General features: G+C 45.7%; 1 protein-coding gene across 3 annotated transcripts; it reads left to right on the top strand.

Moving 5' to 3' along the window:
• The first annotated feature begins 17,880 nt into the window (after positions 1–17,880).
• Positions 17,881–68,978, top strand: nrip1b (nuclear receptor interacting protein 1b). Of its 3 annotated transcripts, none has more exons than XM_083987142.1 (2): positions 17,881–18,388; positions 62,264–68,978. In XM_083987142.1, exon 2 carries the CDS (start codon positions 62,740–62,742, stop codon positions 66,565–66,567), a length of 3,828 nt encoding a protein of 1,275 aa, XP_083843268.1. In that variant the 5' UTR covers positions 17,881–18,388; positions 62,264–62,739; the 3' UTR covers positions 66,568–68,978. The 3 variants fall into 3 exon arrangements, with proteins under 3 accessions (XP_083843268.1, XP_083843269.1, XP_083843267.1); XM_083987143.1 differs by lacking the exon at positions 17,881–18,388 and adding an exon at positions 59,924–60,328; XM_083987141.1 differs by lacking the exon at positions 17,881–18,388 and adding an exon at positions 59,924–62,002.
• Positions 68,979–72,089: the final 3,111 nt, after the last annotated feature.

Below are 72,089 nucleotides of genomic sequence, written 5' to 3'. Positions count from 1 at the left end.
ATTATGTAAATAGTTAAAGTAAATAGCTATACGATCAGAAATTGACCAAGTTATGAGGATTGATCACCCACCTTGCTGTGGCAAGAGTCAGAGTGAGTGGACCAACGCAAGATGGCCACCTATGAGTTATATCTACACATAGTCCGATCCACCCCCTTTATGTAGACAATGGATGGATGGATGGATGGATGGATGGATGGATGGATGGATGGATGGATGGATGGATGGATGGATGAACTACTTTGACTTAAGTCTATTACTCAAACACAGCATAACCAGAAGTCTTCCAGCAGTTGTTCAGATATTCTACTCAAAACCAGCACCTCATATTGGCAGGAGGTGGAGAATTCATTAGAATACACTGCATGGGACCACCCGAGGCCACCCGGCCATCCCACTCAGGATGATGTATCCACATGGCACCATGAATGAGAGTAAAAAACAAAGATGAAGCCAGTTTGCGGTAGTAGAGATATGAAGCTGTCAAATGAACGTGGCGCTAACTGCACATCCGTCGCTCGTCTCGCCTTTGAAGCACGGCGGCAGATCAGACACATCAGTACAATCGCTGCTTGTCACCGGGAACAATCGCATCTTGAAATAACACAAACAGCCGTGTTCAAAGAGCAGACATGAAAAGATGACATGACAAGAGTTCTGAACAGTGTGTGTGAGAATGTGTGTGTGTGTGTGTGTGAGGGAGAGAAAGACAGTTTTGCGGTGACAGAGAATAAAGGAGAAGTTTTACCTGAGGAGCAGGGGAGGGGAGGGATTTAATATGAATACAACTACTGTAGAAGAAAGAGAGAGAGAGGCAGGGAGAGGGAGTGAGGAGGAACAGTGAGACAGGCGGGGGGAGGGAGAGAGAGAGGGAGGGAGGGAGGGAGAAGGACAGACTTTAACTGTCTGAAGGACAAAGCTACTGACCCGCGGATCATTCAGAGGATTGCCTTTCAGTTTTAGAGCAAGGTCAGGCTGCTTATTTTACCTTACTGTTTTCACTAATCTGTTTTTTGTGTGACACAAACAAACACTGAGGCCGTGTACACACACCCCCGCACACGCACTCGCACACACACATATGCACTCTCATGCAGACACTGAAACTAAGCCTTCCCATACTGCCTTGAAACAATAATCTACCAGCCGATGTAGGCTTTGCTATCAATAAACATTAGACGTGCAGGCTGGGTGCCTACATGGGTATCACTCCACCCTGCACCTGTCAGGAATTATAATTATAGGAGGCTTCACGTCTGGGCTGAATCCTGATGTTACTGCCTTCGAATGAATAAAAACAGCCGTAGCTTTAATGCTTTGATCTATTGTTAGACCGACGTAGTGTAACAACCTAAAACATCAGCCCGGGCCTTATATTCTTATATTGACAGGCCTTAATGAGCTGACGGTCGGTGGCTGTTGTTTGGCAGCTCATTAGTAGCCACACTGCATTTATGTCAACACGATAAGTGACAGTGCTGGGGAGCTATGGACGTCCCCCGGGACCCAGCAGCTCGTATGGAGGGGACATGTTGGTGGTGGTGGAGCTCCTGATGGAGCGCTGAGGACTGATGGTTATGACTCAATGGGTTCCAGTGTTGGGCATGTTATTTTTAAAAAGTCATTAGTTATGGTTAATACGCTACCAAGTTAGTAACTGAATTACTACATTATAAAAGTAACTAATTACCAGGAAATATAACTATTGCGTAATTTTGAACTCATTGAGTGCCAACCACGTAATTTCTTGTTTTTCGTTCCCATGCGTTGAGTGCCAAAAACGTAATTTTACGTTTTTTGCTTTTTTTTTTTAATTATGAAACTAGACACTTTAACACACCTTATGTGTAAATTTGGGGACTCTACGACGAGCAGAACTGAAATAGATGACGATCTAAAACTCATGACAGCTCACGATCTGGAAGTTTTTATCATAACTCAGCTTTTGCAAACGGAGTTCTGCATGTGGATGCAGCGTAGCTGCTCTGCTCTCACCCGCGAGGCTCCAGCAGCTCGGAGCTGAACAGGAAGCTCTCAGCCGACAGTCCCGCCCGGTCTTCATCTGGAGCAACACCTTGTCCTCCCCAAGGTCCTCCTGCGGTAAAATGTGATGGTCTCTGGGCCAAAGCAGGCCGCTGGCACCACGACCCGTACCAGAGAAGGGCCGCGACCACCGTTGGGGCCGGTGTTCCCGACCTGCTGTGGCCGAGAGACCATCACATTCCGGTGTTCCCGACCTGCTGTGGCCGAGAGACCATCACATTCCGGTGTTCCCGACCTGCTTTGGCCGAGAGACCATCACATTCCGCGGCGAGAGGCTGTGACACGGCACGGTGCGTCTGTGTTATTGTTGTTTAGTGGCGCCCCCCCCCCCCCCCCCCCCCCCCCCTTTGATCCAGAAATGTGAGTGTCAGAAGAGCGACAGGCACAAACAGAGCACCTTTCATAAAAGACGCTCTATTTCCTTTTCTAGAAAAAAAGCAGGGATTTTGGTGAAACCCAGCCATGTTTAGCTTGAGTTTTCTCAGGAACGGAGGCACGTAGAAACAAATGGTTTGTGGCCATTTGAAGCATAAAGTTTCACCTTTCAAATGAGCCACAGTATGTGTTGGTGGCAATAATATAGAATACGCTGTGGCTCTACAATATCGTCAAAAATGGTCTAAATTGCCGGTACACTTGACTAAAACTTTGGAAAGGAGCGCGGCACTCAATGAGTTAATATAAAATACTCAAATATGTGAAATTACTTGAACTCGCCCCTCTAAAACCATGCACGTTTATCTGGAACTAACCAACTCACTCAGTATTCCATTGCACAGGCAAGCTTCACGACGCTGCTACTGAGTGAGTTGGTTAGTTCCAGGTAAACAGCTTTTTTCCGACTAGTTGATGGACTGAAAAAAAAAGTGTATATAACGTACACTTTAACGGGTGTATTATTTTGTGACGGGACTTCTTGAGTCAAGTAACGGTGCATTTTATTGTTGGCATTATCCACCTTTTTCCGAAGTTTCCATGGTTTCGGTAGTCGCGGTAAATGCATGGATTTTTTTTTTTTCAATGAAAATCTGTAAAACGCATGGACCAGGGAGCAACCGCCATTCCGACATCCCACCAGTCCGATTGTCTAAATGGCAACACTAATTTTAATTTTCTATCAAACGTTCCATCATTCCGACAATTTTTGCCTCCTATGGTCAGAATGATGGTACTTTTTTTCTTTTTTTAAACATCCTGCGTTTCCGACAATTCCTTTAATAGCATATTCTTTTTCCCCAAAAGATTTTGCACTGGTTGGGTTTAGGCAATGAAGAAAGGAGTTGGTTAAGTTTAGTAAAAAGACCAGGTAGAGGCTAGACAGGCAGACTAGTCCCTGTGGGTATTCCTCTATCAGCATGTCTTAAAGAAGGGAGTCATCTGTTGAGTAACGCATATTTCCTTATATTGAAAGCCTTGTCGGAATAGTGGGACGTTCACATGTGGAAATAGCAGTAGCCTATGTTGGAATAGTGGGATGTCTAAATGGTGGGATGTCGGATTGACAGCATGTAACCGCATGGATCATCACACCATCTTTTAACAATGGATATCACACAAATGGACATCTGTTAGCCAGCGTTAATAGATCCATGCATTTACCACAACTATGACAACGACTGAAACCATGGAAATGTAAACATAGAATTCCGGCTTTGACGGAATAAGGTGGTTAACGGTGGAAACAGTAACTGTTTTGATTACTCGTTACTGAAAAAAGTAGTACCTTCAGTAACACAGTTATTTTATAACGCTGTTATTCCCATCACTGCAGAGAAGTGATGGTTTTGTTTCCCACTGAGTCATAACCAGTGTGGTGTGAGAGTAGGGCTGCTATGAAACACTGGGCTAAAATACTGCTCTAAAAGCAGAGTAATCTGCCGTCAGTGTGTGTGTGTGTGTGGAGTGTGAGGGAGTGTATGTATAAAGGGGGGGTTAAAGTGCCTCAGTGTGTTCCATGCTGATCTGATAATGAGTGAGCAGGGTCAATAGGATGTTAACAGCCCCATGGGAACGGCTGCTGGTGGATGGGTGGAGGAAGGACGAGGGCCCAGGGACACTGCGCTGTGTTTTCACTGTCCTCGCTCACCACCGTGTGTGTATATGTGTGTGTGTGTGTGTGTGTGTGTGTGTGTGTGTGTGTGTGTGTGTGTGTGTGTGTGAGTAGCAGGGGACAGTGAGGTGCCTCTGTCCCTGATATTTGACTCTTTAGCTCAGCACCTGCTTTGTCCTCCCAGTGAAGCCTCAGTCAAACGAAGCAGCTCATCCAGTCTGCAACCAACATCAACACAGCCTTTGTCACACACACACACAGATTACACACATCACATGTCCACTATTATATCAAAAACACACATACCTCGTGCTGCCTTCACTGACAGGCTTGTTTTTACACTTTCACTCAGGGTATTAGCAGCAGACTGTATGTGACATCATGTGACTGAGTATTCATGCAAATGGACCACAGCCAGTGAATGGGAGCGTTGGCTGAGCCATGAACCACAAGGTGAAGGAGTAATTGGATCATCCAAACATAAGTAATAAAGCTCCATAGGCTGCCATAAGACACGTCAGCTGTGTGTGTGTGAGTGGGGAAACCTCCTGTTACACATGTTGCTGACAGTGTGCATGGCACAGACACACACAGGTGGTTTTTTTATTTTTGTTATTTTTTGTTTTACTTATTTGCTGACAAAAGGAACTAGTAGATTACATATTTTTTTAATATAACATGATTCATAATAAGGTAGGAAAAATTAGCTTCAGCCTACACATTTTAGGTCTAAATGTCTATTGTCTTTATTTACTTGTTGTTTATTTTCATTTGCGTATTTTCTGTTTTGTTACCTTTTTTTCAGAACCTGTCTAGCTGCTGTATTAATGTTGAAATATAATTTCTATTGTACAATGAGATGCCATGTCAAGACCGAAATACACTAAACCAAACTAAACAGTATTAGTGTTAGTGTTGAACCAGTGGGTCACTATTGGTAAAAAAAAAAAAAAAAAAAAAAAAACCCACACACTTATATATAGGAACTAGTAGATTGCATAGTATATATATAGGCTATATATACGTGTATATATAAATCTATAATACTGTTTAGTTTGGTTTAGTTTATTTCATTTCATTTCATTTATTTTATTCCATTTTACAATAGAAATTATATATATATATATATATATATATATATATATATATATATATATATATATATATATATATATATATATATATATATATATATATATATATATATATATATATATATATAGAGAGAGAGAGAGAGAGAGAGAGAGGCCCTATATATGTATATTATTTCTATTGTAAAATGAAATAAAATAAATGAAATGAAATGAAGACCGAAATACACTAAACCAGACTAAACAGTGTTAGTGTTGAACCAGTGAGTCAATATTGGTTAAAAAATTTTATATATATATATATATATATATATATATATATATATATATATATATATATATATATATATATATATATATATATATATATATATATATATATATATATATATATATATATATGGATGCCTTTTATCTCTGACAAGTGGATGAAAGAAGAAGATAGAGGGTGAGGGGAGGTGCATGCAGCTCTGAAAAAACATTGCGTGTTGTGTTGGCAGGCGCTCCAGTCAAATCCCTTGGCAGTTCAGAGATGCTTTTTTTTTTTTTTTTTTTTTTCTCCCCCCCCCTCCACAAGACCCCGCCTTTGCCATCTGATATTCAAATGCAGAGGAAACTGGAGGAGAGCTCCTCCCAGACCACCCGCAGAACCGTCAGGGATTAGTCAAAGAGCACCAACTAGGTCAACAAGATGCAGGGCCAGTGCATGTACAGGGGGGACATGAGGCAACTCACCCACAGAGGAGCCGGCCTAGTCTTGCCTGCGTTCCTATTCACACGCGCAAACTGTCTCTCTCTCTCTCTCTTTCTCTTTGTCTCTCTCCGTCTCTCTTACACACACACACACAGACGAACGCTGCGCTCTCACACAGAGGCAGCCACGCTTACGCAGTGACCTGTTTTCTCGTACTTTAGACAGTTATCCCAAAAAAAAAAAAAACAACTCCAAAATTCCTCTTGATTTCTCTCCTTCAGAGCGAGCGTACGGAGTTAATCAGCAGATATGAGGACAGGCGTAGGGAGATGTAAACATTCCCACTGGTGTCAGCAGCCTCACAATTCACTCTCTGGCAGAACATTTGCTTTGCAGAGTGAAAGCAAAATGAGGAAACAGGCAGAGATTTTAATAACTGAAGATGTCCTTTTCTTTTTTTTCTTTTAAATGTGTCATTTCCTGTGTAAACTTTGTTAGTTCAGGTCATGTGGACTGTGGAATAACAGTAACACCTTCACCAGCAGCTCCAGGCAGGATGGCGTGGAGCTTTTTTCCTTTCTTTGTGCTTTTCTTTCTTTTCTTTTTTTTCTATAATCAGACAACATGGGTGCTTATGGGGCCTATTTTTCTCTGCAGACTTTAGACACTGCTGAATGAGAAAGCAGACACCACCCCTATTGTGAAGCCACCATCATGATATCCCTTTTGGAAAGCGCTGCGTTGCGTGTTGATCCTTGATCGGTCAGCTCATTGGCTGAGAAACTCAACACGGAGGCGCTGCTCTAAATAACACTGACATACCTGGACAGTGACTGTAGTATCAACTGTCTGGGCATCAATACCCCCGAAGACATTTGTCAACATCCCACGATGACCTCAGTCAGATATAGGGTTGCTCACCCGGAGCACGTTTGGTTAAATAACTCAGGAGTGTGTTTGTTGTGGGTCTGGTGGGAAAGTAAACTGAGCAGGGAGGGGCAGGGTCACGGCGTCCAGCGCCTCCTCACACCTCTGACCGCAGGTGTTGCGCTGTTTGGAGCAGCCAGTTAAAGGGATACTTCACCCAAAATCGATAATTCACCAATTTTATACTCACCATTAAAGGCTGACACAGGAGTGTTTTTTCAATCCCGTCTCGTCCCGCTCCCGCAAAAAAATTCCCGTCCCGTCCTGGTCCCGTGACAATGTCAAAAAATAATCCTGTCCCGTTCCAATCCCGAGTAAATCACTCCCGATCCGGTCCTGTTCCCATTTTTTTCTGTCGTCATGTAAACGATTGTGTTGACAGACCCCCCCCTCCCAGCGCATTGCAGGCTGAATGACAGACAAAACAAGCCGGTAGATGTGTTGACGCCACATCTACCGGCTTGTTTTGTTATTTCAATTAGCGATAATGAACGCCCTACTTGTCCTTTGTCTCTCCCTCTCTCTCTTTTTCTTTTTTCTTTTTTGCTTGTGTGCATCACATCACCTGTTTAATGTGAGGTGGAGATTACGCCGCAGCCGCCGGAGTTAGCTGACTCCTCTTACTGGCGGAAAATGTTTAATTGCCTACTGGTATATTGATTTACATAGGTTATACACCGCTACAGCCACGACAGTGATCACTGAGGGTGTGAAGTGTGCATCGGTCCACACACTCAACTTTTGGACCGTTTTGAGTGCACCATCCGGGTTCTTAACGTACCCTACTGCCTGGCTTGTGCTTCTTTGAATGTCGCGCTTTGACTCCCGCTCCCGTTCACTCCCGTTTACATTTTTCGCATCACGTCCCAATAACGTGATTAAAAATAAATTGACTCCCGAATCACGAGATTCCCGTGGGAATCCCGTGTCCCGCGGGAATCCCGAGAAAATGTCAGCCTCTACTCACCATCATGCCAACAAAGGGTTAGGAGAACTTTCGGAGTCATCGTCTTGTTGTAGCCATAGACTGTAAAAAGAATGGACGTAGCGTCCGTGACGTCACCCATTGGTTTTGGGGAGTCGTTTTTGTGACTCAAATATGGCGGCCTGAACAGCGCCATGTTGGATTGGCTGGCCGAGAACCCGCCCACTGGCCTCGAAGCAGCTGTCCACGGAGCTGCTCGGACCTGTCACTCAATGTTCCCGCGCCCTAATTGGCCAGAGTTTTAACCTAGTAACAGTAAAACGGTAGAGTTAAAAAAAAATTCACCCCCCTCAGAGTGTGTGCGGGGGTAGAAACTATCGATTGAGATGAAAAAACGTTCTGACACCAGGCTTTTAACATGTTTATTGAGGATGTAAAGTCGGCAATTTTAACATGGGGGTCTATGGAGAATGCTCCCTTCTGACACCAGCCCCCAGAGGAATCCGAGGGGATTGCAGTTTTTTGAACGCGGAAGTGAGCTTCACTTCTCAGACCGACAACTGCCCCCTTGGTTGTAGCAGCAGCTCCCAGTGGCTGCATGAGATTTGCTGTGAGATATTCTTCCGTGTTTACATCACACATCCAATGGTTTACAATGACCAACGAACATCTCGCAGCTAATCTGAGAGCTACTACTACAACAAGGCTAAAAACAGAGATCAAATAATTTTTTTCCTAACAACTTTTTCATGTGGCGGCTTCAGGACACTTGGGTCAGTACAGATGAGCAGTATGGAGGTATCTGGATATCTATAGTGTGTGTTTGGACGATTCAAAATTTAACTCTATCCGCCGCCATTATATTACATTTCCGTTGCCAGCCGGACCCCCCCTGGAACTCCAAAAGGATTTGATAACTCTGAAAGTTCTCCAAACCCTTCCTTGGTGCAAATTGGTGAATTATTGATTTTGGGTGAAGTATCCCTTTAAGCTGTGGCTTGATGATTCTGATGATTAGTAACCACCTTCCCTTCAGTGGTTACTCCGATCATCTGACTATGATGGCATGATCAGAACAGTTTGATGATGTGGAAATGAAGCAGCTCAGTAGTAGGCTAATAGTCTACATGGATGTGTGGCAGGTTGTAACTTGTGAATCATTAAGCAGCAGGTGAATGAACACAAGTGAAGCTACTTTGTAAACATCCATTTAGGTGAAGTTGTAGTTCAGGAATAGATAATTGGAAGCTAACAGGCTAGGCTATGAGAGTGTAGCTAAGTTAGCTTACTGTGGAGAAGTAGCCTAGGCTACAAACGATCTAGTCCTCCTTTCTACAATCGTACATGAATATTGTTTTTGTACATTTTGGGGGGGCATTTTTTTTTATATATTTTTCTTATATTTTTCTTGTAGTTGTCTTTTTATGACTAAAAAATAGATCTGTCCACTCCAGTGGACGATATGCACTAAAGGGTATACTCAGTGAGGCCTATCTATTGAGTGGACCTTTTTTGAGTGTTTACTTTACATTTTGATTTGAATTCTATCAATAGGGAGTAGTTTTGTACATCGATATCAAATAGTTTTTAGATTTTACAGTCTGTGCTTACAGTCTGTGTCATGACCTAAACAAGGAAAGGTTGCTCTGGCTCTCTCTCACACACACATGGGTTCAGATTTGGAATTATATGATTTTTTTTTTTAATGTCCACTCTATTGTTATTGTTAACAAATGTTGTTATTCATACATATCAAAACATTAGTTTTTGTTGTTTCTTTTTTGTTGTAGTATAGTATAGTATAGAATAGTATAATTTAGTATAGCATAGTATAATATAGTATAGAATAGTATAGTATAGTATAGTAAAACATAGTGATTTTGTCATGTGTCTGTGCAACTGCCTCAGAAATAAAGAAGTTTTTCTGTAATTTACTGTTCATTTGCTTCACAACTGGATACCAGTAATGGTGGAATGTTTTCATTTGTGTGATTGACATTTGGAAACCAATCAATACACCTTAAAAGCTTTGACCATTCAATTTGTTTTGAGTCAGCCTATACTCTGCACCACGTGCACTTACACAGTGGCGATGGTATCTTCTGGTGCTTAAAAGCGCGGGCCTACATTTGTCTCAACCAGCAGATAATGCAAAGTGCTGATGTCTTATTTCATCACTGGGATAATAAAAGTAGCAGAGCGTCATTGAGGTGTGCTCTCTACAGCGCTACACCTGTGCCTGTGACAGTGGCAGCTGTGACTTTCATGTATCTCCTCTCTCTCAGTCGCTGCACTGTACTCACTTATCTATCTCATCTGTCAGACACAGTTTCATCTTCCCTGACACACTCCAAGGACAGAAGTAGAATATTTACCGAGACGACTGTTTAGCATGTCTGCCGTAATCCGCTCATAATCACTGGTGTCTGTTTGTTTTGAGCAGAGGTCACAGATTTTCCCTCCGAAGCCGTATAGTTGTGTTTGCACCAATAAAAGACAGTTTCTGTGGTTAATCAGTGATCTGCTCCTCATGAGGCTACAGTGAGGATGACTCTGTTCAAAGTTTAGCCGGCTCAGGACGCTGACCTTGTCAGAGTGACTTTAACAAGTGAAGGCAGAACTTTGCACTCCATAATACAGTCCAGCGAATGAATCAGGCCGATCATCTGAACACATTCAAATAAAGCTATACAGCGACAGAAGGAAACAATTCATTCAACGTATTCATTTATTCACTTCTGGATTCAAACAAACCAAGCAGAATAAACACACGTTGTTGTTTTGTTTTTTTTCTTGCTGCGTCATGTGTTTTTTTTTTTTTTTTCAGCAGAAGCTTCCTGCAGCTGTAAACGTGGGGAATGTCACAACCGCCCCTCACTCATTCCAGTTCAAAGGTTACAGTATGGTGTGACTTCAAGTGGGCCCTCCCACCGCTGCAGCTCGCACCTGCCTCCTCCTCCTCCTCCTCCCCACTCACCAAAACCTTGGGAGGCAATGTGGCTGAAACGCTGAAGCAGGGGTCAAAGGTCAAAGGTTAATGTCTCCTGACACTGTGGCTCCCCTCCCTCTGAGAAAATCAGGCGTCTGAAGCTAAACTCTGCTGTGTTTGTGGAGAGACAACCTTTGGCCACATGTTATATAGTATGTTGGCCTTTACATTAGAATACTGAGTCCTGCTCTGATTTAAACAGGGGGGGGCAGATTAGACTTTATTCCTGGGGTGGAGGAGCAAATCAAATCTGCATTTGCCATCCGAAGATATGAATGATTATCCGCCCTGGTGACCACTCAGTGAACCCACGCTGAGGCAAAGGTGAATCACACATGAACCGCTTATATTACAGTGTCACACTGGTGGAATGTGTGGGCGTGTGGCAGTCGATAAAGATATAAACACAACCCATTTGTTGTGTTAAATCTTAACATTTTCTGTGGACCTCGATGGATGAGAGATGGGTGGGGTTGTTCAAGTTTGTGTTTATATGTTAATGTATACTCTGTATACTAAATCAAAATGTCAATAAACATATGTTTAAAAAAAAAAATCTTACATTTTGCTTTCACATAGAATTTGTTTATTTTGAAAACCTGTATCTGGGTCGTGTTGTGCGTTTGAAACGAAGGAGGGACATGAAGCTGCTTCAGGCTCTTCTGGCTGCAAGGGAAAAAATCCATTACCGGAAAGTGGTTAAATCCAACACCACCTACAATTGAGGATTGGCACGGAATAACTCTGGAAAGATTCAAAATGGAAAAACTGACCTATTGTTTGAGAATCCAAAAGGTTAAAGGGATAGTTCAACATTTGGGCGAATTGGCCCATTGCCATAATCCCTATAGTCATAGCAGTAGGTTCGTTACGTTTATTTGTCGGTGCAAGCTATTTTTAGAACGGTGGAGCAGAGCCGTGAGCTGCTCAGAGCTACGGAGGCTCATGGGATTTCTTGGTTTCCCTCATCAAACTCATCACAATCCAAGAACTCCAAAACGCTCTGGTGGACAAGTTGTGACCTGCACATTCACCACGCTATGAGGTAGAAAACTGCAAAAAAACTAACTGTGACTTTCGCAGACTCTTATTGTTCACCTGTATGAATGATTGTAGGGGAAAAAAACTGGAAAAGGACTATAGGAAATACCAATTTTGTATTTTTTTTATTGTCAAGTCTGTTTGAAAATGCCTTTTCCAAACAAAAACAAAAACAAAAAATAATTTGTTTATATTTGCAAAACAGTCTGTCGCTGAATGGCACTTCAGTCCAGCCCAGAACTTAATATGACACTGTGTTAACAGGATTGTGAAAAGCCGGCCGTGTAAAACATCAAAGTCCATTTACTGATGATGGTTTAACGCTCGTTGACCTCCCTGTTTGTAAAGAGACACACTTTCTACATTTCCTTCACCTCTCGTGTCCCAGGCCACAGCTGGATCAACCGGCCCGTTAACATCTGCACGCTGCCTTCTTTGTCCACGAGCGCGTTCATTCGCTCACATAAGTCAGATCGCGACAAAATGTTTTTTTTTTTGTCAGCCGCTGTCTGCTCCCTCGGGGGTCAACCACATTTCAGTGAAAAGCTGCGAGGGCAAAGTTCAACGCACTCTGGCCGGTGGGAGGAATGACAGGAGGGGTATTGTATCTCCACTTATGTGGCATTCAAGGTCAAAGATGAAAGGTCGCTGGCGCTCAGAAGGGTTACGAGGTAAGATACCGTCTAAATGAAGTGGAGCCGCTCTGCTCATGATCTGACTGAGCCCAGGGAATAAAGACAACAACAATAAATACACAAACATCAACTTTTATGAACAGCAGTTTGGTGAGGACTTTGATCACACTCAAACTGCTGCTGTATACAACATGCAAATTGCAGTTAACACCTAACAACAGAAACTCTCCAGTTAACCTGAATGACACCTGAACTGAAGCCTGTTTTAAAGGGATAGTTCACCCAAAATTCAAATTTCACTCATTATATCTACTCACCCTCATGTCGACTAAGAGCTGTGAGAATTTTCAGAGTCCTCCGTGCCTTCTCTGAGTTACAGGGGGGTCCGTGCAGCAGTATTTGTCCATATCATGGTTGTGAATGGATACCAACTTTCTTCGTCCAAAAAGACACACCAAAAAACATCCAAATACCTCCATACTGCTCGTCTGTAATGTCCCTCTTGTATTGAAGCCCCAACATGAGAAATTGTTCCGGGAAATTGTTGTCCAGGAAGAGCAGTGAACCGAGACACTGGGAGCTTCCGCTACAAACAAGCTTAAAATATAGACTTATTTAATTTTTTTCGGAACAATTTCTCATGTCGGGGCTTCAATTCAAGAGGGACATTACAGACGAGCAGTATGGAGGTATTTGGATGTTTTTTGGTGTGTCTTTTTGGACGAAGAAAGTTGGTATCCATTCACAACCATTATATGGACAAATACTGCTGCGCGGACCCCCCCCGTAACTCAGAGAAGGCTCGGAGGACTCTGAAAATTCTCACAGCTCTTATTCGACAATGAGGGTGAGCAGATAATGAGTGAAATTTGAATTTTGGGTGAACTATCCCTTTAAACACCTCCATGAGGATACAGCAGGTGAGGAGGCACTGCGTCCAAGTGGCTGAAGAGAGTGACCAGCAGCACAGCAGGATGTGACACACAGAGCACAGGGAGGAGGGGCCCTCACCCACCTCACACACATCACACACATCCCACTCTGCATTTGAAAAGAGAGAGCCACAGACAGGGATGGTATAGTAGCAGGTTATGCTGTCTTTTCTTTTTCATGACACGGACGTTTCCTCAGAGACATTTGTTCAAGGCCGCTGTGAGATGACAGGCTCCAGACCAGTGGACCTGATAACAAAGATTAGCACAAGATGTCAGGGAGGGGGGAACAGAGAGCGCTCAGAGCTGCACTCATAATGGCCGACTGGTGTCAGAACTGTTTCCCCACAAAGCTTCAAGCTGCATTTTAGGTCATTGACGGAATTTCTATGAGTACGTCTGCTGTTTGTGAATGACATGCTGCTTCACACCTCAGTCACACACACACACACACACACACACACACCTGGGCACTGCCTCTGTGCCTCGTTCAAGATGCCATGTGTCATTTATGTTGCTCATTCTCTCCACTGGGTTTCTGTGAGCTGAGACTGGCAGTAAATCTCTACCACTGTATTCTATTGTATTTTTTCTGTTGTATTGTATTGTATTTTTTCTGTTGTATTGTATTGTATTGTATTTTTTCTGTTGTATATTGTATTGTATTGTATTCTCTTTCAAGCAAAGGCCTAATGAGTCAGTTTAATCGAGCTATGCTCAAAATTTGATTTTGGCGTCTAATCAGACTTCTGTCCTTGTCCCAGTTTACATGCAACTGAGAAAATGGAATCACTGACGGGAACGTGTCCTCCTCCTCAACACCAGGTGGCGATGTGTGTAGTTTCAGCGGGTTAATACGGCCTATTTTCCGGTTGACCTGTTAGCCAGGTGGCAGACCGGCATTTTCAAACAACAGCCAGATGGTTAATCGTACAATACAGCTTTGTTCATCTCATACGTGATGTGCGCGTTACTTATTGTGCAGATAAGGTGCAACGCTATCCCTTGTGGTCATGGTGATTTCAAGAGGCAGACAAGAACGCCGTAACGCTACAACAATGGCTTCTGCGACCGGCTTTCTTGGATGTTTTTGTTCCGGGGTCTTACACCAGCGCAGGGGGTGTGGAGCATGCGCACATGCGTTGTCCAGTTATATTCCGATTAAGGTATATATATACATGACGGAGAAAATCGAATTCCAATCGCATTATCTGGGTGTCTTAATCGGAGTTGGAGAACTCCAGTATTAGTCGGACTAACGTGTTTACGTTTACGTGTTTTTTTTCAAGCGTCATTTAAACATACTCACTGTTTTCAAAGTCACTGACTAAAATGTTCTTGGCTCTTCACATATAACTCTGTATTTAACATTATGTCTACATTGCTATATGTTCATTTTAAACACAGCTCCTTTACTGTGTTTTCACCACTTGTCCACACTGCTCCAGAGTTTTCTAACAGTGAAAACAGAGCGTTTTGGAAACTCCAGGGGAGCGTTGTAGTCTGGATGGGTGAGAAGGGAGACATTTGGAAATAATGATGTAGACGCCTACAGCTGCTCTCTGATTGGATCTCACCTGCCTCAATGAGATAAAACAACATGGATAATGATGAAAAACAACAGTTTATTTTAAATCACTGGTTTAAAAATGAAAAAACACACTAGTGTGGATGTAGATATAGGACATTCTATTAACCAACTAAAAGAGAGTCGAAGACGAAGGGTTTATTGTGGATTTTCTCTTATTAACTTGTGTTTCACTGTTTATAACACAACACATAAAGGTGGTGTACTGTAGGGTGGTAAACAATGCCACTTCTATTTGTCAGTATAACTCTATAGTGAGCAAACAACAGGAATAATCTATATATTCATATGAACAGACTCTGAAAATGTGCAGACTCAAGCCACCTCAATATGTTTTGGTTTTAAAATGGAATATTTTACCTCCATATCAGAAACTATCTCCATCATAGTGACCTGAAAACACATCACATGACCATCCACACACTGGGCATGTGTAAGCCTGTGTAAACAGGATGCAGATCATTTTCTCTGCAGTTGATTGGTTTCTGAAAACAGTGTGAATGAGGAACGACAAAGGCGTTTGTGGTGTTATAATGCAGCTAGCAACACAACCCTCGAGTTTACTAACTGAAATGGGACCAACAGAGACGTTTCAGAGCAGTGTGGGCACCAGGAGTAATGTTCTGGTGAGAAAATGACACACAGTCACGATCAACACACCGAACACCGTCAAAAACAGTTAGATTAATTATTATTGTTTTTAACAGTTTTATTAATAGTTACAGTAATTATTAATCATACCTTTAACAAAACTAATGAAGCCACTAACACCTCCAGTGGAGTGAGAGTGGAAGCAGTAGCATGTAATAGGTCACTGTAATCCAGAACTGATAAGACAGCCTCAATCGGCTGTTTCCCACAGAGCAAAGGGAAATGTGTTGTTTTTTTTATACGCTATGACAAGTACCCAATTTTAGGTTTTAATTATTGGAAATATGTCAATGTGAAATTTAAAGGTGAGTTTTTAATCCAACCAGATGGACACTGTGTCCTCTTGGAGTGGTGATAAGTCAACCATCATGTGTAAAATTTCTGGGTCTTGAAAACATCATGTAGTAGGCTACTTGGTCTCATCTACACTGACAACTAATTTCAGGGTAAAATGTGAATGTTGATATTAAACCCTATCATTGTGAATGGTACCTTAAAGGGACACTCCATTAAATCTTGTGAAAACAATGCAATGTAACAGCATCTTTTTACACTGTTTTCTACACTGCCTGTTAAAAAAGCTCAAACTGAGAAGACCCTGGCGACATCATCAGGGTTTTATGACCCTCAATAGAGTTATTAGCTGTTGTTGTCACTGGCTGAGTGGTGGGGTGGTAACTAACCACTTAACTAAACAGTATGTGTAAAGCCAGTGGGCTGGCCCTTTAAGTCATTGTTCAAAACTATCAGCTGCTATTTACTGCAGCTACAAACTTAAACAGCCTCCTTAACCTCCTGACTTAATGTTAATGTAACTGTATCCTGGTAGGTATAGGCTAATGGTTTTACATTAAAGGGATAGTTTAACATTTTGGCAAATTGCCTATTGCCATAATCCTTATAGCCATAGGGGTAGGTTCATTACCTTTAATTACCGGTGCAAGTTGTTTTGAGATCCGTGGGGCAGAGACGCGAGCTGCTCAGCTAACACAATGGAGGTGAATGGTACCGGTCCCCTGTTCCTCAAAACTCATCTAATACATAATCCAACAACTCCAAAACGCTCTCATGGACAAGTTGTGACCTGCACATTCACCACGCTATGAAATAATAATTTAACATTACGAGATGGAGTTGTTTTCGAGGCAAATGTATAGCCGGAACTACATTCCAGACATGGCTGCCTGGTGGAGTGATTTCAAAACCACAAGTAGGCTAGTTCTGAGTAGCCTATTTGCTTCATGTGTCGTAATGTTACATAATTATACATGATTATTTCATAGTGTGGTGAATGTGCAGGTCACAACTTGTCCACAAGAGCATTTTGGAGTTGTTGGATTGTAATAGATGAGTTTTGAGAGACAGGGGACCGGTACCATTCACCTCCATTGTGTTCACTGAACAGCCCATGTCTCTGCCACGGGAATCTCAAAACAACATGTAAGGGATAATGTATAGTTCGGAGGTTGTTATGGAGAAATAAACCCCGACAGGTTGTATGGAACCCCGACGCGAAGCGGAGGGGTTTCATTCAACATGAAGGGGTTTATTTCTCCATAACAACCGACCAACTGTACATTATCCCGCTTATTACACGGCTTACGAGTGAAATAATTAATTTGAAACATAATGTTGATCAAAATACGACTTTCATCGATTTAAAATTGCATTTAGCGAATCTGCAAGACCGGTCACTTCCGCTGTTTTGCTGAGCCTCCTCCCGTTCGTGCATTTGAAGCCTTTGATAATCAATCAGTGGATCGATGGATTACCATACACGTACGTGTTACGGTGTGTGTATTGTGTGTAGTCGTATCTGTCATAAACAAGAGATTAACTTTACTGTTTACGGGGTGCGTTTGTGTCGCGGAGTCGCGGTGCCACCGAGATGAGAGGAGAGCTGTGACACTGGGTCAGAGGTTCTGATCAGCAGGTTTGGTTTCCAGCAGAGATGTGGAGGAGCCTCCACTCTCCTTGTAACAAGTTACAAGTCATTTATCTAACATCAATATTAGTCCGAAGCTGTTTAATGACGGTAAAAATGAAACACAAGGTAAATATCCTGCATAGTTTCTCTTTTCTGTGCTGCACTGATCAGAGCGGCGTCCCTAGCAACGGTCTGTTATACATGACGACGGTCCGTTATACAGAAATAACAGACCGCAGAACGCAGCGCTGGACCAATCAGAGAGCAGCATTCAATAGAGCCGTGTAATAAGTACCGATAATTAAACATAATGAACCTACCCATAGGGATTATGGCAATAGGGGAATTTGCCAAAATGTCGAACTATCCCTTTAATAATATAAATAAATTACAATTAAAATGTAATTGAAATAGGTCTAATAATAACTAGTCAAAACAAAATAAACATGAAAATAAAAAAGCAAGACATGATTGTTATGGTATCCTAATGAATGTTATCATGGCAGCCAGTTTGATGCAGGGCGGGGGGAGGGGGAGCAGACTGAGCCGTGTTCCTTTAAGGGTGGTGTCGGCGGCAGCAGAGGAGGAGCAGTGTGGCAGTCTCCACTCACTTCTCCACAGCGAGGAGACTCCGAGAATAAACAATTCACATCGACGCTCCGCCGCTCTCCGCCGCACCGACTAATACCTACACAGACGAGGCGGCTTTTTTTTCCCGGGACTAATGTTTTGACTTTGAAAGCATCTCGTGTTTTTTTTTTTTTTTTTCCTTTCTGTTTCCTGTCCCTAAGTGTCGAGACAGATGCGACCGTTTTTCATTGGATTTGCCTCCCTCCTGTCGAATAACAACGATGCGCCTCCTCGGCTCGGCTGACTGTGGGGTGGATCAACGCAGGTAGGGATCTGTGTGCTGCCCGGAACCGCGCTGTCATATGTGGGCAACTGTTATTACTGCTGGGGGGTGGAAATAGGCGGTGTGTGTATGTGTATGTGTTGTGCCCCGGGGCCGCGGTGTAGACGGTTGACGGCTAAATGTGCTGTTTTGTCGAGCAAAGGTTGTGTATATTGTGTGTACGTGTGTATGTGCGCGCGCGTCGTCATGGAGAACGGTGCTCGTGTGGATTTAGCGCTGAAAACGCTGCATAAAGAACAAGTGAGCGATAACCGTGTACAGTGTGTGAGAGAGAGACTGTGTGTGTGTGTGTGTTAGTGGGCTTCACAGTGAGCCCACAGTGATAACAAGCCTGTGCGTGTGCGTGTGTCTCCTGTGTGTGTCCGTGGACCAGCAGCTTCGGCCTCCAGCACATTTCTCCGTGGAAATGTGGCTAATTTAGCAACGTCCGTGATACTAGCGGAGCGACGCAGTTTAAGCTAATAATATCAAAGTGTTTTTCCTTTGTGTGTGTGTGTTTTTTTTTTTACTATTACCGACACTGACACACACATACATATATAGCTACACGTCACACACACACATACGTGCACACGCTCACATCGCTGCCCTGGTCATAGGAGTTGTAATGTAACGTTAGCGCCGTTGATACTCTCAATCACGTCGAGTCAGAGCAGCAGCAGGCTTTTATTGTGAAGTATTGTTAGCAGCAGCAGCACCGACGGGAAACACTTCACAGCTGCACTGTTTGTGTGTGAACGGCTACTTTAGAAGGTTTTGTGAGTGAGGAGGGGGTTAAAGGGCCTGAGTGCAGCTCGGTGTGTTTGGGGTGTAAATAGGTGTTAGGATACAGCTGTGCCCTGGATAAGTGAGGTGGTCATGGGTGTCCTCCTCCTCCTTCTCCTCCTTCTCCTCTTGTGTTCCTGAATGCAACACGGCCTTCAAGGGATTTCTCCAGACTTGGCACAAACCTTCACCCAGTCTCCAGGATGAAGCGATTAGATTGTGGTGGTCAACGCTCGCTCTGACTGACCTCCTGTCTGTCTGTCTGTGCCCACGCCGGTGTGAGGGCAGCACCTCAGGAAAGCCATCGGGGGGTGGGTGGTGTGGGGGGGGTTTCTTCAAATATGGGCCCCCCGAAAAACGTTGGCCGGCTCAACGTCGGACCCCAGGATGAATTGATTAGATTCCGGCGGTTTAAAGGTCGAGGTTGCCGTGACCTCGCATGTTTCCCACTCTTGTGAAAGTGATATATCAGAGGGAGCCTGGAGGGGGATTTCATCAGGTCTACATCTGGCACAGATGTTCACACAGACTCAAGGATGAACTGATTAGAGTTTGATAGTCAAAGGTCGAAGGTGAAGGTGCGAGCTCACAAAACATGTTTTTGAACCTCAGAATTCATATGCTAATTCTGACGAGACGGCGCGGAGAAGCCGATTCCAGATCTTCCTTTATATAACTCGTGTCTGTGTCTTCATTTACAGTGTTTTACCTCCCATGACCACCTGCTGCATGTGTACAGCGTCTAGGTGAAGTCATGGCTCGGGCAGCGAGCCACATATTAGTCTGTCCCCACCCCGCCATCCTAAAAACAGCAGGCTGTTCCTCCAGGTTTGGATCTGGTTCAGAGTGCAGGCCGAGGGAGCAGCGGCGTGTTGGAGCTGGTTAGCTGCAGCCTGTCACGTCACGGTGTCATCGTGTCAGATAATGTTTTGATGAGTTCAAAGACTCTGGGATGTTTTTTTCCAGTCAGTGCCAGGGAAGCTTTGTGAATGGCCCCTTTTTCTTTTTTTGTTGCGTAGGTGTTCCATTTCCTGAAATGTCCTGTTGCTTCACTGGACTTCGCACCCGGCATGAAGGCCAAAGGTCACGGGCTGAAGTTTGCTGTGAGTTCCAACAGGAGGGCAGGGTGAGCGTGTCTTCAGTCCAGGCTGACACAGCTCCCAATAACAGCCTGTGTGTGTTTTTTTTTAGGGTCATTGTTTTCAAAGAGAAGTTAAAGTTTTTAAAGCCTTCTGAATACTGGGCTCTTGTCTTTTAGCCTTTCTTTTGTCCAACATTTAAGCTCCCTAATTATCCGACCTGAACTTCCAACAGTACGTCTGTCTGCCTGCCGCCGAGGTGGCACTTTATTATTTCGAGGGGGGGCTGGATGCAGCTGGATTTGACTGAGCCGTCTGCTGAAGTCCAGGGAGCTGCTGACTGATGGGCACGAGCCCGTGACATTCAGGACATTCAAATGTCCACATGCAAATAATATTGGTGCTGCTAAACAGTCACAAGATTGAACTCTGCACCCTGCACTCTTGTGAACCAGCTGCCTCTAAGGACACACGGTCTTATCTGCCATCATAACACCACTGCTGCTGTATTCAAGTGGCATGTTTTGACGTGTGTGTGTGTGTGTGTGTGTGTGTACACATTCATGCAGGTGTGCTCTAGTGCTCTCTGCATGTTTTATTTCATTTTTATTTATAGATGAGGCTTTTTGTCACATGGAAACTGAATTCCCCTAACGCTGCTATATCTGCTCACAGTGGTTGTGTATTACTGTAACTGGATCCTCCCTCTTCTTCTTGTTTCTGTCTTTCTATTCACTAGACCTACTGACTAATTTACATATCACACCTCCGATACGGATACTGACTTCTGTCAGTTTGTTTCTTCTCAGTCTGTCCACCCAGCTGCTGAATCAAGCTTCATCTTCTATCTTATCCTATCACGCAGCTTGTTGTTCTTGACTGGTTTGATGTAGTTGTGTATTTGTGTTCAGATGATGCCTCAGATACAGAAGCACATGCCCGCTCCAACCACCAGGCCTGCGCCAGCTCAGCTTGTCTGTGAGTCTGTCAGTCACACCGTCAGGAGACTCCGAGGCCGTCGTCTCGACATCCTCGCCTTTTTTTCTTCTTCACAAATAAACAAAACTAATGTGCAATCTACACAAACAAGATTTGTGCGTTTACTGCAGTTTCTGATTCATAATAGATCTGGGAGCTGCCCAGCTCTGGTGTTCTTGGCCACTGAACATTGTTCAAGGGCACGGTGACAGTTAGTTTGTTGAGGAGGAGCCGGGACCACGGCGGCCCCGGTGGCGGAATCAAACCGGGAGACCTGCAGTGGATCACAGGGCTCGTTCACCTACTGATCTGAGCCCTGTGATGTCTGTGTGCGACGTGAATTAGGCCAAATAATTTTACAGTGTAGTTTATCAGTGGACACTTTGTTCTAATAACAGAGCTGCTATTCAACATCTGATATGTCTACACACAAACACACACGCGTATCACACACACACACAACTCAGCATCATGTCTTCAGACCGCGATGGGACAAGTGCATAAAGTTGTCCTAGCTACAAGATACATATAAACAGTACTGATAACAATGAGTTACTATTATCAGGCTCTGTTGTAGATTGTTTTCATTGAGGGGCAGGAGAGATGTTTATTGGTCACTAACATACAAACATCAAGACCATAATTTATATGTTTAGTAGGCCTGTGGGATATGAGTAAGATGTGCGATGACACTGTTCAATATTGTAATGACGATGTGACCTCCGATAAATAAGCAAATATAAGTGTGCATATCTGGGTCTTTCTGTTTTAACACGTATCCTCAAACACTGAATAGAATAATATAAAAAAATACATTGAACATACTTTTATAGAAAAAATTGCATATTAATAATCAATCAGTTAAAAATAACGTTAATTTAACCCTCTACTTACTTGTCACATTTTAAAAAAACGATGCGTTAAGCGCACATGTTCATATTGCGATGACAATGAAAATATGATAAATCGGTCATCCTTAATGTTTAGCCCACATATTTATCCTCTGATGCTACAATCCACAACAGGGACGACAAACACGGTCAGGTTTAGATTTTAAACCTCTTGTGCAACAGGACTGAGTAACTGCTCTCCTCACTGTGGCCAGTTTTGATTCGGTCAGACCAGCCAATCAGTATCAGTTCACTTTGATGATTAGAATATAGCATGTTTGTGGTTGGTCAGATCAGAGTGTTTAATGTCAGTGAGTTTGAGGGTGAAGCTGGGTGAGTTGTGCTTTCTGCTGTTTGAGCTCCCTCCCACTGAGCCTGCTCACAGGACGGCTCCTCCAGCCAGGCCTCTGTTACAGCAGCACTATCTCATTCAAAGGCAACCACACTGAATGGGACTCATTGTGATGACGAGGCAGGAACTGCTGTGCCTGCCTGCCTGCGCTCCTGGATGCAGGGCTGGGATGGCGAGAAGGCGTGGAAGAAAGATGGACGCCTCCGCCGCAAACCCCCGAGAGCTGCAGCTATAGCCAGAGCTAATCTGTTGAATGACTCCCCCCCCTCCTCCTTCCACCCTCACCTCCAACTCTCACCCCTCCTCCTTCACGCTTTCACCTTGGCCTTGGCGCAATGACAGGGCCCCTCAATTATCGCCACTGATTGATCGCTGCTGATTGCAATAGCTGTGAATTATTTAGACTTTGCTGAAACCAGCTCGGGGAATATGAAGTAGCCTGAGAGAGAGAGAGAGAGGCAGAGATGCTGCGGGGTCAGATAAATGACATGTTGCCCGTATGAAGCGTGTGAACAGCTGCGGAGGCCCCGCTCGGTGCGTTGACATGCACAGCTACGTCGAGCTCTGCTCACAGCTAGAGTTGGGCGAATTCTGTCCATGTCTAAGTTTACATGCAACAGGGAAAAATCAAATAGTTGATGGAAATATGTCAGGCGATGTGTGTGATTTCAGTGGGTTGATATGTACCCGTTGACCTATTACATCTAGAGATGTTCTGATACTTGTGCTGTGGGTATTGGCTAATACTACTAATACTTAGTACTGATCAGTGTGTTATAAAAAATCATACTGTGTGTATGTCATACTCCTAGGCCTGCATGGTTGTGACATGTTTACTATTGTTGTAAGGCTTGGTTCAGGTTAAACCCCTTGTAAACAGTAATGAATACAGCAAAAGAAAGACATGTAACTTTTCTTGTCTAGTTTGACACAGTCAGACATGACTGAAAACGAACAAATATAGAATAAATAACAATTCATGAAAAAACACTTAAGTGCAGCCACAGTGAGTGTTTTCACACATACTGGTAGTGATGCATTGTTTCACTTTTCAGCTCATACACACGTTTTTTATCTATTTTTTTAATTTAACCTTTATTTAACCAGGCAGATCATTAAGAACAAGTTCTTATTGTGATGGCCTGACAAAAAACACAAGCTGGGGGGAAATGGGCTGTGAAAGAAAAAGGATTGGTTGGAGGGGCAACAGCACAAAAATCACAGCTATTCAGACATACAGCAAGGCAACAGAGACGGGCAGTGATAAACAAAGCAGAAAAGTGCGTCTGAACGCACCACTGGCAGAGCGTTATGTTTCCATGACGACTGACCGGAAAAAGACGTGCGGTACGTCATGTTTACATGACTCCAGATTGTAAAAATAAACTTGGATGGAGACGCACGTATGCCATACACAAGTATGTGGTTTATTTGTAGCGCTGCTCATTTTGTTTTATACGGATTGCTCCAGCTGGATTGTAGCTGCGCTAACGGAGCTAATACACTCGGTATTGGATCGGTGCCTGGACTCCAATACTGACCAATACCGATTTCTGATACTGGTATCAGAATTGGAACAGCTCTACTGCTCGCTATCCTTCGTTCGTCATAGCGATTTCGCGAGGCAGATGAGAACACTGTACGCTATTGGAGGGTTACAAGAACAGTGTTTCTTCTATGCTATACCTTGTGTCGTCTACTGTTGAGGAGCATGTGGAAATGCATTGTCCAGTATCAGTCAGGTTAAGGCGCATCATCTGGGAGTTTTAGTCAGATCTGGAGAAGTCTAGTCTCAGTTGGACTAACGTGTTTACATGCACTTCAGTTGTCCAGTTGCAGACGGATTAAGGCCATACTTTGTGTTTTCAGGTGCCATGTAAACATACTGTCTATGAGCAGGGTGCTTAATGTGGTGGTAAGGTGGCTAACACCTCTGCACCCACTCCTGGTCCTTGAAGGCGCAGCAGAGCAGCACACCTCCTAGGTAACGCGCGAGGAGCCGACTCCCTTTCCCACCTCCCAACCCCCCCTATGGCCTGGCTGGTGTGGTCACAGCAGTGGAGTGGAGTGCAAGTGACTCTCTCTCCTGCTCCTGTAGCAGAGCGGTTGCCCCGGGGCGGTGGAGGTGCAGCAGGAAAGGTTTGCCCACCGCGGCCAGCGCTGCCAGGATGCTGCAGTTAGACGAAGGGGAAGGTCTCTGCTTTACCACAAGCAGGGCCAATGTCACATGCCTGACAGAGTGTGTGTGTGTGTGTGGTTGCAAGGGGAATGCGAGGACGGGCAGACAAGCATACACAACCTGTGATGGAGAGTCTGGGTAAAAGACAAAAATGTCGGCTCAGTCCCTGCATGTTTGTAGCCGTTGTTTCGCTCAGCTGTGATAATACAGCGCTTGATCCCGGGGATCATGGCAAACATGGATTTACTTGAGCCTTACTTCAGACAGACCAGTCCCCCCCCCCCCCCCCCCCCCCAAGCCTGCACCTACCGCGCCAGGCGGCTATTTCTGTAGCCTTCCCCGTATCATCGCATATGTCCCTGACACGGGTCTGAAAGGGCCTAAGGGTTGAGGGCTAGAACAATAGGTCACAAAGTCCACCGACAGGTCAGCTGTTATTCAACTGTGTCTTATTTTAAGCAGGTTATGTGGCAGCGGTGCAGGAAGGAGACGGGGGCTAAGTGAAAATGCCGCTCATTCCTGAAGAGTCTCCGGCCCCCGTCAAGGTTAGCGGCTTGTCTTTTGCGAGTTGAGGGATTGATGCATGAGCTCGTCTGGCGTTGAATTCAAAGTCCAAGGCTGTCACAGGCAGCAGCTCGCTCTCTCACTCTCTCCCCCCTCCCCTCCCGTCCCCTCCCCTCCCTCTATCACAGGGCCCCGTCCTTCCCAACTTCTTAGCAGCCTGTCCTTTTGGGAACCTTGAGCAGCCCAGGCAAGGACACAGCGTCTGGTGCAGTAAGCCCGTGCAGAGAGAGAGAGAGAGAGAGAGAGAGAGAGAGAGAGAGGGGGGAGGCTTTATGTAACGCTCTGCTTTAAACATGGGTGTATGACTTCGCCTGACACGGAGCAGTGCAGTGCAGTGCAGGGCTGCACACCTCACAGCACATGTCCCCTCTCTGCCCCCCCCCCCCCTCTCCTCACTCCTCCTCCTCCCATCTCCCACCACCCTGGACGAGGATGGGGCACAGAGAGATCCCTGCAACTTAATTATGTCTTTCTCTTTTAAAAGCTTTCATTTGAAATTAAATTTTCTCAGTCAATTAACTAAAAAGGAGTTTTCAGAATTTATGAATGAGTGATGGGTATATTGCACAGGACGACAGGCGGAGGGAGGAAGGGAGGGAGGGAGGAGGAGAGGGAGCAGGGCGATGTATATTAAGTGTAGGCAGCGAGGTCGTGTCCCTCAGACAGAGTTCCAGGGAAAAAGGGTGAAGTTTTTCAGGCAAAATGTAACTTTGGTGTCGGGGTTTGGGTTGAGTTGTGTTGTAACCCTGTGAGCCCCCGGCAGGCTGTCACCGCTGCAGGATGTGTGGGAAAACGTTGGAGTCGGGGGTGGGGGGGTTTCCCCACTTCCTCATTCTGTCGGACCCGTGTCTGAAAGACGTTAGATGGAAGTTGCTGATGATGACCCCAAATCCTCTTTTGGCTTGAACTGTAATTGTGTAACTTTTTTTTTTTTTGGGGGGGGGGGGGGGGGGGGTTTCTAGTTATAAGCCGAAGTGTTGCTGGGCAACAGGGGAACCTGCTCGGGTAGCCGTAGAGAGTAGAGTCAGACGGATTACCCCAGGTTTTCAATAAAGGCATGTTCCTGAATCCCTCATGTCAAATAAAGTACCTTTACAAAATATTTTAAGTATCTATTAGGCTAATATAGGACAAATTATAAATCCCCCAGGAGAAATGTTTGTTCATTATACCAAATGTTTAAGTTTATTTATTATTAGAGACCCCGAAAAGTTTGCCTTTGGTTATAAAAGAGTCTCTTGTCTTTATCGTTATTTTGTTATTATTTAGTGGTTGACTCACCCAGCATTTCCGGTTTTGCGTATGCTGCCCGGCGGGTCATGGGAATAACGCAGCAGAATCGCTTTTTATGGTCAGAACTACGACGGAATCTGATTGTCTTCGAACCTCCGACTTATGTTCTTGATTAATGAAAACATTTTTGGCAAATGTTTTCGCTTTTGTCCGTCTTGCGCCGGTCCAAGAATTTCACCGTGCGCGCATAGGCTCATGGGAAATGTAGTGTGAAAACACGTCGCTTTCCAAAACTCCTCGTTGTCCCTTTTAATGTTTTTTTTTCTTAAAAATGACCGTTATGTTAGGTAAATTGACATTAGCGTATTTTAACCCAGTTACTATGCATTGACCTTTCCTATGGCGTACGAAGCCAGGTGGGCGAGGTCCTGCAAGTGGTTATGCATATAAGATGTAGGCCTATTTCTTCCTTTGTTTGTTACTTTTTAGCGGCATGTGTACCAGCCGTTATCAACTTGATACGTTAGTTTGGAGGGAATGAGTCTCGCTCCATTAGGGCACGTCTCTGTTCTGCAACCCGCATGGAACGAAAACAAAGTTGCACATACGATTGTTGTGTGACTTTGTTTCCGTCCCATGCGAGTTGTGCTCATTTGCCTGTATGGTTCAGACATTATCTTTTTTGGGGGATTGACAGTATTGAGGAATGTTTACAGTTGATCGACCGTGGCGTTTAATACCGCGATTCATTGTGAAAACAAGTAATCATGACATCCCTATGTGGTACCATATGGGCAGATTTTCGCCACTACACACCCGTAGTCCTCAGTGTGTCTGAGATGCATAAAGACTGACCTCGTAATGGCTCTGACATCACATCCTGTTCGCTCCATTTTAAATTTATCAATGAATGCACGAATGACTCATCACGGTCTTAATAAATATCTGTTAACAAGGCAACTGAAGAAGTAGCACGTCTCTAAAATAAAGAAATGAAGTCGCTCCTACGACGTCTGGCAGGAACCCAGCGGCCTGCTGAATCCCTGAAACACGGCGTCCTTCTGCGACCCCTCGGCTCACTTGTAAATCCATTAGTGAGGTGGCGTTATTCAGTCCATCCTTACTAGAGCAGACTAAACGCGCTGAAACGCTGCGGTTCAGGAGTGCAGCTTTCTCATAACTGTGTTAGAAGGCTCCCAGTAGCACAGAGGACCATTTGAGAGAGAAGATGGAGAGCAGCGGGGCCGATGACTGGAGGCAGCCACATGACCTATTACTTAGGCAGAATGGACTGGTGACCAGGAGATTGCTGGCTCATACTCACGCTCACCCCTCTGCCCTTGAGCAAAGGCAATTAACCTGGATTCCTCCAGTAAATAAGCAGCTGCAGAGATGGGGAAAGAGATGTGCACGAGCGATAATCGCGTAAGTGACTTTGAATAAAAAAGTGTCCACTAAGCAGGAAGATTAATACAGCTAATAGAATCATAGCTTGTGTTTTCAAGTTATCAAGGAGCCAGGGCCTGCTGAACGTTTAGAGGAGAGCGTTGTCACTCCTCCTCCTCCTCTGTCATGTCTTTGTGCACTCTCACACACACTCACACACACACACACGTCTCTCTTTTCTTTTGGCATCAAGGCTAGAGCACGACCTTGACCTGATTGCTGAGGAGGCTTTTTAAGTAACTCTCCAGAAGGAGATCCAATCATGTGACACCCTTCACCCAGCCTCACCCCCCCCCCTCCTCCTCCTCCACTCCTCCTCCCCTTTTACCCTCGCTCCCGACCTTGTATGTCTACGAGGATGAGGAGGAAGGGGGGGGCGGGGACTGTGGCCTGCCTGCCTTGCAGCTGCACGGGGCTGTCATTCAGTTGGGTAATCGCTCCAAGGTCACAGAGGGTGGAGGTCGTGTCAGACGGCGATGTGCTGCTGATCCCTGCCCTCGTCTGAATGTAGGGAACGTTTCCATCCACCACCACCCCCCCCCCCCGCAACCGGCGTGACAAACCCAGCAAGGTTTAGTCATCTTCTCAATTCTCAATCGCCGATACCAGCGCGTGTCACGGAAAGGTCGCCTCGTATCCAGGGTGATTCACGTCCGGAGTGAGCTGGCTGCGAAAGATTCCCTGTTGTTACAGTTGCCTTCGTTCTCTCCTCCTCCAGCTGTCTCACTGTCCTCTCTGTACAAGCCCCTCTGTGCTGGGACATGTTTATCAGATGACTGGGTAAAAGCAGAGACCCCGGCAGACTTAGCGAAAAAACCCGTACGAGGAGCCAAACACTGGTCAAGGACGATCACTCCTCACTCCCAGAATATTTAGCCGTGCCCTGCCCTCAGTAGATTCATATTGTAACTAGACAATCACAGGGAGGCACTGTTTCCCTCAGGCTCTTCATCATACATCATCATCTCTCCTAGGTGTGTGTTATCACACAACGCAGCTGGTTTAGTCTCTTCCAGAAACTCCAGGGTGGTCTTGTAATATTAGCAACTGTTTTAAGAGGTGTAATACATTACAATATGTGTTATTTTAAGTGTTGTACTACAAGAAGATACACTGTAACCGCCAATAGGTCAGCACAACTAAACTGTGTCAACCAGTTTTTGTGATAATAAACTCAGAAGTTTGACTATATCTGAGTTGAAATATTTAGAGTTCATGTTACATGACTTTCTGAGTACCGACATTAAAATACCAACTCATTGGAATAACTTATTGACTATGAAAAATCTGCATTTGATGGTCAATATTTAGCCTATTTATTTTATACAATTGTTTGATTAAAAATGGACTCAAACTCAATATCATTTACCTCCACAGGAATAAAATAGGCTATATGTGGCAACTGAACTTAAAGCAGTGGTTCTCAAACTTTTTCACATCAAGGACCCCTCAATTGATACAAATTAGACCACGGACCTCCATTGGACAAAATTTTGAAGCAAACACCAGAAATACACAAATATTTGTTAAGAGACTGAATAACGTTACTTTTTTTTTGTCAATATACGTTCAAATTACTGCCAATGGCGTGAATTTTTTTATTTCTTGAAAAAATTGTAATATTTCTGTAAAAAAGAAATTATAAAATTTTGAAAAAAAGTTGGGGACCCCGTTGGACCCTCTCAAGGACCCCACTTTGAGAACCATTGCCTTAGAGTAAATGTGGAGTACAATTGTTTTGCCCATTGTCTTTTAGCAACTGACCAAGCTGTCCGTTTATTTAGACAAACCTTTAATTCTCTCTTCTCACTCAAACTTCCTCCCTAAACTTAGGCTACAGTTCAGTTTTTGAAAAAATATGTATGTTATAAATGGCTATATTTGTATATCATATATTATTAATGTTAAAACCTAAAATTATGACATCAGCAACTACAGAGAGTGTGTACTTTGTACCACTTGGCTGAAAACCACTTGAGTAGAGCAGCAACCTGAGCACCAACAGTTGAACAGTGTGAAACATGGACAGTGATATTTCTGTTGTGGACTGTGAGCATGTTGGTGAGTCATTAAGGACAGCTTACCTCACCAAACCTCACCTCCACCTCTTCACTCCAGGACTGCACAAGTTCTCTCTGGGTGGTGGTGACTCGTAGCAGTGTCACCGAGGACCACTGATGCCGCCCTCAGGTCTACTCAAACACTATGGACTCTGAGACTGGAGCCTGTGATTAAAGTCATATAAAAAACACACACAGAATATACAGTTCTGATAGGCCCTTGTTCAGTCTGCTGCTTTGTGCTTTAGGGGGTTAGGGTTTCTGAGGAGGCCACATGACTGAAGTGTGCCATGGCTAGGCTAATGGGAGCTAGGCTATTTGACTTTCATTATTTAAAAAGAAAAAAGAAAGAAAAAAGCCTTACTGGGTAAAATAGGACACTTCAGGTTTCAAAACAGACATCCCAAGGTTTGCAGTTGAAACTGAAATGTTACATAAGTCTAAGTGTTGGTGTGAGTTGTCCTTCCCAGATAACCGGGAAATAACATACAAATGGGTTAATACTTAGTCTACAATGTGCCTGATATGTCTGATGGATCCAGACTACTTCCTGTAGCAGACTGGATGGACATGGAGAACAGAGGTATACCTTGTGCTTGTTGTGGACATCATGTAATCAGTAACAGCCTAGGCTACTGTACAGTTATGAATTAGACTCAAACATCATTCAGAGGTCAGCTTCATCATGGTGTTGGGTAGCGGCTCTGTGGTTAAATATATTGGTTATGTGATAGTGATATGGCATTTTAATAGCTAACAAGCTAGCTATAAAATGCTAAGCCTACATCCTAAGATGATAAGCTAGCTAGCAAGCATTCATTCATTTAAACAGGTCAAAAGGTCATTAGATTCACTGGGAACATTAGTGGAAGTTGATCAGTGTCGTAAGGGCTAGCTTTGTGGGCAGCTAGGTATTTTCACTGAAGCAAAGGAGCTATAGGACAGCGTGTCATGTCATACATTTATACTGTAGGCTACAGCACTCCCCAGTAAAATCAAGTTGTCACGCTCATGAAAAAAACATGGCATCAGTTGACAAAAATTTTTAACAACTTTGGCACAACATTGTTAGCATGCTAGCATGTTGTTTTCACTCATGATGCAGACACAGCTCAAACACAGGTTTTGATTTTCCATCATGAACACAGTCTTTTGTATGACATCACTACTCTCCACTGTTTGACGTCACTAATGTAGTTTTTGCAATTGCATACCGCCTTCGCCTATTAGCTTGCTAAGCTAACTGTTAGCTCTGTTCCATTGCTAACTGATGAGCATGACTGCCTCAACAGGAGGTGTATGATAATATTACAGAATAAAACTGTGTTGACACTTCACATGGAAGCAATTTTCATTGTTGCCTTTATTTATTTATTTCAGATTAGTCAACCTTGTGTCCTGACAAATATTTATCCCCGAAGAGTGTGTGTGTGTTACATGTCACTGATTTATTCCTTCAAAATAAGACACACATGCACGCTTAAAATGTAGAATTTATAGTAACTGGGTGAATAATTTTCAGTTGTGGTCATAATCCGCCAATAATTCATATTATTCAAAAATGATTATTTCAATAAACAGGAAAGAAAGAAAAATGCCACTGGAACTCTACAATAAATTGGTTAACAGTGGATGTTTGTGGTTTAAAGAACCAAAGTCTTCTTGTGCTTCTCTCTCTGGAGCTGGAGTAACAGATGGGTGAGCCAGTCACCAGAGGCCCTGAGCCTCTTTTCTGCATGATGCAATACAAAATCTAGCACATCTCAGGTAAACACTTAGAGAAAGTGAATCCTGGGTCCAGGTGTGTGGGGCTTGGCTTGGCATGAGAGAGATGACAGAGCTGTTGTGATGTCACAGCCAGACTGATCCTGATCCTGATGGTCTGAATACAGGCTGAGTGCATCAAGTAGTATTTCTTTTTTTTAATTATCTTTTTCTTTTAAAGAAAGAAAGTAGTAGGCTATTTCTGATGGTGATTTCTCCATGTTCTGTGCACTGTCATACCCTTACAGTGTCAATATAGAACCCTTGCTTATAAAACAATACTCTGTGTATTGTTAATATTACCTTGAAGTTAAATTAACAATATTTGTATCTTTAAACATCTAGTCATTACATTTAGTATAACGATCACAGTGTCTAAAATAATCCCGATTGTTAAAATCCAACAGTAGCTGCAGCTCTTTTTAAAAACACAATGGCCGACTGAAGCATCTCATGTGGAAACGTTACAGTTAGTTACAGTTCACTCTGTCTGTGTGGGAGCTCTGTGGTCTCGTCACACGGCTTGGAGCGGAAAGGCAAACTGGTTGAACAGTGTAAAAGCAGTCGGCGGAGGTTTTTTCAGTAGGTGTTATTCAGAAATCTAGGAGAAAACGTGCTGTTATGAAGCGGTGTGAGAAGGTTTTAGAAGGGTTAAAAAGACTGTCACTGCCCTCTGCCACGTTTTCACCGACACCAGAGACGGTGCAGAGAGGAGATGGCTCCTCCAGCAGACAGCAGCTCCCAGTGATCAGAGCTTATCAACCACTCTGTCCCCCCATAGAGATAAATGCTGGATTCATTTTCCCCACAGAGCAGCTCAGAACATTGACTCTATTTGTGACCTGTTGCTGTCTCGTATCTGCAGCAAACTTCTCTACTGTGTCCATTGGTTTTGGTCCGGTTCCATCGCCGTGGTGCTGAACATCTGATTGGAAGGAGCTCATGTGTGAAACTATGAAAAACATAAATACAACTTGTATTTATTTGCTCATTATATTATTTCTGTTATTAGACTGATAAGATTTGAAGTGTTTTGGTTAGATATGGAGAACGAACAAAGAACAAGTAAACAGTTAATTAATTCTCTATCTAGTGTTATGAATTGTTGTTTTGAAAAAAAAAAACATACAAACTTAACATTACAAGGTAGGTTATATACATTAAACAAGTGTATATTAGTTCATATAGAGTATGTTTGTGGACACATGACATGTGTATATATATATATATATATATTAGCCCATAAGTTTAACACAACATGTCAGTTGTCAAAATAGTTTTAGCTTATTTGTGGTGGTGCAAAATGAAATTCCTTAAAAATGAAATACCAACCAGCAATGACAATTCATCTTTTTCACCCATAGTATCGAAAATGATATCGAGTATTCTCCTGGCAATCGATATCGAGTTTGAAATTCTGGTATGGTGACAACTCTACTAGTTACCCATGGTAACTGGTCATGGTTATAGTGATAACTGATAAATAAATGATAATATTAACATCTCTACTGTCATATCGTGTAAAACCAGTATCGGTTTCATCTCCAGAGAGCAGGACAGTCCTGGTTTAGTGAATCAAAATTAAAACCAAATCAAATTCAGCACAAGGGTTTTGTCAACTGATGACAAATGAATGAAATCAGAGGTAACAGGAAACTGAAGCTGTTGATTGGCTGAGCTGGTCTATGAGGAGACACCTCATCCTCAGTGGCAGACGGTGTAGAGAGCAGAGTGCTGTGTGTTGGAACACAGGCTTATTCAACCACCTTCACCTTTAAATACAGTGATGATCATGTGCTGCAGGGAGAGAGGAGGAACCACACCAGACTACACACACACACACACACACACACACCAGAGCAGGCTGTTATACATGTGTACCAACAGTAAGGCTTGTATAACATGAATGATCTTATTTTCTTAACACCCGCACACACACACACACACACCTAGACCTAGGGACAGCACAGAGGAGCTGTGTTCTTGTGTAACTGTGTGTACACGTCAGGGGCCGGTGCTGGCACAGGAGCCAGACCAATGTTTTTATCCAGGGCCTCTCTCTCTCTCTCTCTCTCTCTCTCTCTCTCTCTCTCTCTCTCCCTCTCTCTCTCTGTCTCTCCCTCTCTCTCTCTCTCTCTCTCTCTCTCTCTCTCTCTCTCTCTCTCTCTCTCTCTCTCTCTCTGTCTCCCTCTCTCTCTGTCTCTCCCTCTCTAAGCCACCTTCCCTTCCATTCAGCGTTGACCTTGGTGCTTATGAGGAGGCGAGGCTTGACCTACATCCACCCCACAGTCACAGGAACTAGAATCTCTAGCAGCCCCGGCACAATAAATAGACCTGACACCCAATTCTACTTTTTTTTTTTTTCTCCAACGGCCATTTTCTCCGTCTGCGAACTCGGTTTTCTGCGCTTTCGCACACACGTGTGCCGGAGGTCAGGCGTGGTTGTAGGTCATGTGGCGGTGGCGGCGCTGGGAGAAAGCGGAGCTGTGGTCTTCGTGACTCGTGTCTCGGAGCCGCCGGCCGACGCAGGGGCTTAACGCGGCGCCGTGCAGAGTTTAGCATCAGGTAAAACCTCCTGATGCAAACCAGTGTCCATACACACGTAGCAGGGGCTGGGTGTCACTGCTGATTCACTGAATCCATTCCAGATCAGATCCGATTCAATATTTAGGGATTTCAATTTTAATACCATTTTGCTTGGTTATGAAAGAGATAGACACAGAACTAATGCTGCAGATTATACAAGGATGGAACTCTTGCACCTGCTTCTTTATTGAAAATATGAATGTTTACATTAGAAATGGACCCAAAAGCAGTTACAGAGCTCTGGATTACAAGGATTTTTACAAGGAGTTAAAATTTTAGTGTAATCAGAAAATGTAGGGTACGCACACCCTAAATCAACTTGCAAAGCAAATATTCACATTTCCTTTTAGTTCATGATCCTCACACACATCGGCCTGACACCTGTTATGACAGATTCCAGATTCTTTGAGTCGCCCCTTCCACGTTTCACCAGTGTTGAAAAAAAGAAAAGGGGAAAAAAACTGCAAAATTTACCGGTTGCACGTATACATTTTTTTGTGAATAGAATAGAACTTTATTATTCCTTTGCAGGAAGTGATTGTGTCACAGCAGCTCCAATAGAATAGAATAAAAACTACAGATAAGATAATTAGGAGGATAAAATAACAAAGAAAATGTTAACAAAACCTTTTAAAAATTGTAAGGAGCCATTAAACATATTTACAGTAACTCTGTTATATAATGAACAAACTTGCACTTGTCTCACTGTCTGAAGCCCTGAGTTACATTATTGCACATTTATTTAACATGACCCACTCCAGAAGTAAACAATCAACTCTTGGGTACAGTCCTGTGATAATTCAAGTACTGCAGTCCATGCAGCGTCGTCACAAATCCAGTCGGTCGGTCTCGCACAATCGTGCAGATCTCGCGAGACTAACAGAGGATACAGGAAGTGACATGTTAAAAGATTGATCAAAGGATTTTATGGATCAATATCAGATCTTTCAAATGAAGATCTGAAAAGATCTAAAAAAAAAAAAAATTCAACCCATCCCTGACAAGCCACATGCAGACGTTTGGCCGTGATAGGTTCATGTAACCTGTGTAAAAAACAGACGTCCAGCACTCAGGGCTGTGGCTCCAGAGACGGTGAAGTCATAATAACAACGCGCAGCAGAGCCAGTTCTACCCGCTGTGAAAACGTATCAGCTAGAAAGTCTCTTTTAAAGGTCCCACAAAAATAGCTCTCCAACGGGAGAGCTAAACAAAGGTTGCTAGGCGACACGGGCGGCACCGGTGAGCAATGAGTGGTGACTTTTGGCTGGGCGCATGAATATTTAAATGAGCAGTCAAAGGTGTGCACTGATGAGGTATCACACACACAGGAGATCAAACGCTGAACAAATGGTCCGGTTTTGTAAATGAATGAATGAAGGAGGGAGGGGAGGGGGGGCAGGGGCAGGGGAGTGATGTGAGGAGGGATTACAGAGGGAGAGCACCACAGCACCGCAGCACGTATTAATGAGCCCAGGGTTTGCATGAGAACGCCATGCGTGATCCCACATGTGTCATGTGAAGTCCTGACCAACACAGGCACAGAGAGGGAGGGGGGGGGGGGGGGGGTGTCACGTAAGCAGTGGGCATCGGGGCAGCTCCAGGCTCAGCCACCCCCCCACCCACCACCCACCACCACCCACCCATGGGTCGTAACTTCTCTGGATAGATGACATGTCAAAGCTCGGCAGGTGTCGGATGACAGTAGGGGGAGGGGGGGGGCAGCGTGGTGCACGTATGTGTTCAAACAAGAAGCCGGGTCTTATTTAGCATTCTGAGTAAGACGTGATGGGATGGCTGCTCAGAAGAGGGGCCGTCACCATCATGACATTATGTTGACCATTCATTGCTATACAGATATAGAAGTTAACCATTTAATTGTCTTTTTCTGATACTTTAATAATACACATGGCAGAGCTGTTCTCAGCACAAAACATGATTCGATTGGAAACATTAAAGGAACTACAAGGAGTTTGTATTTGGTTATAAAAAAGTCTCATATGAATGTGGATGAATCTACAATACCCACTCTTGTTAATGGGTCCATTTTCGATAAATATATCCTTTTGTCTTTATCGTTATTTTGTTATTATTATTTAGTGGTCGACTAGCCCAGCATTTCCTACTTTCAGTTTCCCGGACGCTGCCCGGCGGGTCATGGGAATAACACCCCCGAATTGCCCTTTATAGTCAGAACTACGACAGTATCTGATCATCTTCCAACCTCCCACTTTCATTCTTGATCAACGAAAACATTCTTGGCAAATGTTGTCACTTTCGTCTGTCTTGCGCCATCCAAGAATTTCACAGTGCGCGCTGAGGCTCATGGGAAATGTAGTGTGAAAACACTTCACTTTCCAAAACTCCTCATAGTCCCTTTAAACTTAAACGTATTCCTTTTATTCATTAATCATACTCTCTTACAAATACTCCTTTCTTTTTGCTGCTATTGCCATTTGCTATTTATTATCTGTGCTATAAATTTCTTTGCTGTTGTCTGCTGCTGCTTATCTTAACTTAAATTATTCCAATCTACTTTTGAAGAAGAGTCATTCATTGGCTTTAAACATTGGAGCAAATTAAAATTTAAAATTAAAATGTCAGTTTTCCTTTAGTCTTTGTAGCTAAATCCATGACACTGATGTCAATAGATGCTTATTGAAATGCTGGTGGTTGAATATTAAAAATGAAGCAATTTGTGTCTCCACTCATGTGCAATTAATAGAAGAAGGAGGTGCAACGTGATGATGTCACTAAAAGAGGACCAGTCAAACAATGGAGAACGAGGAGGAAACAGCGATGAAATGACATTTCTGTTGGTTTCATCCAGCTGTTGTTATACAGACGAATGGAAACCATTCTAACCATAATGCAGAATATCTGCAATCAGCTGAAACAATTGCGGCCAGGCCGGTTATGTAAGACTTGTGACAGGCGTCCTCAGGAGAGGGGGACGGAGACGGGACCGGGAGGCCTGTGGGCGGCGTCTCAGGTCAGGAGCAGTTGTTGTATCAAGGCGTGGGAGGTTTGACTAAACACACAGGTGGCTGGCTGATAAGGGGCCGCCTCCATCCAGAGGCCGGAGGATCACATGGGTCTAAAGGGCAGGAACCCATCACAGAGGAGCCTCTGTCTTTTTTTAACTTCCGCTCTTCCGTTATTTCCCCCCTCTCTCTCCCTCTCGTTTTCACTGTCTCCCTCGATCATGCTCTGCAGAACTTGCACAATCTTAGGGAGGGGAGGAAAAAAAGGAAAAAAAGAAAAGAACAAAAGTGGGTCAGGGCGACCTATTTTTTTTTCCCACAGTTCATGGAGGCAGAGGGTGGCGGTGTTATCGTCAGTTAGATGAGGAGCAGGGCCTGATGGGGAGGCAGGGCCTTGTCGCAAAGACGCAGCCACTCAGAACTGGGTCAGCGGCAGAGGCTACATCTTGTAAACGGCTTGTCATACTGGGGAGAAAAGCTGTAAATGAACCATAGATTATACGCCCCAAGCCGAGCTCGCACCGCCGAGGTCTCCTCTCCACCCAGCACTTCAAATAAAAACACAACATCCACCACACATGAGCCGTACAGTTGTGCAGGAGCCCCCCTCCCCTCCCCTCCTCCTCCTCAGTCTGCTGTAATAGTGTTTGATGCTTTTAAGTACAGGATCTTTTCACATTTCCCTCTCTGACACACGCCGCCGTTTTCTAAATATAGAGCGCTTTCTGCCAGATTTGCTCCACTTTATTCAGGTCAGGTTATTTACTGTACCAACTTCTGCTGCGGTTTACACATGATCAATACCGCCGCTTATTCACATGAAATGACCTATTTGCATACGATCTGTGCCACAGCCAGGCGTGTGTGTGTGTGTGTAACTGACATTTTAGTTGTCATTATTTATCTTCGCTCTCGTTGAATCAGCGCTCTTGCCGCGCGTTTTCTGATATCGATTACGCGGCGGCGGCCTACTTTCAGACGGAGCAGGGGACGAACGCGCCGGTTCCATCGTCTCGGAGCTCAGACCTTCCAGACCGAAGAGTCGCGGCTTATTCTTGCGTCGGGGGGTCTGTGTATGGAGCGGTGCAACTTTCAGGCAGTGGAGCTCACTCATATTTCACTATGTGGAACAAATCTGCCTGTAATGAATCTCCCTGGACACTGTGGTGCCTCCACAACCAAGGCTGCTTTTTGGCTCTTATGTTGGTGGGGGTGGGGGGGGTCTATGGTGTGTCTTTTTAATATTTTAACACACACGTCTCCCTGATATGAAAACTAGATTTCAGTTGATTTTTTTTTATTTTTATGGCAGAGCCTCATAATAAGGTTATATTGAATTTTTATTTAAATGTAAAACTACATATTTAATTTATTTTACTTACAGTAGGGCATCAGTCCACATTAGTATTTAATTAATTTGAACTAGTATGCAATTTAAACAGTTCATTTCATTTCATTTCATAACCTTTATTTAAACTCAGAGATATATTGAGAAGTAACCTCATTTACAATATAGCCGAGTTAAGTTTGTCAGATACATGTTAGCCTAATTTGCATCAATGAAAATGATTGAAGAGAGGTAAAGAGTGAGAAGTTTATATCATCTTATCATAAGATCATCATAATATATCACAAATCATAATATATCACAAAAGTTGGATATCGCAGTATCGTATCGTGACGCAAGTATCGTGATACGTATCATATCATGAGGTCCTTGCCAGTATACCACCCCTACAATATAGCCTAATAGGCTACTCCCATTAAAGTGTACGTTATTATACACATTTGTTTCAGTCCATCAACTGGTTGGAAAAAAGACGTTAATCTGGAACTAACCATCGTGGAGGAATACTGAGTGAGTTGGTTAGTTCCAGATAAACGTCTTTATCCAAGTAATTTGACATATTTGAGCATTTTATAAAAAAGTAACGCAATAGTTCAAGAGTTGTTCCGATTCTGATACCAGTATCAGAAATGCTTTTCATACTGGTATCGGATTCGGGAAGTACTGGAGTCCAGGCACCGATCTGATACCACGTGCATCTGTTTACCAGTTAGCTCGCTAGCTAGCTAGTCCAACTCTAGCGCTAAAATTAGCCTGTTTACTTGTTTACTGCGCAAGTTAAGCCTTTCATTTTTACAATTAGGAGTCCCTGTCTGTCGTCATGGAAACATGGTGCTCTGCCATTGGTGCTGTGTTTGGACCCGAGTGACCCAATAGGCTACTGTCAGCCACCCATAGCACAAGTATCAGAATCAGTATTGGGAGTGAATAAATGTTCTCGGAAAATCTCTGTTTTATAATGTGGTAACTCAGGTTTATGAGTAACTAGCCTATAACTAATGACATTTTTAAAGTAACGTACCCAACACAGTGTGTAAAAACAACCTTATTAGCCAAGGTGTCATGCTAACAGACAGAACATAATATCCTGAGGTTGGGCTAAACATGGAGGGTGGATTGGATTAGCAGTGACCCTGGGTGAGGCAGAGGGCTCCTCCTGCTTCTCCTGCTCCTCCTGCTCTGCCCTCATGTTATTGTTAGCCCCCAAACTCCACGTCTCTGTGAGAAAGCCCCTTAGGACTAATTGAAGAGGCTGCTCACAGCTAATGTCGCTCAACAACCTCTGAGTGGGCGGTACATTCTGTGTGTGTATGTTTGTGTGACTACTACTAGTGAACCGGTCAGAACCAGTACCTGCCCGTGTTTCTGTTTTTTTTTTTTTTTTTTTTTTTTTTCCCGGTGACAGGGAGCAGCCTTAGCAGATGGTTTCCAGCAGGCCTGTGTGTGACATGTGATAACATTACAGTTGTGAAAGGTCAGGCATGAAGAGGAGCGGTAGGAGGTGAGGACGAGCTCAGTCCTCCCACTCTATATGTGTTGCCTTCAAAAAGAAAAAGACCTAGTGAATTTAAAGGGATAGTTCAACATTTTGGCAAATCACATTAATCCCTATAGTCATAGCAGTAGGTTCATTACCTTTAATTGTCGGTGCAAGCTGTTTTTCGATCAGCGGGGCAGAGATGCAAGCTGCTCAGCTAACTCAACGGAGGCTCATGGTATTTCCACGTTACCCTCATCAAACTAAATACACAATCCAACAACTCTAAAACGCTCTTGTGGACAAATTGTGACCTGCACATTCACCACACTATTAGATAATAACGTAGAATTATGTAACATTATGACACATGAAGCAAACAATCTGAACTACTTGTGCTTTTGAAATCACTCCGCCCAGCAGCCGTGTCGGAAATCTAGTTCCGGCGACGCATCTGCGTCAAAAACGTGGTGAATGTGCAGGTCACAACTTATCCGTGAGAGTGTTCTGGAGTTGTTGGATTGTGTATTTGATGAGTTTGATGAGGGACAGGCTAAAATACAATGTGTCGTGCAGAGCTCACGTCTCTGCCCCGCCGATCTAAAGACATCTTGCACCGACAAGATGTCCTAAGACTATAGGGATTATGGCAACAGGCGAATTTGCCAAAAATGTTGAACTATCCCTTTAAACGTCTCATATCCAACACATCGCTTCTCGAACGAGGCGACGCAAATATTTGCTGTGGCACTTGAACCTGGGCGCGCCGCACTGCTGCTGCTAAAGCCTGCCATGTTTTCCAGTGGATTCCACTGTGACGGTGCCGAGCTCCACCGTGGACTATGGACCGCCCTGTTTACTTTGGGGAAATCACAGTCCGGTCGCCAACAACCTGTCAAAACACAGGCTCCGAGGCGCCGCCCGCCCCCCCCACCTACCCCTCTCTCTCTCTCAGTCAGAGAGCTGTGATTGGCCGGCGGAGCGATGCACCGTAGGCAAGGGAGTTTGTTTTGAAGCCACAGGTCAGCCCTGCGCCGCAAACTCTCCGGAAGTTCCTCCTCCTCCTCCTCCTGGTTACAGGTGCGCTCCATCCACCTCTGCGCGAAGGAGGCGGTTGGTTTTTAAACCAGAAATCCTCACAGGCCCGTCAGACATTTTGAAATTGTGTCTCTATCTGAGGCCGATAGAGAGGTTAAAGATGCAGCATCCTGATAAATCTCTTCCCACCACAGGGACCAGATAAGGAGTGGCGTAGATTGAATAAAAGAGCGGATGAGAAAGGAGGAGTATGGTTGAGGGGGGGTTTGGTGGTGGTGGTGGTGGGGGGGGTGAGATGTCTATCAGGCTGCAGGAAGGTTTTTTTTTTTTGTCTTGCAGATCCAGTTCAAGGGCGCCCGCGGGCGAAGCAGCTCTCGCTCTTGCCGTGCCAACGCTGCTGCTCAAGGTCATATGAGCCAGCCCAGTGACATTAAAGAGGAACAGGAAAGGGGGGGCAGGGAGGGGCGGTGGGGGGTGGGTGGGGGCAGAGAGCCATCAACCACAGACATGCACACACACAGAGCCGAGCTGCGAGGGGAAAGAGGGAGCCTTCAACTCCCCCAAAATCTTCCCTGTGCCTGCCTGAGCCGCTGTGTGTCTGTGTGTATATATGTGTGTGTGTGTGGGGCTACAGTGGATTCTGTGAGGGCAAGAGCTTTTAAAGGGCAGTAATGAGAGTGTCTTATTCTCTCTGCACAGAGCCAAGAGATGCTTGGCTAACTGCTCTGTCGTTGCCAGTCACACACACACACACACACACAGGCAGTATTTGTGTGTGTGTGTGTGTGTGTGTGTGAGAGAGAGAGCGATGGAAGAGAGAAGAGTCATAGTGATAAACCTCCGGGGAGGGAGGTAGAGCGAAGAAAAAAGTCTTAAAGTTATTTAAAGAGACAGGAAACCAGCGGCTGAACTGTGTTTTAGCTTGAATCAATCCCACCTTTTTAAGACCAGCCGGCTGACTGTGTGTTAGAGTGTGTTGTAGTGTGTGTGTGTGTGTTGCAGAGCAGCTACAGTGCCTCTGCAGGTGGTCACTAAAGCCCCTTTTCCCCTGGTTAAACCCACCAGGACACGTGAACTCTGGGCTCCTGTCTGCAGTGGAACAGCATCTGATGGGGGTTCAGGATCAGCAACATGCCTGTAACCTCTTCAACACCGGGGTTTAGGGATGTCAGTCGTGGTATTAAACGCCACAATTAATTGATCGTAAAGATTCCTAAATACCGTCACTTTCCAAAAAAGATTAGGCCCATGTCGGAACTATATCGGCAGATGTGCGCCAAAATAAAGGAAAATGCACAGATACTGGTATAGATGCCAATGACTTAAATATTTCAAACACTTCCCACTGGGGAGTAATAGCTGGTCCTATATTAAGAGATTAGTAATAGTTGTCATATTTTGTCTATATTTGATTTTACACATTCATAGTGTTGTGAAATGTATTAACGCACAATAATCGTGATAATCGTAATAAAATGATTATTTCTCTGACAGTAATCGTACCAAGAAAATCTATAATCGTGACATCTCTACTGGGGTTGTCATGAGAACCGATACTGTCTACTACTGGGTCGGTGTACGCCACAAGTTTGATTGAGTCATGTAAACTTGAGGTGTTGTGTGTTTTTTTTTCTGGTCAGTCAGTCGTCATGGGAACATGACAAGTGTGAGCCTGTGGTCCACACCAGTAGGCTATGTGTGAAAACAGCCTCAAAGTGAATAATGACAACATGAGTTCTCTTGTTGAACTACTTGAAGGACACACAGTAATGACTACATCACTTCCTGTTTGTGTTGAGTCATGTTTACCATTTTAACACTGTTGTTTACCTGATGACGCTGCTGCTCTTTGAGAAGCTGTTGAAGCTGAAGTTGTTTTTTAATAAAGTACCGTAGTAAAGAGTGGCCGATATGGGCAAAAAAAATAACAATAGTCTGACAATATCTTTTAAAGGTCCAGTGTGTACTAATTAACAAGGTTTATTGGCAAAATCTGAATATACTATCCATGAATATATTTGTATAAGTTTATAATCGCTATAAAATAACATTTCTTTGGTTTTGGTAGCCTTATAATTATTCTTTTATATACATATAGCAAGGGAGAGTGTCGCCATCTTGCACCGCCATGTTTGTAGAAGAAGGAGGAAGGAAAGAAGAAGGAGTAGGAAACAGCAGACATCATAGCTCCATGCTCCCCCCAGTTTACACACTGGACCTTTAAAATGTGACTTTTTTTTTTGTACTTTTACCAGGATGCATGGATACACAGTGATTCGGAACAACAGCTCTTGTTTATTTTCTATAATAAACTTAAGCATTCAAGAGACTCCCAATGAAACTCCAGTGTGGAGACATAAAATGAGAAAACATTTAGGTTCTAGGTGCTCTGAGCCTCAGAGACCATGTTGTGTTATGGTGACTGAATCCTGCTCGCTGATTGGCTTCTGAGGCACGAATTCGATGAATGAGGACTTTGATGCACCTCTCCTTTACCGTCTATGCGCCTTTTCTTTTTTGAGATGGTATAGGCTAAATCCTTGATAATGTAAATATGCACATTATCAAAACAACATTTACAATACTATCGTAGGCGATATATATTCTGTTTTATATATATTTTATATTTCACATGGTATTAAATAGTATGGAGAAATTGACCGGTGTTGGTATGGACTGAAATTCTGGTATGGGGACGAGCCTTCTGTCACCTGTCCAGAGGTGAGCACACACCTGCTCAGTGTGTCTGCAGTGTTTGCACAGAGGCAGCTGTTCTGTGTGTGTGTGTGTATGTGTGTTTGCTGTGTAAAGAGTGTGGTGAAGGCTGACTCACCTGGCAGTGTAAAGGGTCAGTCTGCCTCTGATTTGTCAGCTTTACCCACATTAAAAATAAAAATAAACCCACTTGTTTCCACTGAGCCGTCCCAGTGAGATCCCAGACTACAGGGACAGAACCAGTCCACTCCACCGGCAGATCCAGATCCAGTCTGCTGTAGTGTGGGTTGTGATTTCACCAGTTAATGAAACCTGGTGTTAGAACGTGTGGCAGCAGGCTACACAGGAAAGAAGTGCTTAAATGTCATCAGGACCCAGTAGTGTTGTCGTGACGGGGACGTTCACCTTGTTATTGTTCTGTTTCATCCCATGGAGGGCTTTTATATAAGCTCATGTATTTATTCTATGTGTCTGTTGTTATTGTCTGCAGGCCATATATACATTTTACATGAAGTGGAGATGTTTAGTTGGATTCCAGCGCTGTCTTTAATATCTTCTCACGCCTCTCAGTCACACAGGTGATGAACTGAAATGATGAAAATGACAAATCTGCACATCGGGGCATTTAGAGCACAGGAAGTGTCACAGATACCATGAGGTCACATGATGAGCAGTTAAAGTGGAACGCCACTGACTGTGTGTGTGTGTTTACAACTGTGGTGATGTGTTCACCGGTCAGCCGGGGGTGGGCTCGTGTGCTGCTACACTCACTGTACAGTGTTCTCCAGCAGCACAGTGTCACGAGTGGGGAGGCCCACACTGTAGCCTCTGTCCTCTGACCTCTCAGTTGGAGGACTCCAATAAAATCTATTAATGATTGAACTAGGGCTGTCGATCTCCCCCCCAAAACAGATTCTAATTTCTAACTCTTCTTATGTTAAATCTTCAAATTATATTCAAATTTTTAATGTTTAAAAAAATAAATAAAAAATGTTTACCTCATAAAAGGCGTGTTTCCACTGCAGGAACTTCTGGGTAATTTTTTTAAATATCGGAACGTATTCTTGATGTTGCATTCACGTGAAATCGGGCAGACGTCAGACAGACAACAGACGCTGCATGTAACAGGATAAACAAGCGTCTATGTAAACAAGTGGTCCACCAGCACGAGGTAAAACAATACAGGCCTGACAATATGTTGTCATGGTGATGTCGTATTGTTGACCTGACCCACGTTTTACCGTCTTTCTCTGGAGTAAAATGACATCCGGTTGGTTTGCCGACGGCCGTCTGCCTGACTGCACCTGAATGCAACATCGGTGCCTCCGTCCTTCCTCACACTACACAGTGGTGACAGTTTTAACAGGCCGAGACGACAGCTCCGCTGAGTTTCCGTGGTTACCTACGGTCACGCTGCCACTCAACGAAAAAAAAAATGGTGATGCAACATGGCCGCCTCGGTTCGGTGCGTCACCCACTTATGTATTTGTAACGACTTGTAACGTTCCGCGTCTACTAGAGGGCGGTCCAACCAAATCCACCAACACACCTAAGTTTTACCAATTCAATATAAAACTTAAAGAAGGGAAATTGAAATATTATAAGTAGTGGTGCAACAGATCCGATCGCTCTCCACGAATTGGCACACAAGTGATAAAAAAAAAAAGTGTGCGTGTAGCACGGGAACATGTAGGCGCACCGCTCCAGCCGAAAAAACGTTGCTCGTAAATTTGAAGCTGAAGATCTACGTTGCACACAACAACAACAACAAAAGTGTATGTTTTGTCAACATGTTTACTACCTGGAATGTCGCGATGCTAAGTTGCGTCGTTGCGGAAGGCACACATTCGAACGTCAGTTTCCCCCTTAGAATGTTCTAATTTTTAAAATAATTCTGATTCTGTTCAAATGGCAAAGTTGGTTCTGACAGGCCTAGAATGAACACAGTTAGCCTGCGCTAGTCCAGGTTTCATCATCTATTATGATGCTGATAGCTCCACCATCATCTAAACTTCCTGGTGGAGGTAGAAGTGGAGGCAGATGGTGTGTGAGTCCAACCGGGCTAATGGAGCTGCTTCAGGCTATGCATCAATGTGACATCACAGATTACAATCTGCAGATTTCAGAGCACTTTAGGAACTTCCAGTCCTGCGAGACCTGGCCAACAAAACACTGAGTCATTATAACAACAGTGGGAGAGAGAAGGGGAGGAGCCGGACTCATGTGTCAGTCAAAACCTAGTGGATGCTGTAATGTAGTATGGGGGACAAGTGGGGGGGTTCAGCCCAGACACCTGTGGTCCAGGCTGTAGACACATGTGTAACCATCCTGTGTGACATCCAGCCTAAGTCCCTCTGAACTGGACTTTCTACTCAGACAGGATTTGTGGGATAAGTGTCGCTCGCACTTGTGACGCAATCCTGTTGAGCGCTAACCACTCAAAGCTGGATTTGAAGCTCCACTGAACCCTGCTGAACTTTGACATTAAAGGCAGAACCAAAGGAGAGTGTCTCCTCTAACTATAACCACCACCCCCACCCCCCACCCTCTCTCACCTGTTCCAACCCCGCAACCCCCACCCCTCCAGGAGGTTCGGTCACGCCTGTTCCATCACACAGCTGGCACACACACACACACACACACACACACTAATTGAAGGAGAAACCACTTGAACTGAATAATCCCAGGTACAGGCTCCAGTCCTGCACCGCTCAGGTAGAAATCTACCAAACGCCGGCCCACACTAGGCCCACACTCGGCCCACGCTAGGCCCATACTAGGCCCACACTAGGCCCACACTCGGCCCACGCTAGGCCCATACTAGGCCCATACTAGGCCCACACTAGGCCCACACTCGGCCCACGCTAGGCCCAGTATCATTTGTGCTGATTAGTTTTCCCATTACTCAAAACAGATGTGTTTAGTGATATAGGATGTAATGAGGGGATGTGTCACCCATTCATATCTGCTGGTCTGGGGCAGCTCACAGTTTCACTCTGCTACAAAGCTACAGCTACACAGAGACAACAACTAGCACCTGTTACACAACTTCTAGTCTTCATGTCCACATTGTGGTAGTCCACACTGTGTTAGTCCTACGTAGTCCTACATGTCCACACCGTGTTAGTCCTGCATGTCCACACTGTGTTAGTCCTACATGTCCATACTGTGTTAGCCTACACTGTGTTAGTCCTATATGTCCACATTGTGGTAGTCCTACGTAGTCCTACATGTCCACTGTTTTAGTCCTACATAGTCCTACATGTCCACACTGTGAGACCTACATGTCCACACTGTTTTAGTCCTATATACCGTAGTCCTACATGTCCACACTGTCAGTCCTACATGTCCATATTGTGTAAGTCCACACTGTGTTAGTCCTACATGTCCACACTGTTACACAGACTCTCACAGCTGAAAGGATTCATGTACACCCCTCTGTCTCTGTCTGTGGACAGTAGGCTGATTCTGCAGCCTCCCTCCCTCCCTCCCTTCCTCTCTTGCTCTCTCCTGCTCTGTTCTACTGTGCTGAGCTGTGTGTGTGTGTATATGTGTGTGTGTGTGTGACAGCTGCCTAATTGGGCATTCTCCCCTCGTCGGAGCGCCTGCCTCTCCTCTCTCTCCTCCAGCCTGGGCTGGGGCTGCTGACGAATGGCAGCGGATTACAGATGAGGACACGGTGACCCGCCTGACCTTGCTGCACAGCCGTGGGGGGAGGGAGGGGGCGGGGGGGAGACGGAGAGCGCTGGCAGGGGAGGGGAGGGTGCCGGGGACTGCAGAGGGGCGGGGCGTGGCACGGCGGGGGGGGGGGGGTGGGCATAGGTGGAGGGGAGGAGGAGGAGGAGGGGGGGAGCAGCGTCAGGTCAGTGGAGGATGAGGTCGCATGAAGGTGGGCGAGATATGGCGTGTGTGTGTGGGGGGGGGGGGGGGGGGGGGGGGGGGGGGTTGCCAGGTGGCTGCTCAGACAGGCGGGTGTTCAGGCAAAATGACAAGAGTGACATTGCCCCCCCCCCACCTCCCCGTCTATTCCACCCGTGTCAGTATGTCAAGGGTATGAGCTCCCGCCAGGAACCGCCACTGCGGCACCCCCCACCCCTCCCACCTCCCCCTCTTTATTTATATATTTCTGTCCCCACCTCCTCCTCTCTCTTTATTTGACTGTGTGTTTTGATCACACTCACACACATACACACACCCTTCGGCCACAAGGAGGGGGCCGTGCCCACTGACTACACTATAGATATTTACATGCCCCCCCCCTCCTCACTGCTGTGCATGTGAGACTGCCAAGGTGAGGTTACGTCCTCTTGTTAAGAGCGATTAATGGCACTCGTTATGTACATAATGAAATATCCCTGCTGATGCATAGGGTGTGTTGTCTCTCTCTCTCTCCCCTTCTGTCACACACACACACACACATACACACACACACACACACACACATCCTTGTAATGCTATCTTTGTGAGGACACTCATTGACATAATGTATTCCCTAGCCCCTTACCCTAACCTTAACCATCCAAAACAAATGCCTAACCTTAACCATTACTCTGAACCTAACTTAAACCTAATTATAACCTAAAGTCTTATAACCCTCAAACAGCCCTTGGAAAAGGTGAGGACCGGCCAAAATGTCCTCACTTCCCAAAAATGTCCTCACTCTGTGGGTTAAAAACTCTCGGTCCTCACAACGTAGTAAGTACAGGAACACACACACACCCCTACTGCCTGTTTGTGTGTGTGTGTGTGTGTGTGTGTGTGTGTGTACACAGCGTAACATCGAGGACACTTTGTTACAGCCTCCAGGCAACTCCGGCTTGTGTTTGATACGGTGTAGAGACCCCCCCTCCCCTCCTCCCCCCTCCTCCCTCCTCCTGTAAGCCATCTCTCCAAATGAAAAATGAATGGGAATTAAGGGCCTGTCAATTCTCAGTCGAGTCTGTAACACACACACACACACACACACACACACACAGACAGACACACAACACGGCGGTGTGACGTGTTCTCAGAGAGAGACATGGGTGGCTCATCACCAAGTCCCATTTTGACTGGTGGAGTAAATTTAGATTTAATCTTCTTGTGTGTGTGTGTGTGTGTGTGCGTGCGTGCGTGCGTGCGTGCGTGTCCGTGTGTGTTTTTTTATAGGCCCAGAATGTTCACCTAACATATCAGCTTTTAAACTCGACCTTGTTGTGTCGTTGGCTGGTCTCAGGCCTGTGGATCTGTGTGTTTCTAGGACGAGACACCGTTGGCTTCCTTATAGGTTTTTGACCTTGCGTGTGTGTGTGCAAGTGTGTGTGTGTGTGTGTGCGCGCTAACACCATTCAGTGCCTGAGTCAAGCTGTGCAAGCTCTTTTAATCCCACACCCGGGTGCACGTAGGCTTGATTAGTGGCAGCAGTTATCTGTGCAGAAGACAGCCCGCCCCTTCTTCAGCATTTGGTCAGGTCTGGGGCAATGGGAAGGAAGGAGGAGGAGGAGGAGGAGAGGGGGGGGCGGTCAAGTCATGAGAAAGGTGAACGAGGAAGGAGAAAGGCAGAGCGGGGGCGGCAGTGGAGGGATGGAGGGATGGAGAGGAGCGGAGGAGGAGGGGAGGGGAGGGAGGAGGAGGAGGAAGCCTGATTAGTATTCTACAGCAGCTCTCCTGCCAGTGGAGCAAATTGATTACTGCACTTTACCTGTATCAGCCTCCACAGCTAAAGATGACAAGGTACAGAGCATGATGTGTGTGTGTATGTGAGAGAGCTCATCTGCCCACGCCAGCACCGCACATGTGTTAGTGTTTGGCTCGGCGTGCATTCCTCTACAACACTTTGTTTTTTACTACAGAGGATATTTCCTCCGTCCTTCATTACAGAGGAGTGATAGGCCGGGCAGCCGGGTGCAGCCGGGTCCGGCCCGGTGCTGCTGGCCTCGTCTCTCTGTCCCTCTCCTCTGACTTCATAATCAATGGCCGACTGAGAGGGAGACCACAGTGGTTTCCTGCACAGGCCACGGCCCCCCTGCTCCTCTACAGACACACTGACAGTTAGGGATGAGGACGGGGACACGGGGACACGGCGACGTCCCACTGTGATCCTGAGCACTGAGATCAGGTGAATTCAAACCTGAACGCAGCCTCGTGTCTGTCAGGTAGTGGAGTAGTTTTCTGGCTGACGCAAACACAAAATGTGTAAAATCTTATTTCGGGTCGGGCCACATCGGGTCCAGGCTTCAGACCTGTCTGTGAACAGCCTCTCCTCTCCCTGCACACTCTAGACAGTTTCAAACAGAGGCCCACTAAATTGCCGTTTAAAGGGATAGTTCAACATTTTGGCAAATGCGCCCATTGCCATAATCCCTATAGTTTTAGGGCTAGGTTTTAACTTTAATTGTCTGTGCAAGCCGTTTTTCGATCGGCGGGACAGAGACGCAAGCTGCTCAGCTAACACTACAGAGGCATATGGTATTTCTGGATTTCCCTCATCAAACTCATCAAATACACAATCCAACAACTCCAAAACATTTTGGTGGACAAGTTGTGACCTTCACATTCACCACGCTATGAGATAATAACAGAACGTTATTCCAACATTCCAGACACGGCTGCTGGGCAGCGCAATTTCAAAAGTGCACGTAGTTCTGAGTATTTGCTTCATGTGTTGTAATGTGGTGAATGTGCAGGTCACAACCTGTCCACGAGAGCGTTTTGGAGTTGTTGGATTGTCTATTTAGTATGATGAGGGAAACGCAAAAGTACTGCGCCTGCGCCTCTGCCCCACCGATCTAAAACCAGCTTGCACCAACAATTAAATGTAATGAACCTACTATAGGGATTGTGGCAAAAGGCAAAACATTTTTTTTATGTCTGTTGAAAATGGATCTGGAAAAATGAACAAATGCCAAATCTGACAACTTTATTTGCCAAAGGAAAAGCACAAAAAACAAACAAACTGTAAAGTAATTGATAAAATAGAGTAACAGTGTCAAGTTCAGGTCTATAAATAAATGACACAAAAAGTTGTTGTTGATGCTGTGCATCTCTTTTAGAACGTTAATGCAGATTAAGGTGTTGTGTTGTGTCATATCCAGTAATCAGACACACCTGTGCTAGTGTTGGGCGATTTTGACATTCTCAGATCGTCCCAATCGCCCTCCCTGGAGATCGCCGATAGACCTATCTATCGCCGGGGTCCGGGGGGGGGGGGGGGGGGGGGGGGGGCGGCGGCGCCGTTCCACGTGTTCGTTCGGGGGGGGGGGGGGCGGCGGCGGCGGCGTATGAGTATCGCTTTTACCGTGCCCTGCTGTCATGCATGCGCGCTTCTCTCTCTCTCTCTCTCTCTGTGTGTGTGAGGGCTAATAACAGAGAAAGAGCGCTATGATCAATGAACAGAACGCTATTGCGTTGCCGAAAGCCGAAAAATCTATTCATGGCGGACGTAATTCACCGGACGTCTTAGTGAACACCTCGTCGGGCTGTGACATACAGTAACAGGGCTGGCGTCGGCAGCCTAGTCACTGCCACAACACCAGCTAAACGTGTTTCCTCAGATTTGAGGCGGAGTGGCCACCCTGTTTACCACAGAGATTTTATGTGCGGTCATATGACTACCTGGCTCCGTCTGATTGGACGTCGCCAGTGGCTGCATTTGATTGGTGAAACACTGTCATATGACAGAGTATCTGTTGGAAGCAGCAAGCCAAGCGGCTTCATTAAAACAAAACAAACAGATTGCGCATTAGATCAATAAAAAAGTAGCGAGTATGTGAGTGTGTAAAATCGCCAAGAAAACAAAACATCGCCGCTCGTCCTTCCAATCGCCGATAGACGATTGGATCGCCAATCGGCACAACCCTAACCTGTGCTGAGCTCTGGCGATGCCCCGGTAGCTGCAGAGTGTGACCAGACCTGTTGTGTTGTTGTTGCTGCTTGAGCTGATTCATTAAAGCCTGTTAAGGATAGTTGCCTCCTTCGCCATCAACATGTTGTTCAGTCAATGTTGTGTAACAAATCTCACACACATGCAGAAGCGCTTACAAAAGGGTTTTCTGTATCTAATGTTTCAATACAACAAAGTTTATTCTCAGGATAAACGTAGCGGTAAACTTATCAAGTATCGCTGCGTCCTCTTGTCTCACTGTTGTTAATTTAATAAGAATGACTTCATTATTAATCCTCAAAGGGAAAGTCAGTGCATCCTGTTGAACATACATAATTTGGGTATGATGCAGGAGGCGGGGCTACAGCATCACTGGATCTAAAGAAAGAAGCTTCATCTTCTGTGTTTTCCCGTCCACCTCTGTGAAATTCAAACTCCCGCCCAATTGTGTGGTGGCCTGGGAAAACCCTTCACATGGTGGGATTTTGACATTTTCATTTTTTTATATTTCCATAAACTAGAAGTCTTCAGCCATTCAAAACTGTTTGAATAACTGAGATAGCCCTTTCAGATCAAAAGTTATGGGCATTTTAATCTATTATGACCAAAAAACTGAAAAGTGAGAAAAATGGCTTTAACTAGAACATTGCTGTTTTAACCCTCTAAAGATGAGTGTTTTACAAAACATTAAACAGCTTCTGAACCGTTTATGATAGAGATGAGCTGTAAACTGTATCTGAATCGTGTGATTTTCTGCTTTCAGAGGGTCCTTGAATGGTGCCTCTATGACAAGAAGGGACTGTATAGGGTGCGTGTAATCACGTGGTACGGGAACAGACGCTAACCCTAGCGTAGCATCGATGCTAAACCGAACGTAGCCACAAAAACATAAAAATAAGTACTTTCCGTTTTGTTTTCTTAAAATATTTATTCACCACGATGTAGTAGGGAGTTCAAAGTACCAGAATCACACAAAATATAAAAATCGTTGAAATAGTACTTTTCCACCTATTTTGGCTATTTGCCACAATCGAACGTCAGCGACTTCCGACGGGTTTTCCCAGGCTGCCACACAATTACACTTGTCAGTTCCGTGCGTCCTGTAGTTAATGGTCGGCGGCGGCGGCGGCGGCCACGGGCCTGGCCCAGATCGGCCGTCCAAAACAGAATGTGACCACTGAGCGCTGATTGAGCTCAGGCTGATCTAATCCACCTGTTTTAACAGGATCCCGTCTAAATGGAGAACAGGGTTGTTATTTCACCACCATCATGTGGCTCCCGCCGCTGACCCACACACACCTGCTAAAAGTACAGCCGAAGCCGCACACACCTGTTAGCACGGGTCCATTTATAGCCTCCCAGCGTCCTTTGAGGAGTTTTCCCTTCAGTTTGGCTCATTAGCATGTTTTTAAAATAAAGCTAAATCAGGAGGGAGCAGCTCTGCTCAGACACCGGGCCTCCCTCTGCCTCTCTGTGTGTGTGTGTATGTGTGTGTGGAGGGACCCTGCAGCAGTCAGCAGGTACACTGTGTGACCACTGTGTGTTAACACCGGTGGAGGGAGAGTGAATTATCAGCTGAAGAGAGTGTGTGGAGCAGCAGGAGCTTCCTGTGGGTCAGGAGGTCACACACATGATGGTGCACAACGAGATAAAGACCTGGAGCTGCTGGTGTCACCTTCACCTTCAGGCTGAGACACAGTCTGACTATAAGGATATGGAATATTATATATTAGAGCTGCAACTAACCATTATTTTCATTATCAATTATTTAAATGATTAATCGATTTGTTTAATAATAAAACGTTAAATGTCAAAAAATTTCAATCAGTGTTTCTCGAACCACCAGACGACGTCCTCAAATGTCTTGTTTTGTCCACAAACCAAAGAGAGACTCAGTTTATTGTCATAAAGGAACAAAGAAACCAGAAATATTCATATTTAAGAAGCTGAAATCAGAGAATTTTGACTTTTTTTTTTCTTTAAAAAACTACCATACTTTCCTGACTATAAGCCGCTACTTTTTCCCCCGCCCCGGTGTCCCAGCTCTCATCTCTGCACACTGCACACAAACGCGCTCCGTAACCCGTAATCTTTTGTTTATGACTGTTAAGACTACACAAACACACACGTGGTAACATCGTATATGTCATGTAACGTTATCCGGTCGCTCCATTTATTGATTTTTCCGCCGGCTTCGTTGTAAACAAATGCACATGGGCGAGAGGAGCGTAACCAGAACAGCGGGGGAAAAAAGCGAGACTTGCACAGTTCCCTACTGTCTTTCTGTGTAAATATCTCATGTTACAACATGAAAACCTGCGGCTTATATTAAATATGTATTTTCTTTTAAAATTTAGCTGGTGCGGCTTATACTCAGGTGCGCTCTATAGTCCGAAAATTACAGTACCCAAACCGATTATTTGATTATCAAAATAGTTTAATTTAATAATTTAATAATCGATTATTGTGCAATCAATAGATTAATTGTCTGTCCTTTCAAAATAAAAGTGAAAATTTCCCCCCAAAATATCTAGGCTATACCTTAGTAAAAAATTAATAAGGTGGCGTCGTATAGCTTCACTGGGTAGAGCAAGCAACCCATCAGGTTCAATCCCACCAGCGGCCCTTTGCTGCGTGTCATTGCCCCAGTCTCTCTCCAGCTGCCCTTTCAAAATAAAGGCATAAAAAGCCCGAAGAAATACTAACAATTTAGATACAAAACACAAGTTGTGTTGAGTTGTGTGTGTGTGTGTATGTGTGTTGTGAACAGGACCCATCAGGCCTGTAACATGACCTCAGACAGCTGTGTGTCCTCGGCAGCAGCTCTGGACGTCTTCCTCCCACAGCCCCGGTCGACTGCAGCCGGTGCCACCTGCAGCCGGTCTCAGCAGGACCAGCCTCCATATGCTTAAGCGTTGGGGATAATAAAGCAGATATGTTCCTGACTGCCGGTCCTGCTCTGGGATGATTGACCCGGGTGTATTAGCGTGTCAGGACCACTTTAGAGCCGAGCTGTCTGCGTGGCTCGTAGCTCGTCTCCCCTGCTCTGTGACTACTGGGTCAGGCTCCAGAGCCAGGTGTAGGACTAATCTTATTGAAGTCTCCTGTTCATTGGCATGTACTCGGCCGCACGCTGCCAGCTGGACCGCTGCTGCCGGAGAGATTTTCTCCGAAAAAGGTTGCACATAATTGTTTTATACTTTATTGGGTTAAATGTATCTAACTGATTTAAGAGATTCCTTTAATTGTGTAACTTTGAACTTTGACTTTGAGCTTCTCTCTGATGTGGAAGGAGAAAACATCCACGCTGAGGCTGCGGCGACCGACGGCCCGCTGTAGCGCCTGACACACAGAGCAGGAAGTGGGTCAGAGCGTTATGAAAGAGCAGTGATGGGAAAAACAGTGTTACAGAATCACAGTGTCACTAACAGCGCTACTTTTTTAGTAACGAGTAATGAAAACAGTTACTGACAATAACCACAATGCACCGTTACTTGACTCAAGAAGAACTGTCACAAAATAATACACTCATATGTTAAATACATTTTTTTAGTCCATCAACTGGTCAGAAAAAAGCCGTTTATCTGGAACTAACCAACTCACTCAGTATTCCTCCGCACGGGCTTCACGACAAGATAGTTCCAGATAAATGGCCTGTTGGGGTATAGGAGGGCGAACATTTTATAAGAAAGTTACTTTTTCTGGTAATTAGTTACTTTTATAATGTAGTAATGCAGTTACTTTTTGAACAAATCAATGTTTTTCCAGTTTTTTGAATGAATGTCGTTATTAGCCCCAGTCCTCACCATACATAACTAGAAAATATTAATGAACTGTCATGAATTTTTAGCCCCTTTAACGCCACTTTTAGCAATTAAAGTCTCTGGGTTTTTTTTTTTTAATGAACTTCAGTCAACACTTGCACCTGCATAAACAAAGGCTTTTATTTGGGGTCACTTAGTGGTGAAGCCTTTGAAATCTTGCAAAATAGGCCTACCTGATGTTTTGATTACTTGAAGAATGCATGTACCAGCGTGCATGGCCCTCTGTGCAGGTGCATTAAAAAAACAATGAAAACAGTGAAACGTAAACCTTTGAGGGGATTTAAACACCACAGAATTATATAAAAATAAAAATAGAACTGAAATTGCAATACAAAGATGTCAATGTATTCAAAAAAATGCGTTTTGAATGGGAGTCAATAGCACATGAAACATACCGAAGGTACACAGATGGCATAATGAAAAACTTGAAGGGAAAAAAATATCATGAAAATTAAAATGCACCTCAAAATACACAATCTGGCCAAATTTTTTATATTTTTTTGAAACATAAAAAAGCAGTCTGGGGACCTGGGAGGGTTAATGGTACCGTGCCAAACATTTTGAAAGAGAGCCGTGGTCTCTGTCAGTCGTTCCACCGCTCCAAACCTTTTCAGACTGCTCTGAGTAAAGCAATACTCTTTTAACCCAATAAAGGCAGAGGTCCTGCTGACTCATGGCGATTGCCTTCTCAGTGCTGATGCCAAGGATATTATGGGAATGATTCATTAAAGGACAGAGCTTTTTTAGCTGGTTTTAAGCAGCTCTCAGGGACAGGACCGACTGTGAGACACTGGATGTTGATTGCAGAGTGTCCTGTTTTCCCTCAGACGTCTGGGCTGCATGTCTGCCCCCGCTCTGCCCCGATCTGCCCCCCTCTGCCCCGCTCTGCCCCGTGGCGTGCCAGCTGCGGGGGCAATCACTCCTTCCTATTCCCAGCCTCAGTGTTTACAAATGGAAAATGTGTGTTGTTTCTGGAGGGAAATGAGCTGCGTTCAGGACGGACGATGATTATCTCCAACCCCGATAGAAATGAATCGGGTATAGATTGATGGCAGGAGTGTGTGTACTGTGTGTGTGTGTGCGCTCTTTAATTGATGCGCTAATTTTCAGCTCCTCAGGAAATGGCTCTTGGGTGGGTCGTCCAAACGGTACACAAATATTTAGTGCGTGCATAAACATATTTTTTTTTGTCAGCACCGTCTTCACATCCACGCAGAATGTATGAAGCGGCGGGCGGAGTGATACCATCAGCGGCGTTGCTCTGCGTGGTGTGGCGCGGCCGGTCTGGCTCCTCTTCCAGTCATCTGGGCCGTGGAGCTCAGATGACTCATCAGTGTGTGTGTGTGTGTGTGCATGAGTTCCTCTCTGCTCTCTCTTAACCTCAACAACTCTTTGTACTGATGAGCAGATGAAGTCGACGCCCGCCCCCGCGCTCCTCGTCCGAGGCCAAACGCGGGGCCAAGAACTTAAGCGAGGCCCCGGTCCCATTCCGTTGTGAAATCTAAGCTTTTCGCTCGCACTCAGTGCAGCGACCTGCACTACTTAACACAAGAGCTCTGACTTCTCCTTTATGAACATCCATGGCTCTGTGTGTGTGTGTGCATGACTTGCATGACTTGTTTGGTCAATGCATCCCAAGAAGTGGGTCAGAGTGCCCTAGTTCTCATTGTGTGGGTGTGTGTATTGCATTTCAGTGTTATTCTGTCCTGATTGACTTATCCTCCTGCCCCGCCTGATGCCATAAGGCACGGTTCCCCTGCAGGAACTTCGGGGTAATTTTACGGGGCCAAAAGGAACCCAGATCAGCCCCAAAAAACTCCCGGTGGGGCTTAAAGGGACATTGTGTAGGAATTCCTCCTATCTAGCGTTGCAAGTGGTCCGTCAGCATGAGGCAAAACAATACACGTGACAATATGTTGTCATGGCGATGTGGTATTGTTTACCTGACCCACGGCTTTCTCTCGACTTCTGTGACTAAAATGACATCTGGTTTGTTAGCGACGGCCGTCTGCCCGACTGCAGGTGAATGCAGCATCAGTGTAACGCTCCATTCCTCAAATGACAGCATGATGATCAAAACTGTTGCACATCGCCGCTGAGAGGACGGTCCCTGTAAAAGTTCCGACCCCCTCCCTTTACCAGGAACTTGCCTATGTTCTTCTTGTGTTTTACCCCCCCCCCCCCCCCCCCCCCCCCCCAAGGTGAGCCGGAGCTTCTTCTTTATTTTTTGTTGTACCTGTGGCGGTTGGTTGGCCGGGGGAGGAAGGCCCCGCCGCCCGCAAAGCGCTCGCATTCCGTCAGGTAGCTTATGTTTTGTCTTATTTAATCATGTCAGGGCATATTGAATTTACAAATAGCGGTCACGCGGGCAGCGTGTGTAAGCGAGCCGCCCTGTCGAGTATGTGTATGCGTGTGTGTATGTGTGTGTGTAGCAGGGGCCGGGCTGCAGATTACATGATATAATGGTGTTTAGGCATCGCCTCTCCTTTTTAAATTCCTTTAACCTTGACTCCCCTTAAATGCAGGGAGAACACATCTGCCAGGCTGGTGTCAGACATTAGTAATACACACCACTCGGGCAGCATTGTCACTTTTTATTAACACCCAGAGCTTTGCATGGACACCAGCTGTTGCATCTAGTGGCGAAGCTTCGGCGCTATGAATGACCTTGACTTTAACTGCCGCTCCTTTGGCTCCTTTTTAATTGTGTTGTTTGATCTCATACATTTTAAATGGATTACCATTCTTGACAATGAAGGTCACCACTTTTTTAAAAGATGCACGCGCGTGATGCGATGGAGGGGTTGGGATGTGGAGGTCAAGCAGAGCAGATGAAGGTCAGGCTTTGAGATCTAATCTGTGTGTGTGTGTGTGTGTGTGTGTGTGGAGAGAGCAGCTGAGGGAGCAGCCACCTCCTGCTCCTGGTGTCTCCAAGTACAGGAGATGGACAAAGAGTCCAACAGAGACGAAGCTCTCACCCACTCCACACGCTATAGGGGCTGCTCTGTCATTGGCTGACATTGTCAACCATAATGGATAATCACCCCAGGAGCCAGAGAGCGGCTCGTAGATGCTGCCGTGTCCCTCCGTGGGGGGGGAAGGAGCGGGCGGAGGTCAGACCTTTCGGGTGCCACCCCCAATAAGATGAATGTGAACAGATGTATGAAGTCATTTTCCATATAAAGGTCTACTACTACTTATATTAAAGAGGACCTATTCTGGATTTTCACCTTAACTGTCTACAAACTACTACATTTGTACCTTAATTAAACAGTTTAGTCCTAGTGCTGGTTAAATCAATGACTTGTAACTTGTTCCCGGGAGGGGGTCATTCCTATGTTCCCACAGCCCTTTGGTCCCACCATTGGTTGGGTTTAGGCAATGAAGAAAATAGTTGGTTAAGTTCAGTAAAAAGACCCGGTAGAGGCTAGACAGGCCAGATAGATAGAGTCCAGATAGGTAGAGAGAGTCCAGTGGGAACATAGGGCCTAATTTTGAGAAAAATCTTAGAACCGTGGGAACATAGACATGGACCCCCCGGGAGAATGGAGGCTCTCTACCTAGTGTCTCTTGGCTGAAACCAACCTTGTAAGATCAGAGCCTCCGACCCGGTGTCCCAGCTCTCGTCTCTGCGGCACCACGATACAAACGTAATGCGCCCCGTAACCCGTAATCTCTTGTTGATGACAGATAAGACTACACAAATATACACGTCCTAACATCGTAGTATATGATGAATAACTTTATCCACTGCTCTATTGATTGATTTCCCGCTGGCTTCGTTAAAAACAAATGCACATGGCCAAGAGGAGGGTTAGCAACACAGAAGAGAACAGACCAGACTTAGTTCCACTTTAAGGTCTACGGGCGGGGTAGAAATGGATACAGCATAGTATCATGTTATATGTTGTTGTTGTTGTTTTTATAACAATGACAAATATAAGTCAGTCTATCTGTCTATCTATCTCTGCATGGCAGTACTGTATTGATACATGGACACCAAGTATGGGTCTGAACAGACCAGGAAGTTTATTTGATGTCACCAAAGTTTTCATTTGCAAATAATAACACACAAATAAATCTCAATGTGAATATTGCAAAATTTTTAATATCAGAATACTGTATCAGGACACAAGTATGGAGACAGTATCATATCACAGGGTGTTGGGGTCATGTATGAGTCACAGAGAACATACAGTATCTCCACTGTGGGACAGGACTCATCCCTCCAGAGCCTGATGATACACCCTTTGTGTTTTTGTTTTGTGTTTCATTCACACTGAACGTGAGACAGTGAACTGTAGAAACCTAAACAGCTAGCCGGCAGCACAGACATCAACTCAACTCCCCATGTTGCTGCTGCTCTTTTAACACCTCCACCCTCCCCTCCCCTCCCTCCCCGGCCTTACAGGTAAACATGTTTACCGTGCTTATCAATGCTGTTACGGGCCGTTCTATTAGAATTGTGTTAAGCACGCCGGCAGGGAAAAATAGCCCTAATCCCGGGGCATCTAAGATTAGCATGACAGCAGACGTCAGATGGCCCAGTGTGGCCAGGTTGGCTTTTGTTGTTGTCAGATTTAGGTCAGCAGCTTAAAGATGGCCTTGAACTGTAACGGACGCCGATGGGATGGGATGGCCCCTGCCCCGCCCTGTCCCGCTGGAGGTTCTGGGTGCGGACCAGCCTGCGTGCCGCTCGCTCGCTGGCTGGACTGGACTGGACTGGAGCGGCTCGGTGATGATGAATTCAACTCCGGCGTCTAATTCCGGCTCATTTTCAAGGTGGCATTAAAAACCGTCCACTGGGCTGCCCTCATTGTCATGACAACCTGTGGACCTTGGCCACGGGGGTGGATTTCAGGGCTGATTAGAAGCCCTGCTGCCTTGTTGTTTTTGGCCCCTGCTCCCGCTCCCTGTGAAATATTTAGACCGTGGCCTTTTATCATAATCAAGCGCCGTTGTCCTGCCACGTGACCTCCGTGTCGGTCCTCGCCGAGGACGCGAAAGGTGAGGACGTGGGCGTCAAGCAGAGGACGCGGGCGGCGGGGCGAGGCGCGGCGGAAGCTCTGTATTAATTAACCTTTATGGGGACGCGGCCAGGACGGCTGGAGGTGTCCTGTAACCAGGGAAACCACGCTGACAGGGTTCACAGCAGAGGGCTCTCAGGGCACAGCCACTGACACTGTCACTGCACAGTGCTCACCCTGGTGTCAGTGCTGCTGCCCCCCCTACCCCTGCCCCCGCCCCGACAGTGCTGCAGTGTGACAGGTGCACCTGATCCTAAAGCAGCCCCACCCCTCTACACACACACACACACACACACACACACATATCTCAAATAATGCACACACATGGATGAATGTATGAAATATTTTATTTCGGTCACACAACACAAACATCAAAGTCAACCATTCTGCATGGACAGTTTAGCCAGCACATATCATCATACATAATTACATCTATACATTTAACACAGAAACATGTCATACTGACTGAAAAGGGAAAAGGCTGAAGGCCAAGGCTTATATATGCCCAGTTTTATACACTCCATCAGATTAGATCACCTAGAACATAAGAAGTACAAAATTAAGACAAAAAGAATCATTGCTGTAATTTATAATTAGTTTACATTTTAAAATACAACAGAGAACTACATACCTTCAACTCATCTGAACTTATTCTATATTTTAACTCCCAAAACTGAAACACAAAAATCAATAACTCTCTCAAATTATGATTTCCTTTTCTTAATTTAAGTAACTTAAGAGTACAAACCAGGAGGCTGAAGACTTTAACAATTATTTCTAGTGTTTTAAAGAACACAATATCTGAGAATTTGAATGCACAGAATCTTATAAATTGTGGGTTAGTAGGTTGACAATAGCACCCTTTGTGTAATTATTGTAATTACTCTTTTTTGAAGTTGAATTACAGGGTCTATTTTTGTTTTATACATTTCCCCAGACCTCAACACCGTGTGTCATATATGACAATATAAGAGAATAATATAGAATATGCAAACGTTTATTTTTCAATAATAGATTTGTATTGGATTTTTCCTTTGATATATTCTATAAGAGGCTTCCGATACAAATCAATAATTACTCCCAAAAACTGTGAAGTGTAGCTCGTCTGTTAGCTCTTCCCCTCCCCCTGCCTTTGTACTGTAATTGTTGAAATCTGATTTAAATACTTAAAGATCCACCTGATGTGTGTGTGTGTGTGTGAGTGGGCGGCCCGTGCTCTGTGTAGAGGCGTGTGCATGGTGTAAGACGCTGTTCAACTGCATAAGGAGGGGTGGGGGAGGTGGGATGGAGGGGGACCGGGGGGTTGGGGGGCGGGGGGGCTGAACTGACAAGCGGCATAAGAAATTATTCACAGCTCTCACGAGGCCCTTCACTTTGGAAAGGCGTCGCTGTGAAGGGCTTTACCGCTCAAGACCTGAATGTTTTCAAGGTAGTGGTCTTGAATTTTCAATTTGGATCCAATCAAACCTAATCTACATTTGTCGTGGCCGCGGAGGGAGAGAGCGCAGAGAGGGAGAAGGAGCCGTGTGCAGTCAATCTGAAATGTTGCTAAGTAACAGAGATGGCAGACAAGGTGGCGAAATGAATGTGATATATTGCTTTGCAAATCACTGCCTCTCACACAGTCTGTCCTTTTTTCTCCTCTTTTCTCCACCCAACCCTCCTCTTCTCTCTCTCCTCCCTCTCTCAGGTCCCTGATGTGAGATCTGCTAAGCTGAGAGGCACCACAGACGGAGGGCCACAGACGAGGGTGCCCGCGGACCGGGGTGGCCCGCAGACAGGGCCGGGCCGTCGGACAGACATCCCAAACATCCACACGCGGCCACAGAATGTGTCAACATCTTTGTGGTGAAATCCCACTGACTCCCTGAGCCTGGAGCCAGGCCCACTGGGATCCTACGGTATTTAAAGGCACACAACGATGCCTGGGAGGCCCACCTGCCCCAGATCGCCTCCAAATAGGGCTGCTGTTGTATCACAGTGCTAACTGTGCCCACCGCACGGAGGGATCACATCCGCTCGGCGCAGCACCGGTCTCCGGCCGCCCCCCACCCGCCCTCTTTTTGTTATTTAGGAAGTTACATGCCACTGTCAACCAGATGACCTAGTGGACATTAGTTTCCCAGTAGCTGTGCTGAACCATAAGAGGGGATCCTAGTATTGAACATGACTCATGGGGAGGAGCCTGGCCCTGAGACACACAAGGATTCAGCTGTTCTAACTTATCTGGAAGGTTTACTGATGCATCCAGTGGTGGGCGGGTCTGGGGCCACGGCGAGTGGAAGGTCTGAGGCTGCCCATAGCAACCAGGAGCAGGGCGACAAGGTGGGCGGGCCCTACCAACTGCCCAACCATGGCCCCACGGCCCCCAAGGTAGGACCCAACGGGCCCACGCTGGGTTCTTCGCAGCACCTAAAGAAGGCCCGCCTGCTGCGCTCGGGAACCTGGAACGACCCGGGGAACCAGCGGCTCAGCTCTCCCCCGATGGAGTTGGACGGTCAGGGGGGAGGCCTGCAGAACGGAGCCCTGGAGGGCTCCCCCCACGCCGGGGAGAGCACCCTGCTGGCTTCGCTGCTCCAGTCGTTCAGCTCCCGGCTGCAGAGCGTGGCCATGTCGCAGCACTCTACCAAGCCCCCCAGCGAGTGCTCCTCGCCGTCCAAGGCGCCGCCCGCCGACAAAGAGCCGCTCCCCGTGTACGGGACGGCCTCAAGCCGCCTGAAGGGCTTGATGAGGAAGAGCAAACTTCAGAACCACAGCAACACACCTTACAGCCGCAGGGGACACAATCAGGACAGGCCCCCGGAGTCCCCTCGGTCGGCGCACAGCGCCACGCCGCCCTCCGCCCCCACGGCCGAGTCGGTGTCGTGCGCCGAGCGCCTGAAGGCGGTGGCCAACATGGTGAAGATCCGCTCGAGTCCGGCGCCCTCGCCCAAGCCCAGCGTGGCCTGCAGTCAGCTGGCCCTGCTGCTGTCCAGTGAAGCTCACCTGCAGCAGTACTCCAGAGAGCACGCGCTCAAAGCCCAGCTCTCTGGACGCTCTGCCAGTGAGAGACTGGCCGCCATGGCCAACCAGCAGCACGGCCAGGACAAAAGGCCACCCAGCGTGGGTGGGGGCGGGTCCGGTCCGGGGCCGGGGCCAGGGCCAGGGCCTGGAACTCCGGACACCCTAAGCTCCTTAACGACCCAAAACGGGATGACGGCGACGAACACGATAACGACGCCCCTCTCCCGGACCGCCCTGTCCAGTCCGCAGAGCCCCTCCCTGCTGCGCAGCCACAGCTCCCCGGCCACGCCGCCGCACGCCCCCAGCCACGCCCACAGCCAACCGCCGAGGGAGAAGCGAGGCTTCGACTCGCGGCCCACCCGTCCCCCCCAGACCTGCAGCAGCCTGCTGCTCCTGCTCCTCAACAACCACAACAACCAGAAGCAGCTGACCAAGAACGGACACCTGGAGGACAGCTGCGGCGTCCTGCCCCCCAGCGGCTCCTCCTCCGTCACGTCGGACAGCGAGTGCTCCGTCCAGGAGAGGAGCCTGACCAAGGACAGCAGTGACGCGGAGAGCTACTCCAGCTGCTCGCCCATCGACCTCTCCATGAGGAACCGGGCCAACACACAAGACACAGGGCCCAAGTCCTCCACCCCTTCTTCCTCCTTCTGCTCCCTCTCCTCCTCCACCTCCATCTTTTCCTCCTCTTCCACCACAGTCTTCTCCACCACCCCTGCTGCTTTCTCTCCTCAAGCTTCGGCCCAACCCCCCACCACCTCCTTTTCTCCGTCCTCCACCGCTGTGTCGTCCATTTCCAGTGCTATCTCTTCATCCTCCTCTACCTCTCTCTCTACCTCTTCCCTGGACAAACTAACAGAATCTTTAATAAATAAGTGGAAGCCAGAGCCATCAGGATCAAAGTCGTCCAAGTCTGAACTGAGCCCAGAGCTGAAGTCCAACCCTAAGGTCACGCTAATGCAGCTTCTTCTTGACCGCAGAAACAATGAGTTGGTCAATAAGAGCGCAGGTGACCAGGATTCACCAATGGACATCACTATGGCCACCATGTCTCGAAGCCAGCCGAAGGGTCTGGCGCCCTGGGACGAGACCAGGACAAAAAGCCCCACAGACAGGCCCGTAGCCCCGGCCCAGCCCCTCTTCCCCCTCCCTCGCGACCGCAGCGGCGCCCTGTCCCCTTACTCCTACCCGTCCCCCCACATCCAGTCCAGCCCGTTGGATTTGTGTAAATCCAAAACCTTCCCCGCCGAGAAGGCCTCGGAGCCGGCCTTCAGCGCCAGCAAACTGTTGCAGAACCTGGCTCAGTGCGGCACGGCCTCCTCCTCCCCGCCCATCCCCCCCCCCAGCAAAGGGCCGGCCCAGGAGCCGGAGGCCAGCAGGCCCATCACCCTGCTGGAGAGACTCAACGCTCCCATCCACAGGACCACCACCACCCCGCTGGTCGACAGGCCCTCGGGCAGCGGCACGCCGTTCAGTCGGAAGGAGGCGTCTCCTCCGGCGACGCAGATCGAGAACCTGCTGGAGAGGCGCACCGTGCTGCAGCTCCTCCTCGGGACGGGCTCCACCGCCGCCGCCCCTGCCCCCACAACCGCCACCACGGGCGGCCGCAAGGACAGGCCCAGCGGGAGGAGGAGCGTGGAGGCGGCGGGGCCCTGCTACGACAAAAGCACCGGCCCCTCCATCATCTGCAACACCTCCAACGGCCCCCCTCTGGACGTGAAGGTCAAAACGGAGATCACGGAGCCCTTGGTTCCGTGCTCCACCATGTCCGAGGACGCGGGCGGCAGAAAGAGACACGGCGGCCATGAGAGGAGCGGCCATGAGAGGAGCGGCCACGAGAGGAGCGGCCATGAGAGGAGCGGCCACGAGAGGAGCGGCGGCGGCGGCCTTCTCCTCTCAGAACCGCAGCACGAGTTCAAAACGGAACCGCGGCCTTCCGAGGTCATAGCCAAGTACGGCCTCCTGAGCCAGCTGCTCAAACAACAGACTGCCACCTACTACACCAGCGCCGCCATGCAGACAGAGGCGCAGCCCCGACAGGTGAAGGAGGAGCAGAGGGAGAGAGAGTATCCCGGCCCCAGCCCCAAGAGGAGACGCCTCTGCTCCGAACAGGCCGACGCTCTGAACAACGCCGGCTCTCCCAGAGCGCTGGACGCCGGCGGCGACGCCTACCTGTTCGGCTCCTCGGCCGTTCAGGAGGAGCTGGAGCAGCACAGGAGTCTGAAGGAGGAGGAGGCGGCGCTGTCCAGGAGCCCGGCTGGGGGTGGGGAGACCCTCACCAGAGAGAGCCGCGGCTTCAACGTGCTCAAGCAGCTGCTGCTCTCCGACAACTGCCTGAAGGAGCTGTCCCAGCAGCCCCGGGGCGGCGGGGGGGGCGCGCCCAGCCCCTCCGTCCTGCAGGCCAACGGCAAGGCCAACGGCAGCGTCCTGGGCCAGCCCGCCCACAATCACAGCTTCCTCCACATGTCCAGCTGGCACCCCCACCACGCTTCCCTCAACTCCGGGCTGGAGAGCAACATCAGACCTCTGCCCACCCCGCCCGCCAGCGACAGCCCCGTCCGCACGCCCTGGGGCCGCCACCCGGCCCCGTGGCCCGTTGCTCAGAAACGGGACCCCGCCATGACGGCCGCCGCCGCCGCCACCGCCACCGCTCTGGTAAAACAGGAGCCGGAGAGCCCGGTGCGGTGGGGCGGCGGTCAGGACAACGAGGAAGAGGAGGAGGAGGAGGAGGAGGGCTGTGACTCGAACCCAGACTCCCCCCGGCTCTCGCGCTCCAACCCCATCCTGTACTACATGCTGCAGAAGGGCAGCATTCAGATGAGGAGGGAGGTGAGGGAGCAGGCGGAGGGGACGCAGTCTGTAGCCAGAGTGAAGGAAGAGCCAATCAGTGACATGCATGCCTACGAACACAGTCTGAGCTCCACCCAATCACCGAGCCATCACGACAAGCACAGCCACGAGAGCCAGGGGCTGAGCCAATCATCAGAGTAGAAGTTGTATCAACTACGCGCGCAAACAAACAACAGATGGAAATCAAATTCATTGACTTTGTTGTTTATTTTCTTCCTTTTTTTTCTTTCTTTTTTTCTTTTTTTTTAAATGATTTGCCAAATTGGTTTGATGAAACAGAAAACAAAGATGCAAAATTGACGGTTCATTTCTAGTGGACTAGAGCAGAGTTAGAATCTAAACGCACCCCCACATTATTATTTCTCTATTTTTACCCAGCGAGGTCATGGATGGTACAGCCAGGTCTTAAAGCAAACTGTTCAACTCAACACAAGTAAATTGAACCTTCCCCATCAGCGACCATCACGCACTACACACTTCAGCCCTCCTTTACTTCTTATTTATAAATTAATTGCACACATATCACTATTCCATGTCCTCTTTTGTTGCCGCCCTAAAACACCCAGAGAGAACATTTCAAGCAACATCTATTATTGATGACTCCAAAAATGTTAGTGCTCAGTTCAGTGGATGTCTATTTTTTTTTTTTTCCCTTCCATGAGAACATTTTCAGACAGAGCCCACATCAATTTTAGATAAGAGCCCAAATAAAGTCCCGGTAAGAGCAGGTTCATCACGACGCACGTGAGCAGGTCGTGGAGGGCACAAAGCTCACACTGCGGCACTCTCGCTTCTCCCGACAGTGTAAGCACCAGCGGAGTGGAGATATTTATTGGCCGAGGTTTGAATGGTCACAACTCATTGTGTTTTGTTTTTTTTTCCTTTGCTTTTATTTGAATTGAACTTTTCAAAGCTGACATTTGACGGTGCAAACTCAGGGTGATGTGTTTGCAGATTTTGCAGGTTTTGCGAGCGCGAGCAGATGGGGTCAACAGAGCGTTTGCGGCGCTTACAGTTGAGCAACTGTGTGTAAACAGGTTTCTAGAGCAACAGTTAAAAGGCTGCAGTGTCTGTGGATGTTATCTCACCACCCTGGGTAAACCCACTCCACCTTCTTTTCTTTTTTTTTCAAGCAAACAAAACATTTCCTATAAGTGGAGCACCCGGAGTTTGCACTATCGAAAGCCGAGTTCTTAATTTAATGGCATGTAATAAAAAAGAAAAAAAAGTCAGTATTGTTATCCGTTTAAAAATTTGATAGTTTGTGATTTTTATTTCCATCATTTCTTAACTGTTGTGGTTTATGGACATATTTTATTTCTGTGGCAGTCTCTTAACTCATAGAAGTCAAAAAAAAAAAAATCGCATGATAATAAAGAGAAGACCACTGGTATATGTTTGTTTTCAGAGCAGCTGGATATGTCTACCTGGCCCCTGAACAGCCACCACCACATACTGGTGTGTGTGTGCGTGCGTGCAAGTGCGTGTGTGCGTGTGTGCGTGTGTGTGTGTGTGTGTGTGTGCGTGTGTGTGGAGGGATATCTGGTGTCTAGCTCCTTCTTTTTTGATTGTACTGTTGTCTTCAGTTCTTTTCACACACTGCTTTATCCATTTAGTCTTGTGATGTTTTTAATACATATACCTATGATGAAGTACGTCTCTTCGATTATTGATACATTTTCACAACGGTTAAATATATTTGTGTAAATAGTACTTTCAGTATGAAAGATGACTATTTTGTAATGTTTAAGAAAAAGATATTACCCTAGTTTTTAATGCCCTGATATGTAAATATGAATTATATGCGTACAAGTGTACATAAAAAGGCAGAGGATGCTATGCCCATCTTTTTTTTTTTTCTTTTTTTTTCTCTTTTTTTGGGTTTGTTCTTTGCATGTGTCTCTATGTGGTAAATGATAATCTATCCTGCCCTGTGTTGTGTAATAATGTCTGACTCTCCTCACTGCTGCCTGTTGCATGCAGACGCATGGGAACTACCTGTGTATCCCTACTGGTGATGGGGGAAAATGTCAAGTCTTAAAATAGGTCTTTTTCTATCACAGAGAGAGGTTCGTTTAGAATATGAACAGTCTCTAAATAACCACCGACTGTTGAGCAAGTTGATAAAAAATGTGTGAAAAATAAACGTGCATTGAATATTTTTTTGTGATTTTTATTTTATTTTATTTTATTTTTTGTTCTCATTCTGTTACTGGTTAACAAAGCTCCGCCGAGCTCGGGCTATAGTGGGGGATTGACGTACAATCATAGATAAGCATTGTGCATCTAAGAAATACAGTTGTAGCAGCATATATATATTAAAAAAAAAGATGTTTCATTTTCTCATGTGAAGACCTGAAACATTATTTCATTTTTTTTTTCTTTTTTTTTTATGTTTTCATTTTTTGGTGTTCATTTGCACTGATATCTCAAAAATAAAGTACTAAAATGCATGACCTAGTATGAATGTTTTCCTCTTTGTCAGGAGCGGTTTACATTACAGATTTTCATCAGACACATTTGTATTTCTCTAAATCAGGAGGTTTCAAACATGTGGCACAGAGGCCAAAACCGGTCCCCCAGAGGGCCCAATCCGGCCTGTGTGCCAGATTGGGCCCTCTGGGGGACCGGTTTTGGATGAATTTGCCGAAATAACATATAAATCAGAAGAGGTAAAATATTGTTGAAATTGTTTTCTAAAGAAATTGTCGGTTATTCATAATATTTTGTAGGGCTGAAACCATTACCCGAGTAATAACTCAAATAATTTTATTACAAAAAATGAACCGAAGCTTCATTTGTGACCCGCTCTGGCGAAATGAGTCGGAAGTCGCAACGTTCTATTTTTAGATAATCAGCTGATAAGGTGGAAAATCAATAAAAACTCAAAAAAAAATTTTTTTGCTAATTTCAAAGAGATGACATTCAAAAACAATCTCCCAAAGTTTCATAGTCCAGATAATTGAGGAAAGGCACGTAAATGACGATTAAAGTTGACTTACAACTTTTAACCCTCTAGAGAGGAGCACAACATTAGCAGGCTAAATAACTTCTGAACCTGATAGGGACGAGCTGTAAACTGCATCTGAATCGTGAGATTCTCCGCTTTCCGAGGGTCCCTGAATGGTGCATTTGTGACAACAAGGGTAGCCATGTGTAGGCTAATCACGTAGTACGGGACCAGATGCTCAGCTGAGCGGTAGCAGCGATGCTAAACCGAGCGTTAGCATCGATGCTAAACCGAACGTAGTAGCATGCTAACGCTTGCAGATGTTTTACAAAACATGAAATATCTTCTGAACTGTTTATGATAGAGACGAGCTGTAAACAGCATCTGAATAGTTACATTCTGCTTTCCGAGGGTCATTGAACGGTGCCTCTACAAGGTTTGTGTAATCACATGGTACAGAACAGACGCCAGATTCACGGAAGGCATTAAACCAGAGACGTTCTAAATTGTTTGAATGCAATTTTCACAGGTTTTCAATCAAAAGCAGTGAGTGGAAAACCATAAATAAAATCGCCATATCTTAAAAACTATCCAATGTATGACTTTGACTAGGGTATCATTTTAAAGCTTATTTTCTCCTCTTTCCATTGATACCAAAATCTCAATTTTGAAATTTGGGTCACTCCGACTCATTTTGCTGGATCAGGTCACATTTAATGAATTACACTCAAATTATACAGCTTGTGTTTTGCATCAACTTGTATTACTGACACACAGCATTGTCGGAGGTCAGTGGGCCAATCTGAGAAAAGACAGAAAATAAGGGAAGAGACACAATATCAAAGGTGTATGACCATTTTAAGTTGTGTTCACTGTAAAATTGAAGTTTCATAGCGTAACGGCTCGTCCTTAAATGAGGCAGCAGTTAAAGGAGAATTCCGGCCATTTTTGAGCCCTAAATCGTTGTCCTGATGGTCACCCAGTGTTGGGGGGGAGCAAAAAACGCGACTAAAATTGATGCAGGCAAACCGGAGTTACACCATGGCTAGACGGCGCTAGCGATAGCAACAACGCTAAAGTATGAGGGCAATTTTTTCAACCACAACAAACAATCAAATAGCCTATTTATGGTACATGACTGGAATCCTTATGACACACCACTGAACCCATAAACTGTACAGTATAAACCGGTATAAACAGTATAAACTTTGTGTTTTTGCATGTTATCACTCACCTCAGACAGCCGAACTATGGCACGTCCTGGAAAGACATTACTACTGCGCCTGCTCTCCCTGCCACACTTTTTCCTTGTTGTGATGATTTCTTTACAAAAATAAACGGTTGAGCAGTGCAGTGGTAATGTCCAAAATATCTCTGACCGTTTATTTTTGTAAAGAAATCATTACAACAAGGAAAAAGTGTTTGTTTCTGTGGCGGGGAGAACAGGCGCTCTGCGATCGAGTAGTAGCTAATGTCTTTCCAGGATGTTTCAGAGTTCGGCTATCTGAGGTGAGTGACTACATGCAAAAACACAAAGTTTATACCGGTTTATACTGTACAGTTTATGAGTTCAGTGGTGTGTCATAAGGATTCCAGTCATGTACCATAGATATTTGAGTGTTGAGTGTTTGTTGTGGTTGAAAAAATTGCCCTCATACTTTAGCGTTGTGGCTATCACTAGCGCCGTCTAGCCATGGTGTAACTCCGGTTTGCCTGCATCAATTTTAGTCGCGTTTTTTGCTCCCCCCAACACTGGAATTCTCCTTTAAAGGGATATTCCGGTGTAAGTTTAACCCATGGTCTATCACACTGTGAGACTGAGTAGAACACCCCCATTAGAGATGATGAAGTTTTTTCTTGTAGTAACTTCAGCACAGACAATCAGATAGCAAGTCACTGCTGTCTATGGAGCCAAGAGCCAACCATGATCAAAAAAGCCACTCATAGTCACAAATAATGTTAAGAACAGCACCAAACCTCATCAACAATACAAATAGTGTCCCAGCACATAAAACAACGCATCAAACACCTGCTAGCTTTGCCTGATTTCTATTAAAAAGACACGAAAACACAACTGACCCACTCTCCTCTCCAGCCGCGTCCATATAATGCAGAAGCCCTAACCAGTCGATCACCGAATGCAGTAGAAAAGTCATGAGTCCAGTGACGCTTAGTTCCAAAAATGCAGCAGCTTTGCTGACTGCGATAGTTTGAGCAAGTCAACTCTGTTAATTTCCCTGTCAACACTCGCTAGTTATTGTTAGAAACAGAGAGGGAAGACAGATAGTAGTCTTGATGCGTTCTGTAATCAACTTGTCAGGGCTTTCCCACAACTAGCAAGCGGCCGGAGGAGAGTGGGTGAGTTGTTTTCGTCTCTTTTCAATAGAAACCAGGCAAAGCTGGCAGGTGTTTGATACCTCATTATGTGTGTTAGACCATGGGTTAAACTTAGGCCAGAATATCCCTTTAAACTGAAAAAATCCGACACAATGTAAGTGAGATGAACACTAGTGGGAACGTAGGGTCATTAGTTGATTGTACTATGACTAAATGGAACATAAGTCGATATTAACGGCTAGGTTTGATGTCACTAACATAAGCTTGAGGAAACCAAATAAAACACTGCGTTTGTTTCACATGGCGTCAATTTAATTTGTCTTTTGTCACAAACACACACAAGAAAGTACAATCTTTATACAGGTACTCTCACTCA

Source organism: Trachurus trachurus (genome assembly GCF_905171665.1).
Source record: "Trachurus trachurus genome assembly, chromosome: 14".
In the NCBI taxonomy this organism is placed as follows: domain Eukaryota; kingdom Metazoa; phylum Chordata; class Actinopteri; order Carangiformes; family Carangidae; genus Trachurus; species Trachurus trachurus.
This window is presented reverse-complemented; position numbering and strand designations above follow the sequence as displayed.

What these genes read in the sequence shown, in the direction of transcription:
- nrip1b (XM_083987142.1), top strand. Translation starts at nt 62,740, where the DNA reads ATGACTCATGGGGAGGAGCCTGGCCCTGAGACACACAAGGATTCAGCT.